The sequence below is a fragment of the Chiroxiphia lanceolata genome, chromosome 1, assembly GCF_009829145.1.
Source record: "Chiroxiphia lanceolata isolate bChiLan1 chromosome 1, bChiLan1.pri, whole genome shotgun sequence".
In the NCBI taxonomy this organism is placed as follows: domain Eukaryota; kingdom Metazoa; phylum Chordata; class Aves; order Passeriformes; family Pipridae; genus Chiroxiphia; species Chiroxiphia lanceolata.
Window position 1 is genome coordinate 143,097,643 of NC_045637.1, and position 72,089 is coordinate 143,169,731.

Consider the following 72,089-nt stretch of genomic DNA (forward strand, 5'->3'; position numbering starts at 1 on the left):
ATTATGTAGATTGTAAAACAGCTCTGAGCCAATGTTTTAAACTGTGGTAGCACAATAACCATGAGTTGAGCACCCAAGAATGTGGCAGGTAACCACAAGCTATAATTCTGGTAATTACAGAAATGATATTTTGAGAGACTGGATGGCTGCAGTGGTATTTTTATGGTTCCTTCTTAAGGTCTTCCTTCAAAGTTAACTACTCAGTTTTGCTTAGCTGGGCTGGCGTGAATGTTTAATTCATACTGGAAAAGTTCTTCCAACCCAGCAAGATGTTTAATTTCTATGTATTCTCTCTGTTTAGTATGTCAGGGCATGGAAAGGAGATGCAAAATCAATAAGATTATAAGCAAAGGATTAATTGCAAAGATTTCCATGTTGTTTTAGTTATATGGACAGAGAAGGTACAAAGTCTGGATTCTGTAAAAGAAAGTAAAAGAGCTAGTGTTTTTTTCACAGCTGCACATATAATATATAAGGCAGAAAAGGAAAAAGCAAATCAATGTTACCACTTGAATGACAAGAGAACTTCACATACTGTAAATATATTTAGACAAACGAAACAAACTGGCACTTGAGGAAGAGATGTTGCTGTCACACATTTAAGGTGATAAAACACATTTTAGCATATTCACAGTAGTTTGGCCTTATAGACAAATGTTATCTCAATTAATATTGGCTTCAAATTATCAGATAGGATAAAAATGAGTAAACTGAACAACTGTGTAAAAGCCTCATTTAAAGTGATGTAAACATCCTCATCTTTGAATGCTTGTGCGTTAGCATGTGGTTATTGCATCAGAGATCTTACTCATGCCATACCTACTGCTGCTTGTACCAAATGTCCAGCTCGTCATTTCCTTCCCTCCACTTCCATTTAATGAAAAAACACATGAAAAATGCTGCTGCTTTCCACCAACTGCACTGACGAAGCTGCTTTTCTGTCATTCCATCTTGTCCAAGAATTGTAGCCACTGAATTTCAGCATTTCTCCCAAATTATTATCCTCTGCTAATTTTCATAGATAAGCTGTTATGCATGATACTTAACAGATTTTTTAAATTAAATATAACATTTATCTATTAGTTGTATAACTTAACCTGATGTTTTGCTTGCATATACTGTTAATAACCTCCTACACATGTTATTTTTCTTTTTTGCTGGTGCTTGTTTAAATATTATTGCTAAAAGCTATCATATTACATTTTATTATATTTATTGTGGCTATTATTTGTTTTTTGATGGTCCAGTAATGTCATGACGTATATTTTTTCCTGAGAAAACATCTAATTTATTTTTTCTCTTTTAGTATAAAGTACCTTTTTTCTCTAGTAAAAATTATGTGATTCAGTGGGCTGAATATATGTGAATATATATGAAGATGAGGAAGTATAAAAGATAGTGCCTCAGCACAGGTGACAGAAATTAAAAGGTAGGATTCATACTTCTCATGCAAAGACACAGATACATTTGATTCACTGAGGTGAATCAGAACATAAGCTGGCTTTTACTTATGTCTTTTGTGCTGAGGTATCTCATTCTTTTAACTGTCTGTTAAATACACCTGCCATAGGGTTTGTTTTTCAGGCAGTTTTCATACCTTATGCTGTGAAAGTCTGGGAAATACCATGTGGACAAAACTAGTATGGCACCTGTAAAATGAGATCAAGGACTTGAAAACTGCTGATTTGCTTTCCTATACTAACAACATGTTTTCGATTTAATCATGCATAGTCCATTTCTTTTTTTAAGTGTTGCCTCAGTTGAAATAGAACAAACATATTATAGGTTCAAAAATGCTGCAATAATTTCCACATGTGGCATTTTTCTCACTGTTATTTTTAAACTGAAAATACTCTCAGAGAAACCTATCAATGTTGAATAATCATAAAGTTGACACTGATATACATCTTGTTATAAGGTTTCATATCTTAATAGAATATACAGCCTAGATAGCATGCCAGACCTCTAAATTCTGACACAAAATATCAGATATAGGAGTGTACTTACCTTGAACTCTGTCCTCACCTGGACACTCTGATATTACTGAAAAATCCTGTGTAATTAATCAGAGAGCAGCAATCAGAATTCCTGATGCAGCCTTCTATTTCTAAACATCTTTTAGCTTCTAAGAAATATATATTTGGAAATTACCTTAAGTTCTATTTAACATTAACTTTTCCTTCTAATATCCATAATATTTATTAGTGAGAATAAACTAAATGAAACTGTCCACAATGTCTGAAAAGAGTAACCCTTCCTATTAATTCTCTTCACATATACACATAACATTATTCCTAGATATAAATTCTGTCGTTGTAACTCAGACATTCCAATTTTTATTTAGGTTGAACCTTACATAATAACACTGTAACATTGCAAAATGAACTCAAAACATACCACAGTGTGTCAGTTGTCTTTCACATCTACACTAGAAAACTCCAAAAGACATAAAGTGGAGCCAGACTCTGAAGTGGTTATTTTATAAAGCAGCTTAAAATAACTGGTGACACTGTTTAACCTTAAATAGATTCAAAATTTGATCTGTGCAATTACTTATAAAATTCTAATAGAGGTGCAAACTAAGGTAATCCTTGCTGAACATTATCGTCATTTGATCCAACCTTTCTCTCTTTCGTGTTCTCTATTCTTTCTTTCTTGTAATCAGTCTCCAAACGTCTCCTGTTTAATAAGTGGTCATTCATAAAAGTTTCTCCTGAAGTCACAGGAGCTTGAGTGATCGTGGGAGTTACTGGAGTAAGTGAAAAATAAAGTAAGATCTATGAAAAATAGTGTAAAAAACATCCCAGTGGATACAGGAATCTACTTTGCTCCGAAGCCTGATTGTCCTCCTTTATCTGATCATTCAGGAACATGCAAACTGGGGAAGGTGCTTTCATAGGATTTTCAGAGATGATTGAAAATCTTAGTGTAGTTTATTCTCCATGAGGGTGCCTTTCCCTCTCCTGGGCAAGGGAAAAGGTCAGATGTCCACTTTCGGAATTGAATATTGAAATCTTTTCAGTGAAGCTCTTTTTCCATTAGGAAAATAAAGATGACATTTTTATTCTTCTGTCAGATTAATGTTTACCTCACCTCTCAGAATATCAGAAGTAGAGATCAGGTAGTAGAAAACAATTGGAACAAAGCATGAAGTAGTATAGGAGGAATAACAGAAGAATTTGAAGTGAAATTTGATTGCAAATATTGTTTAGAGAGTAAGAAAATGAAAAGTTTTGAAAATTCCAAGCAAAAATGCATAAACCTATATATTTCTTCTACTCAAATGTTATTTTTCCAGCCAAAAATACAGTGAATTTATACCTTCAAATTTTTTAAAAATATGAAAATACTTTCTGGAATTAAATAATTTCTAAAAGAAGTAAGTGGGTTTAAAAATCAGTGTTCATCTAACAGTATTTAAAATGCTTGTTTTTTTAAGAGTAAATATTGATACTCTGTTTGTTATGTGAAGTCCTTTAGAATAAAGAGATTCTTCAGGTGGAGGTAGGAAGGAAGAGAGATGTTTTTGGCTCAACTTCCTCAGTTAAGTAGTGGCCAGTGTTCAGTGGGGTTCATTGCTGTAGCTGTCTGATGTTATGGACCATTCTAATCAGAAAACTTCCAGTCAGAATGGGATTGTATCTGTCTCTCTGTTTGTTTTTTAATGCATATGGATTTCATGCTACTGAAATAAAGGCTATTTCCATAAGCTGTGAATATCTGAGCTTGATATTGCTGACCACAGCAGATGCCATTACAGCTCATGGTAGCAAACATTAGTATATGTAAATTAAATCTTTTTTTCTTTTTTTATCTTTGGGTAATTGGTACATTCTCTATGTACCTGAGCCACTAGTAGAATAAGTTATGTGGAAATGGAACCTATTAACATCTGGACAAAGAGGACAGGGTTGATTTGTAAGATACAGCAGCCAAATCAGCTTCATTTATCTATATTAAACAATATTTTTCTTTTTAAATTTAATTTTGGTCTATGAAACCTGATGTTTCTTATGAGTTGCTCGTAAGACATATCCTAGTGCTGAGTCAGAAAATCTATGTTGTATTTTAGCCCTAATCCAGCAAAAATAAAAATTCTCCATTTTCCGTAGAGACAACCTTGGTAGTTATTTGTTAAATTTTTAGTCTGAACTGTATTTATGTAATTTATTCACAAAGACAAGACTTAACATTTGTAATGTCTCTACAAATTGTTCAACCTTTCTTTTTCTTATAAAGAATGAAGTAGCAGAGCAGAAGAAAGTAGAAGCAAAAATTTTAGTAGGCTTTTAAAGACCAGAAAAAAATTTTGTATATGAATTACTGTAGCTGTTATTCATTTTGATTTCACATCTTTTTCGATTTATTCCCTAGATACAATTCTGACCAATACATTGACTTAAGTAGCTGATATTGTAGACAGATGTTAGCTCAAATCTGCTTGGATTAGTTTTCTTGCAGAAATTTACAGATATGGACACACTATATAGACATCTAAGACCCAACTAATGGGTTACAGATACAGTTTAAGGTTTTCAGACAATGTGTTTGAAAACTTTTCTGCATTGTGTCATATCAATTTGCCACTTGAGAACAGAAAGGGGGAAATGAAGTGTTACTGTCACAATCAGCTACTAGAACACATGATTTTACTTTAGTATTAGAAGGTTACATTCACAAATCATGATGGTTTTGGTTTTTGAGCTCAGAGGAAATAAGGGAAAGGTGTTATGAGTTCTGAGCATCTGGTTTCTAACTTTCCTATATTTCTAAAAATTGTTATGTACCAGTTTGGAGGGCTAAGGAAGAACAAATGATATGACAGAGCAGGAAAAATGAATCATTATGTTCCCCTTCAATCTCCCATTGTTTTTGGAACTACTGCAGGGTCCAATTACAATTTTACTTAAATACTTCTGGCTTTTTCTCTCTTCAGGAAAAAGATGAATAAGGACATTGCTGTTCATATTGTGGTGGGGAGGTAGCAATTGACTTTGGACAAGGCCACGATGACTTTGCAAATCCTTTTCTCCTGCCCCACTCACTTCCAACAAAAGTCCACTTTTCAAAGAAACAAGAGTTTTAGCAGAAGAAAAAGGTGGAGAGATGGTGCCTTCTGATTTCCTTTTTGATTCTACAAATGCCTCTCTTAATTAATCTATTTATGTTTTCCTCATCAGAGCTCATATGTTTACATTCAAGCAGCTACAAAAAGAATGAAACTTGAAAGTGCTTCAGATTTTACACTGAAATGCTGGAAAATGTATGTATTTTTTTCATTATTCTTTTTCTTTCTGTTGTTTGATTGTTACTTGCCTTTTAAGCAATCTAAACTCATTGATTCCTGTGGCACCCACTTTGTTTGCAACTGGGAGGGCATTAGTAGTTAATGAGGTCTAAAGTCTTGACTTTTGGGTCTGTTCCGCCTGAAGTACACACACTATGATTGTGTGCTGGGTTTTCTGCCTCCCTGCTTGACTGGTTAGAGATGAAGGACAAAGTAACATAAAGGTGGAAATCCAAAATGTAGATTTTTCCAAAACTGACAGTCACCTTTCACTGGAATCTGGAAGCCAGATTCCAAAGGACATATCTAGAACTGCCCCTGCCCTGGCAGTGTGATGTAGCTGAGTGCTCACAGGCATCCTTGTATTCCTCTTCTTTAAGAATCTTCTCTCAAAACAGCCTTGGTAGGCAGGACCTCATAGAAAACACAGAAGGGGAAAGGGTTTGTCTTTTTGTAATGTACCTTTTGTCAACTGGTTGTGTGCTGGGAGCACTTAAAAGAGGCATTGCAAATTCAGGTTCAGATTCTTTCTGTACTCAAGAGAAATTTAAACACAATTTCTAATATTCAGAGCACATCAGACATCTTGGGAATATTCTTTTAATCCTGCCTTAAAAGTTGTTGTGAAAATCAGGGGCTCTAACAAATTTCCTGAGTAAGAAGGTAGTGGTTAAGATGTTTTTTTGCAAGTAGGTTGGTCTAGAACTAAATATTACATACCAGTGTTCAGCGATGCAGGATGTAGAGCCCCTGTCTCCTCCCTTGTTTACAAATGTTTAATTTTTAAAATAAAGTCATTCTGCTTAGGTCACTTCCTGCCTGAAGTGCTAAAGTCTGGAGGACTTTTATTGCCCCTAGAATATGTTCCTATATCTAGGATTGGGGCACTCTTCTAATAGTCAAAGGATGTTATTAATCTGCTTAAGGTGGACAAGTCTCCCCTCAGTCTATTGGCTACTTCAGGTAGCTCAGCAGGCTGGTTTTACATATACCCCTCTCTAAGGAATTAATTATATTTATTCACTCTCTGGGTAACATAGGTTATCTTAAGTAACAGGATTATTAAGAGTGAGAAAATAAGGTACTTACCCCAGTAGCATGCAAATTAATTTGAGTATTTTTTCTAAAATCATCTGCTTTAAAACATATTTGTATGTGCTCAATGTTCCACCATTGACTAAATCTTGAAGACATCAGAATGTCTCATACAAATTAAACTAGGAAAGTGACTAAATCCAACAAACTGACTGTCTGGATTTGGATATTTAATAGCAAATGTTCAGATGTAGCTACTGAATCTGCAAATTTAGTATATTCTGTCTTTTGGAAAGAATGTATTCCTTTAGTAGGAATATTTTCCCTTTTTTTTTTTTTGATTTATTTTACCCTTGTGTAGTTTAAGCTAAAATTCTGGTTTTTATATTATATTTACCAGCATAATAACCAAGACAGGACAGTATAAATTACTAATAACAGGACGATATCCTAAGGAAAGAATTTTTATGGTGTGTGATGCCTTCTCCACAAAGGTGACCTTGCAAGTGCTCTTCCATCAACCTACCCCCAAGTTCCTACAGATTATGAGATTTGATTGTTTGTTTGACTTATAGCCTACATGGTTTGTGGTTGTTTTATTTATTTAGTGTCCTTTTTATTTATATAATTCTCCCACAGGCTAAAAATCTATTGAGTAATATACAAGCAGTCATCATGTACAACTAAAACACTGTTTTATAACTTTTAAAATGAGGGTCTCAATGAAAAGTTCATCTAAACACAGGGTTTGGATGAAGTTCTAAAAATCTCCACAATAGGCTATGCATTGTAGCAGGTCTGAATGTAGAGCTGCAGTTCAGCTAACATAATTTGACCTAAGGAGTGACTTAGAAAGGCTATACGAGATCTAGCAAGAAAAGTAATGTATCCCAGAACATCAGTGAAGCAGAGGAATAAATCAATCGGTGCCTCAAATACATGTGCTTGACAGTAGTTAAACTTCCTCCCCTTTTTCTCTGTGTGAATGTGACTGCATTTGAAGTGAGAGAAAGAAACAACTGGACAGCCTCTTTTGTGTGCTGAAACACCTTACCATGGATTTCAACCCATTATGGAAATACAGCCCCAGGTTTTTGGTCCTAATCAGGAGACTTCTTTTTCAGGTAGCACTTCCTAAGGTGGTGCTTATAGTCAGAGCAAAGGAACATTTTCCTGACATCACATCTAATCTGAGTTTGTCTAATTCCCCATGTTTAATCTGTATCTGCCTTGATAGTCCTCAGTTTTAATTTTATATTCCAACATCCCTCTATTCTACCAGGTTTCCAATCAACCCACTCAGCAGACCCCATGAGACAACTGAGATGCTGGCAGAAGAGATCCTGGATTAGAGGAATTTATTTTCAGACATGTCTGTGAAGTGTCAGTCATGCTGTTAGCACTAGATAATCTGAAACTGGCAAATGTGAGGAAATTAAATTTAAAGCTGGCACTTGATATTTAATTCACTGTTCTGCATGTGGTAATGATATAATTTTACAGCAGTTTGAATTAAGGTTGGAGTAGGATCAGACTTTAATCTGATTTATCTGGTTTTTGTCATTTTAATCTAGTTTAGCAGCATGTTTAATTTGGAAGATTTTCCTAGTCACCTTAGGGAATTGCCTTGTAGTACATTGCAGTATTTGATACTGAAATCTAAAAAAAGATGTCATCAGAATGTCCTTTCTTTTACCTGATAGCACTGATATTAGCTCCACACATTGGAGTACAGAGTGTTTCTGCAAGAGCCATAGGCTGATTGAACCTTGGAACTTCATCACTGTAAGCAAAGGCCTCAATTACAACGAAGAGAAACTTTTTGAAATAATTGTCTGTTAATGTCATTGATGCCAACAACAGAGGGTGAAACAGTCATTAGCACTAGACCAATGTATTATGTATTCACATTCTACAGATATGATTCTGCTCATATTGTTTTCACAACTGGAATTTATTCATGAAGTAAGGGCTTAGTATGTTTTCCTAATTTGACATTTTTCTGGACAAGCTTCCATCTGAACTCAGTCGTGGATTTATTTATACCTACTACCTACTACTTTTTTTTCTAGATCTCGTTAGTGCAATAGTTCAAACCCTTATCCCATGATCTCACTGTATTTTATCGTGGTCCATTTTTAGATAGACATGGGGAAATTTATAGATTATCCATACTGGATTTCTGTCTTCTTGGATAGTTACGCCCACAATAGCAGAAGGAGAGTCATAAGCAATACTCTAATATTTAAACATTTTAGCATGTGTCTTGATCATAGACCTTGTCAGGGAACATATTTTATCACTTATGGACCCAGTGTTTCACTTCAACTTGGATAGCACTGCTGGCCAAAGGGAACCTAAAGAAAGGAGTTGAAAGGAAATCTGTGCCAGAGTCCATCATGATGCTGGTCTTAGCTTCTTGGTAGCTACAGAGTAAGATGAAAGATCAGCACTGCTGGAGACTGTAGTCAGGACTGTTAAGAACTTGAATTGGAAGTAGTGTGTGACAAAGGATCTTTGCACCTCAGAGGAGGGGAACTAACAACACTAGCAAATCCTCTTTGTTTTGTGCCCCACAAGTAGAAAGACAACCTTAGAAATGAGTGAAGTCTTCATAGGCTTCAGTGGCTGAAATTATTTAGCATGAGCTGTTCCATGTATCCCTTAAAGCTACAGATATGACTTTTTAAGTTGTGGGTTAGTTCCCAAACAAAGGAACAGAACAAAATTTTCTATGTATGTGAGCTTGGATTTATTCACCAATGCAAAAATGGCTGCCTGGTTTCAAATGAGAGCTATGACCTGACATTAGGCTGCACTATTTATTTCTGAACACAACTAATTTCTATTTAAATCTAGTTCCAGGGACCAAATATGAGAATTTTGGTATACGTCTTCCACTTATATGATTCAAAGGCATTTTGTGCCCTCTGGTGACCATTTAGAGCTCCATTTTGCATGATCGGCAGCACGATTTTTGGTATGAGAGCTCTACCAGGACTATTGCTAAGATTTTCTACTCCCAAGTTGGGCTCAAAGAATAGTTTATTAAAAAAATAAATAATTTAAAAAACCCAAACCAAGCAGGGCTAGCTGTCTATACAGTCTTTTGTACACTAGGTATCACATGCACTTGACTGTTTGTCTGAGTTGTGCTGGGTTTTCCAATTCTATTTTGCTCCTCTAATCAAAGCAACTAGAACTGGTCACATGAGGTAAAATTGAGAAAGAATAAAGTGAGCCTTTTGATATAACTGAACTAGCTCTTACCACAAAAGGAATCTTATGAAAGTACAAAAATTGTACCATAATAACAGCACACCTTATATAACAAAATGTTAGATAATTTCCATAATAGAAGATCATTAAATAACTCCTGTTCAATATGCTTTTTACATATCAAAACTTGACAAAGTCAATGAGTCTCTTACATGAGAAAATCTTGTCCTACTGAATCTTACGTTTGGAGGCCTCACTAGAACCAGTATGTAACCACATTTGGAAGTGAATCACTGCGCATTTCAAACACCATGCAGAAAGAGTTGAAACCAGACAGTAAATTAAATCCTTTATGGCAAAAAAGAGTGATAAAATTAATAAGTTAATAAACAGTTCAAAGATTTTGAGTTACTATAAAGAGGCACAAAATAGCTAGAACTTAGCTGGATAGTTGGAGTTGCCACCAATAGTTTTGCAAAAGTTGTCATTTAGAAATATATCTTACTTTTTAATTTCATGCAAAAATAATCAAAAAGAGTATGGCATGCTGTCACACCACACTGAGGCACTGGTCCAGTACTGCAGGGGGAAATCATCACAAACTGTACTTTCCCCCTGAGATTGTCTTTTGCTATCCAACTATTCCCCTAAAGTAGGAAAAGGGACAATCGATCCTACCCCACAATACCATGACTTTCTGTACCACTGCAATGCAATACTTTTACTGGCAGTAGCCCTGATTAACAGTCTGATGTGTGTCTCTGTTGGCAATTGAAAGCCCCATGGGGTCAGCTGAGTGGCTCTTTCTGATTTTTTGTTAGGTTTTGGATCAGACCCTAAAGGAAAGTGGTCTGACATACTAAGACTAAGGGTGAAACCAACAAAACACAGGCAGTATCTGTTCCCAAGTCTGCCATGGATATACTGTTGCCTTTTGAACAATCTTTCAATTTGAAAAAGTGTCATACTATTTTAGTTGAGATAATAGTAGTTATTTAAGCTAGTAAACTGTTTGGATAATTAATTAATGTTTATAAAAAGTTTGCAAGTGTGTTAAAGGTGTTAGAAAGTGCAGAGAAGTCTAGTATTGTTAGCAGGTCTATTTTTAATAAATCCCCCTTGATCGTAATTCATTATCCCTCTGAGACTTCATCCAAGGGTTTTTAGTCAACACTTTCTCCTGCAATACATATTAATTAGCAATATTGGTCTGTTGGTTCTACGATATTTACCATTTTTCCCTCTGGTTTCAGAACACTGTAATTAAAGCATTCCTAAGAGAACTGGTTAATGAATTGACCTGAAATGACTTATTATAGATCCTACTCAAAACTTACTTTTAAAATGTACTACAAAGTTTGGCAGAGTTTAGCTGGAATCCACTGGAGCCTGGAGCATGATTCCAACTCCCCCAAAGGACAAAAGGCAAAGAAGCACAAAATGTAAAATCTAAATTTCCTTTTACCTCTGTCTGTAAATCAATCTTGGAAAGTGCAGCATTACAAAGGATAGCTCATACTAGAGAGTGGCTTTTGCTTATGCAAAAGATTAGTTTCTAATCCTACCATAAGAAGGAAAGAAATACATTTCTGCTCTCATCTGAAGCTCCAGCAATTTCATTAAAGTTTTCATTACGGAATTAACATTTCATTCTTTGTTTATTTATATCACCATTTGGGATCTTACTTACCCTCACCCCTATCTACAAACTGTATACAAGTAACACTAACAGGAAACTTTTATAAGCAACTCGCTTTTTCTTGCCATCACCAAGACTTTTGTTATTTTTAAGAACTAGAGCTCTGGGTGTTTTGGGGGAAAAGAATACACAAAGATCCTGCCAGAACTCATCTTCTAGAGTCACATGCAATTTGTAATGCAGGCAGTTTGGTTATGCAGGCATTTTTCTTCTCACAATTCTCTAGTTAAAATGAATAAACTCCATTCTTCTCAATATTTTTCATATGCTGGATTCCTGTTATAGGCTAAAGAGAGAAGCAAACAGATGTTTATGGAATTGTAATGATGGAAAAGAGAAAGAGCTATTCATGGATGGATTTGGGAGGGGTGAAAAGGGTGGTAATATAATAAGTTGAAGTAAATTCTCTTTATGCCTTGGGGAAAGAAATAAGAGCAAATTAAACTCAATATCGAGCACACAAAGTCTGCTGATTTATTTTGTGTACTTTTACATTAAGGTTTGAATTAATTATCAATGCTAATTGATATTAGCATTGGGACTGATGCTGTTTAACATCTTTGCCATGGGCAGCCAGATTGAGTGCACCCTCAGCAGTTTGCTGATGACACTAAGCTGTGTGGTGCAGTCACATGCTGTAGGGAAGAGGTGCTGTCTAGAGGGACCTGGACAGCCTTGAGTGGTGGGTCTGTGCAAACCTCATGAAGTCTGCACAAGTGCAAGGCCAAATGCAGGGTCCTGAACCTTGTTTGGGGCAACCCCAGGCACAGAATGGGCACAGAATGGATTGAGAGCAGCCTTGGGGGGAAAGACTTGGGGGTGTTGGTTGAGGAGAAGCTCAACATGACCTGACAATGTGCGCTTGCATCCCACAAAGCCAAATGTGTCCTGGGCTGCATCAAAAGAGACGTGACAAACATGTCAATGGGAGGTGATTCCCCTGCTCTACTCTGCTCTTTTGAGGCCCCCACCTGGAGTACTGCATCCAGCTCTGGGGGCCCAAGCATAAGAACGAATGAGTCCAGAGGAGGACATGAAGATGATCAGGGGACCGGAGCTCCTCTCCTATAACAGGCTGAGAGAACTGGGGCTGTTCTGCCTGAAGAAGGGAAGACTCCGGGGAGACCTTCTAGTACCTTCCAGTACCTAAAGGAGGCTTAAAAGAGGACTGAAGAGGGACATTTTTCATGGGAATGTAGTGATAGGGCAAGTGGTAATTCTTTTAACTGAGAGTAGGTTTAGATTAGATATAAGGAAGAAATTCTTTGCTGTGAGGGTGGTGAGGCACTGGAACAGGTTACTCAGAGAAGTTGTGAATGCCCCATCCCTGGATGGGGCTCTGAGCAACCTTGTCTCTTTGTCTTTGCCCATGACAGGGAGGTTGGAACTAGATGACGTTTAAGGTCCCTTCCAACCCAAACTGTTCTATGATTCTAATGTAACTTTAAGTTTTATTCCTTTGGATTGTACTCAGGAGAGGATCATTTTTCATTTAATCATGTAGCTAGTAAATTGGATTACTGTGAGATAAAATTCCAGCTAACTAATACATTGCTCTGGTGCTAATAACAGATTCCACGGAAAACTAGAGTTTTATGAAAAACTGGCAGATACTTGAAAATGACTTCTCTATGCAATAATCTGAAAATACCACATACACTTATGGTAGTCTACTGAAGTGGAAACATTTTTGTATAAATAGAAAAATGCTATCACAGTACTCAAGACTTGGAGAGTGTCCAAGAGGGTGTCATTTTTCTTAAGTATTATTATAAAAAAAGTCTAAAGCTTCCATTCACACTAGCTAAATGTTAAAAATCAGGACAATTTTTTAACTATCCTAATTCACTGAATTTAAAAAGCTGGACATAGATTTCAGAAAGATGAATGAGAAGGAGGTACCTTGTGAACCATCCAACATCATATTCAGACCTGAAAACAATGCCATATTTTTCCTCCCTTCAATCTACTTATCCATTTATTCAACATATTCAACATATTCAACATATACATCAGCTCATTGGTATTGAATGTTTTTCACTGAATCAAACAAAGTTTAAACCTTTCTTGTATCACAGGAATGACGTCGTGTAATAAACTTACTTTAGCTTGGATTTTGGCAATGTAATTTTAATGGGATGGAATTTTGTATTCCTTGATTTCAATACTTCATATGCTTATAGTTAGATATGAATTAATTACAGTTGTGAGAGTCATAGTTCTGTGTGAAGGCCTGAAGACAGCGTTATTATGATTAATCCTGATCTGCTACATAAACTGTTTCATATCTGTGCCTAGAATCTAGTATTTAACTAAATTGTGTGTTCCAGAAAGGCATGGAGTGGTGAATCAGTGTAGAAATCCTAAGATGCATAGAACTCACATATTAAACAGTTTCCTCATTAAGAACTATATCTTCGCTGGGCTAGGACTCATTTTCCAGGAAGGATTTTACAAACCTCAGAAACATGTGGAAATTAGTCTTTACTTTAAAAAAAAAGACAACAAAAAGCTGAATGGAATGGAACAGACCATAATAGTAAAGGAATATTTGAGATTTCTCATTTATCCATTCTAACGCATTACTTTCCTAGTAGCCCTAAGGTTTCACTCTCAGAGCTCCAAAGATTAGTAACTTGGTTTTAAGACCTAGAAAAAGAAAGCCCCAAAGCTATATGTCAGATGTCAGTTATCAGATTAAATTTGTTGTCAATTTTTACTTTCCATAATCTTTTTCATACTACTGAGCAAAAGTTCAGTATGAATATTCACAGTTTTACACCTGGCAGTAGTGAAGTAACCAAGTGTGATATTCATTAAATAAGCCTCAGAGCCAATGTTTTCCACATCTGTGCATTACAAGTATTTGGTTTACAATGTGGTAATTCATTGTCTTCAAGCTGAATGATGATAAGCTCTGCAAGTCTGTTGATCTGCTGGACAAAAACAGGGCATAGATTTCAAGTTCATGAGAGAAACTACAAAAGGACCTTAAATAATTTAATTTGAAAATAGTTAATGATGTTGTCACTATTTTTTTCTGTTTCCTCCTTGGGAAACTTTTTAAAAAATAGCAATTCAGCTGGGGAAACTCTGAAATTCAAGATGCAGGAAGAATTATTTCAATTGCATGTCGCAATACTCACTCTATGGCATTGTTAAATATTTCTCATTTTATTAATTGGAATGACCCCAAGAAATAGAACCAGTGACTCCTGAATTTTCCAGAGAATGAATCTTTTCATTTGAACTAATGGTAAGTTACTCCCAGAAAATTGAGTTTGTGTTCATAATGAAGTTATGAAATCTACTGCTGAATTCATTAAATTGGAACAACTTTTATTTCATTATAGTAACAAACACAGCAAATTAATTTTCTCAACGAGGCATCAGTATGTGTTTTTAATAGAGAGCACTATTATGTGTGAACAATTAAAATCATTTACATTTGGAAAACATTGATTATGAATGATGTTATTATCCCATTAACATAGCAAACCCAATCAAAACTGAATGTTAAAGAGTTGAAATTGTGCATTTAAAATAATAAGCAAATTACATGCAGATGTAGACAGGACTCTGGAACTTTGGTATGAAATGCTGGCTGTGACTTGCACATATGATTATTAAATTTACACTGTCCCTTAAGGTCTAATTAAGCACTATAGACTGTAACACAAAAAGCTCCATACACATAATTACACATTGTGTGCTTGCTTATCTATTTAAAATATTACTTTTATTTTTATAATTATGTGTGAAAAATTATGTGCTTCACTTTATCTGTGTAATCTTATCGAATAATCACTCTGCCTATCAAGAAATGCCAGCATTTTAATTCTTTACCAAGGAACACAACCTGAGGATGTAAAATTACATTTCTCAAGAAACTATGGTCTTTTACACAATGTTGTTATTACTGCGTGTGTACACTATTTTTTTCCCAAACAACGTCTTTTTGGGTAAATGAAGAGCTGTATGCCATTGGATCTTTGTTTTTTATTGAAATAGGAAATTAAAATTAGACAATCCTACAATGTGATATGGATACTCTGCAGTAAAGAAAGGGAAGGTGGCCCTGCAAATGGGGTCCTTGATCCCTATCACTTTCAGTCTCTTAAAGTTGTTGTACATCAGACTTGGTATGACTGGGGTTAAAAAATTTACACACATCTGCAGGCAGAAAAAATTCCCTAAAATTATGCATTAATCCAGTAAAATTTCTCATACGGTCCTTGAGGACTTACTTTGCCTGAAGGTTTTCAGCATAGGCTTGTGACAAGGCATAGTGAAAAAAATATATAATCAAAGCAATAAAAATTCGGCTTAATAAAAATTGTTTTCAGTGGAAGCTATGAAAGTAATCTTGCCCTCCTTGATGGCTAACTCCACAGGAAGGCTGATGCTCTATCACCTGTTACTCCAAAGGAAATTTAGGTCTCATCACACTATCACAGGAAATTGGGGCCGGAAACAAACCTTTGGAGGTCCTCTTGTCCACTGCCTGAAGGCAGGATCAATGATTCCTGATGATGTTTGTCTGACCTTGTCTCCTGAAATGGGTACTAGAAGGTTGTCTAATCTTTGTCTGTCCTTAACTCTTGCAATTGCCTTAAAGTCAATAAGGTGACTACCCATGTGTCTTGCCTGAGCTCCTTTGCATCACTGTGTGATTTCTCATGTATTTCTTCAGTGTGAATCAAACTTTTGCCTTCTTCCAGTGATGGCATTTAAATCTAAGAATTATAATGAATTCTCACTTCATTAATCAAATAAAAATGATATTGTGGATGCTAAGGAGTCTATAAACTCTCTGTCTATAGGACAAGAGGATATTCAAATGAGTGGACTGTTATGATTGGAGGTCAGCATACCCCAATAAATAACCTGAAGCAAAATAAGTGTATGAGGATCCATGTGTCTTTTTTTCATGTAAAGCCAACATTTATGCTCACTTTGGTGGCTAAGAAAATATTAGTAATTTACTCTGCCAAGAATAACAGTCCATTTTATATACACTCAGCCAAATTATACAATACAAACATGGGAGATTTGTCTGCTATCTTTAGAAAAGCTGCTTTTGAAAAGCAGGTCTTATTCAAACAGATGTGGCTCCAGTCTGCAGCACATCTCTGCTGGCAGCCAGCAAGTGCATGCAGAAGATCAAGAGACAACTCCTTTACACCCAATAATCACGGATATGTGTGCAACAGCTAGCTAGCATTTGCTCCTTCTTCTCTTTTTTTTTATTATTTGGTATTAATTCATCCCCAGCAAGGTATTTTTTATCTAGTCAGAGCATTGCCATTCTTTCTTCAAGCCGTCACGGTGTGAAGAAGCATGAACCTCACATGACGCAGAGCTTCCAGGCCCTTTCCGATTAATACAAGTGATGTTTTGTCATCTTACCTCCTATTTGCACTCATCTGCAGATGTACCAAGGAATGTCACTTGCCTGACACCTTTCTGACACAGAGCAGAGTATGGATATGTCTGGATGAGGTGAAGGACACTCTCTTATAAGGAATTATGGAGTACCTGAGCTGTAGTCACTTCCCTGTCTCTTGTCTTGGCAGCTGCCTGGCCATGACATGGGTGAGCTTCAGCTCCTGCATGACCTACCCTTCCAGTTTGGGCAGTAGGTCAACCCAGTCAGTCGTAATGTCCTACCTAAAAGCCAGAAAAGGAGGGTTCATTCTGAATGGGGCAGATGAGGTCTTTTTCTTAAACTAGTAATTAGAGAGAGATTGGTCTGTAATCACTTCATGCAGAAAATGTTCTTGGCAACACTATAATTTGGGTATCAAAGATGCCATTTTTGCATACTGAGTAGACTATTAGTGGGGCCATAGTATGACTAGATGTGAGATCAGGGTAATCACAGAATTCAACAAATTGCTTTTCTACTCCTCATTAACTTTAGCTTTTGCCTGGATTAGTTTGAACCAGCTGTAATTCATCTAGGCTTTGGTCTCCTTCCTGCATTGAGAGATAACTGGTAAACAGCACCATCTGCATGGAACAAGAGAGTTGAGACTTCACTGTATTTTGTTTTGGTTCTCTTTTTCTTTTTCTTTGCAGACAGCAAAGCAGCACCAGCTGAAATTAATCTTTGTGATGAATAAACAATTGATTCAGTCCTTGTGAACACCCAGCTGGATTAGTGGGACAGGAAAAGATTTACACTAAGTAAGCAATTGCTCTCTACACCACACAGTCAGAGAAAACACGATTGCTTGTGTGTAATGCTATTGGCAGTTGCTTGCCTGGTGGTCACATCTGCACCACTTATGGTATCCTGTCAGAATGTCAGCTGGGGCAAATTAGTGTCGTCCCACTACATCAAGCACAATTCAGCTCACTGTTTGGAACATTTCTTTAGCAGGAAAATACACAAATGAGTGTAATGAAAACAAGCATAGATAAAACATATACATGCTAGTGAAAGTTTTTTATCTTCTTAAATCTGAAATCAAAGCCAAAATAGCTCTTCCTCTGCTTCTATCTCAGATTAAAATATATTTATCACCACGAGTTTCTCTCACAGCTTCAGTTACGTCTTGTAGCAATGACAGGGGTGTTCTCACATCACTGATTGCCTCAGAAACCAACAAGAAATTATTTTCTCACTGGCCCAGATTACAGTTGAATAAATTCAATAACAAAATCGGTCAGACAGATCAACTCAGAAGCTCATGTCATAGAACAGAAGAAATAAACCAGAAATAAATCACTTACAGAATCTCTAGAATGAATTTAAGATAGAATATCTTATTATCCAGTTGCTCTGATTGAAAAACAAATTAAAAATAATTAAATGAAGATAGTTCCCTTTGCTATTTTGTAATCAAATTTTATTAAATATAAGCTCTAAAATTGTTCATTATCTCCCCAATTTGTGTGAATAATATAAGTTGTTCTGTAAAATTGCAATTTGAATTTTTGAGTGACTTTCCTAATGCTTTGAATTTCAAGAGAGTTTGTGTGGTTATAGTTTATCCACAATATTTTTTAACTATTAAATATCACAGTGATTATACATGCTAATAAAATTGCTAAAAATTACTTGCATTTCCTGCTCACTAGAAAATATTTATAGTATAAGATACCCTAACTCAAGAATTTCTATCTTCACCATCCTTCTGCTAGACACATATAAGTAACTAGAGAAAAAGGACAACTGTTTGTCTAAAATAAACCAAATTACATATAGTAAACTCTTTAGTAGATTTCAAGGCTTTGTCAGAAAATTTTTAATTGGTCCCTTAGTGTAAACCATTATTAAGGAATAGGGTTATTAAGGTAAGAAGATTTAAGTAAATGGAATGTCTCACTAAGATTTTTTTCAATGAAAGAACTTAATGCAAGAAAGTTAAAAATAGAGTTTTCACAGGAGAAAAAATGTCTGTTTAGGACAACATAAACAACTATTTTGTACTCTGAGCTCTTTAGACTTTTCAGCAGATTGCTAAGAAAACAAAATAATGTATTTAAACAAAATAAATAGGTGGGTGGATCAGAATAATTAGTGAGGTCACACTGCGAATGCTGTGTTTAGTTTTGGGCCCCTCAGTGCAAGAAGGACACTGAGGTGCTGGAGAATGTCCAGAGAAGAGCAACGAAGCTGAGAATGGTCTGGAGCACAAGTCTTATGAGGAGCTGCTGAGGGAGCTGGGGTTCTTTAGCCTGGAGAAAAGGAGGCTCAAGGGGAAACTAATTGCTCTCTACAACTACCTGAAATGAGGTTGTGGAGAGGTGGGTGTTGGTCTCTTCTCCCAAGTTACAAGCAATACAAGACACAATGGCCTCAAGTTGCACCTTAGGTAGGTTTAGATTGGATGTTAGGAAAAATTTATTCACTGAAAGAGTGCTTAAGCATTTTAATAGGCTTCCAAAAGAAGTGTTTCAGTAACTATCCCTGGAGGTATTTGAAAGACGTGTAGATGTGGCACTTAGGGACACGGATTAGTGGTGGACTTGGCAGTGCTGGGTTAACAGATGGACTTGATGATTTTAAAGGTCTTTTCCAACCTAAAGAATTCTACGATTCTATGTTTCACAGACAGTTAGATCTGTTTCCTATTCACCTGGCAATTAAAAGCAAATTTACATCTCCATATATAACTGCTATAATAGTGGGTCACTTGAAGTTATCACAGAATCATTAAGATTGGAAAAGACCTCCATCCTTGACCTATAATACGGAATTTTATTCTGGCTTGATACCAGAATTCAGAAAAAAAATTACTGCTCTTCAGTGGTCTGCTAGTTTCAAATAAATTTTTTAAATTACAGTTGTATCATGCCATGTCCAGCTCAAGGATCCGTTAGAGACCTGAACCCCTTTGCAATTGCTGTCTTCAGACATACTTTCTTCTCTGGATGAGATCATGATGAGTACATTCTTGTCTTTTTAAACTTGCCCCTTGCTCCTTTCTACCTAACTTTTTAAACTGTATTCTCTCCAGTTTCTCTCTTCCCATTGTTTTTCTACGGTCTTTGAGCTGTTTTGATTCTTGTCTCTCACAGATTTTACACACTTACCCTTTGTAGTTCTCAGAATCATATACATTGTCATAGAAATCTATGTTTGATAGCCTCTGCTTTTATCTTTGATCTGGAATCTTAGTCAGACTTTCAGTTCATGAATGTAATAGTTAACTTGACTTGAGTCTTTATATGATGCACTTAGGGTTCCTAACTTCTGTTTCAGTGGAAAGGTTATTCCTTGATATTTTTTTTAAAGACCCTGATGGGTTATTCACAGATAGTTTCCAGATGTCTTCCTTAAAGCAGTTTCAGATTATTTAAATTGCATTCCTTGTATCCTGCCTTTGCTATTTATATTCTTAATTGTGCATAGGAATGGCAACTATATATAAATTAAATGCAAAATTGTGCATTCAGTCTTGCAAAACCAAACAGATAAGTGAAGTATTCTGTGGCAGCTATTAACCACTCTTCTTGTCTCAACTTCCTATCTGAGTTCGTACAAAACACCTCAGAGCAGAATAAAAAATAAATAGAAAATAGGAGGAGGTCCAGTAAAAGAGGCTGTAAACATTCCTCCCTGCTAGAGCTCTCCGTTGTGTCATTTGCCTTATTCACACCATGAAAAAGCAGTCAAGTAGTCTCCTCACTCTGACAATCCTGCTGGGAGCACATCCACATCCAAATTTGTGTGTGAGACCAATTGCTTACTGTTCTTAAGCTACTGTGAGATGCTTGAAGCCAAATGGAAATGTTCTTGGCAGTACTGGAGAAAGCCTTGGATTTGGATAAAGACAAAGATGCCGGCAGGAGTTTGGTCTTGTGGAGAAAATGACAGGATTGTCTCTAATTAAAACAGAATCAGGATTCTCAATCTCTAACATCCCTGAAATCCCTTTCCTGCAGAGAACTGACAGCTGTGAAAAAAGGATGTCCCTCCTCATTCACACCAAATGACCAGGCAGATATTAGCTGGACTGCTATAATAAGATCCCAAGGTTACTTGTAATCTCTGAGAATATCAGTGTGATTCCTCAAGAGGAGACTTATTTTCTTCAGAGAAATCTAGGAAGCTTCTTATCAAACACTGTAGAAATAGTTCATGAAGCTTGCAAAGCTTGCATACAACATACAGGCTATGTTAGAAGGAGGTTGTTCAGAAAGGCATTAGTACTTTCCCTTTCTTAAGGCATGAGGAAACCATGTTTAATTATATGATCACATATTTTCTTTAAGGGAAGTGAGCTTTATTTGTGCACTGACAGGTAGAACAAGGGGTTGTTTGTATGTTTTATCTCACTGATTCCTCCCTTACTAGAAAGACTCAGATACCAGTTATCAAAGGGCAGAGGTTGAATTCCAGTGTCATTTTTTTTTATGAGAAAGAGTAAATAACATGAAAAGTTCTTCAATGCTCTGCCTGAATTTGAAGTATTACGTATAGTATCATAAGAAGAGAAGTCAAGCTAGTCTACAGAGATTTTGTGAGGGTTGGACCTCTTCTTTCTACAGAAAAGATACATATATTAAGTTTAGAAGTGGAAGAAGATGTAACCACAATACACAGCAGAAGAGTTTGGGTAACTGTTAGCATTGAAAACCCCTCCAATACACTAAGATCAGATTATTTTCATTTTCAAAAATTATGAAGCACTGCATCCCTATTAATGTTTTGATATGTTTTGAAACAATGCATTTAGAGAAGAGTTGTGTTTGCAGGCAAGGTCAGCTGATGGTACAGTTTAGAAAGAATGTGGGAATGGAAGCAGATGAGGAACATCATAAAATTACTGCTGCTTCCTGCAATCTATGGTGTGACATAGCAAAGTGGAGAGTCTGTAGTCTGCTTTGGAAATTGCTTTATAGACACAAATCCTTTCTGACTGGGAAAAGAGTGTTGTGTGAGATCAATTCTATGATTTCTTCACTGACTTTGTTATCAGTGAGACATTGCTCATGGACTAAACACTGGGAAATACAGTTTTGGTGGAAAACTGACTATACCTGTCCTTTTTCTTTTTTTTTTTTTTTTGGTAAGATGAAGGAATTTCTAAAAAGTTAGAGAGACAATATTTTGATTTGTCCTTCTTCACTGTTTCCTGAAATGTCTAATTTAAGTGCCTCTTGGTATATATTACAGAAAGTCAGAGTCAAATAATATGTTTGGTCTCTGTGTGCACAATGAATTGGTTAGAGCCTAAATTTTTATGAATTTGGGGAAAATCCATAGCTTTAATCTAGTGTGGGGCAATCTATATTATCACATAGCATGGGACTTGTTTTTTATGCGATCTTAAAGATCAGCTTAGAATTTTCAGTTTCTCAGCTCTTTTTGGAGAAAAAAAACCAAGACTATTGAATTACTACTTTATTTGCAGATTATTTTGCAACATCTTCAGCAAAGAAACGAAGTAATTTTGATCTATTCAATGTTAGATACATAAATCTCTATAAAATCAAACCACTATTTTTTGTATAGTTCTAGTGGCTAATGTATAATATAAACTATTAAATATTGATAGATTGTAATTTTCTGGATTTATCTCATACATAATAAGCCAACACAATTAACCTCATCATCATCCTCATGAATAACTTCATGCCTCATTCAGACTCTGAGATATCTTTTTATATTCAATAATAATAAATACATAATAATGATTTATAATTGAATGGGCAGCATTTTGTTCATTAATTGATGATGTCGTTGATATTTATTGATGACTCACTGCAACATTCTTTTTTCAGAGGTATGATTAATTATAGTTTTTAGGCTCAGTAACCTGATTTTACAGTTATTAAGAATAAAATACAGCTTATAAGGTGTTCTATAAATTCACACTTTATAAGAAAGGCATTTTAGGGGAGGCGGAATGGAAGAAATGAACCTGTTCAGTACCAGATCAGATCACTGTATTGCTAGTTTTACAAGGATGTTTTACAATTTTTTCTGGTATTTTATTATGTAGAGTTCTTTAGACTAATTAGGAGAATGATGTCTTTTTTTTTTTCTCGTTTCACATTTATTTTTGTCTTTGACTTATTTCAAAGAATTTAGTTTAGTAATGACAGAATTACAAGTTAACCATTATTCCAGGGTCTGCAGAGTAATGACACATTGTTGACACTGTGCTTGTTCTCATAGGAATAAGCAGCAATGAGTCAATAATTAGCTAGGTAGGCTTTCCCTAATGTGATAGATGAGGCACTTTATATCTGGCAGATATCTTTTCTAAAAGCTGATCTATTATACTCTTTCTTTTTTTCCCCCCAGGCTGGAATCATAATATAAATAAACTTGCAATCAGGTGAAAGCAAACTCATTTGAGTCCTTTTTGATACTTAGGAGCTAACAAGGTTTGACTGTATAATTTAGAAAAGTTTCCAAACTTCCACCTAATTAAAATGAAATGGGCTGGTACATAAATTTTGAGAAAAAAATATGCTCAAGCTTCGTAGTTTATGCTCTCAGCTCAAAACTAGACAAAACATAATCAGGTCAGGTATAAATTCTCCTTTGTGTTTCAGCTGTGCCTCAAAAGCCAGGTTAGAAATGTAGGAATTTATCCCATGTGATGCAGAAATAAGGAAAACATGAAACTCATGAGAACTGAAACCAGCTGTTCTCCTGTTTCCGTTCACTGAGCACAGAGTGACAGGTGACATTGTATGTAGAGGCCCCAGCTGTCAGATTTAATGACCTCTTATTCAAACTGTGCTTAGTATTCAACAATAAGTCATATATTTAGCCATCATAGTATAACATTTTTCTCAGGAAACAAATTTCACCTACAAGTAAGAGGGAATAAAAGCCAGAAAATTAAGACTTTTCCTAAACTATTGACTTTTAAATACTGTAAGTGAAGGCAAAATATATATTGGTATCTGTGATTATACCTATACAAGGTTGTACTATCTATTATAATTGTAGGTCTTGTGTGAAATACTTCATATTTTTCCAAATAACAAAAGTACAATTCTATTTACAGCATAAAACTGGCTACAGAAATTAATGGCTGTGAGGGAAAGGGCAACGGATTTAGTCAAGGACTGTGTTGCAATCAAACCTGGTACAGCACAGAGTGACCTTACCATCAGAAGATTTTTGACACATTGATACCGAAAAATGACTTGATTATACTGAGTAACAGATGATATCACCATCTGTACTAGTTTCAGCAAGATCATAGGCATCAGCAGAAATATGAAATTTGTACTTGTATTATAAATCCCTCTGCTGTGCTTTCTTCTCTTTCCTTCTTCAGATATATGCCTTCTTTCCTTACTCCTACTTCTGATTTTCTCACTTGGGTTTCATTTTTTAGAAGAACAAAAGGATCATCCTTGACATAGACTGTGTAAATAACACTGGAATTATAGAGCAGCTCACAATGTCATAGCATTTTGTACCTGAAAGTACCAACTTTATTTTGGCAAGGAGTGAAAGTACTTTGCTGAAATAATCTCACCAAAAGTTTTCCTCATAAAATTCATGTGGATGTTAAGCAATCAAAAATTGTGTGGAGAAAGTTAACATTTACATATTCATAAATTCCTTACATGAATTTTTTAGTAACTTCTACCAAGACTCTTTAAAATAAACAAAATCTTATCCTCTAGATAAGAGGAAGATTAAAGTTCAGGCTAATGATATTAAAGGACCTTTACAACACTGGAAGGAGAGGTTTTCCACTTAATGATCTCAAATCACTCAGCAAAAAACACTGAGGCTTCTTAAAATACCTTTAAAATAAAACTTCTTAGCTTTGCTAAGGCAATGTAAAATATTATGTAGTTTGCATTAAAAAAATCTAAAAAACAAAAGAATTTTTATTTCTTAATAATTTTTATTTTCATTGTTATTTTTAATTGTGGTGTTTATCTTTTTCCCAAGTGTCCTAGTTAGAGCAGCCAGGACCAGTTCATCACTGTGTGGGTGTAACCCAAATTGTGTATTCTACACCCTCTATGTCATTTCTCAGGAACTGTTAACAATAGACCATTTGCAGCAGCTGCCCAGAACACACCTGACTCCTCAGACTATAAGCTGGATGTTAAGAAGCCTGTGAGATAGGAGGGTGTTCCTATCCTCACACCGATGACTGAGGTGTAATAACTCTCCTCTGGGAAGTCATGAGCACCTCCACACCCAGCCTTAGGGGTCATGTCTGTTAATGGGCCACCAAAGATTCCAAAAATATCTTACCACTCACAATCACTCATTGTGGAACTCCCAACCCTGAGGGAGGTACTGGGCATTCCCACTCAAACCTGACTGTATATAATCTTGGGGTTTTGGGACTTCTGGGTCTGCTTGTCAGATCCAGAGGAGGAGCAGAACCTCAATCGGACTGCAACCACCGCCCTTGATCAGACTGTGACCACCAACAGGTTTCCCTTTCCTTTTACTTTGGACTCAGGGGGACCAAGTGGGGCTCAGCATGAGGGCCAACAAACACCATTCTGTTTGTGCACCAGGGTGCTGGGTTATACATCTGAGTTTTGCGGGTTAAACCCAATTGTTTGTCTGTATAATTGTATTTATTGTATTATTTTTATTAAATTGTAATTCTGATTTATAATCTCTTTTGAGTTGGGTTCATTTCTCCTGCCAGTTTACCTTTAAACCAGCACACCAAGTAATTAAAATATTTTGAAAAAAATTTTTACTGTCTCTCTGACTGGCTGCCACAGGGTTATTTAGGTTGGAGAGAACCTCAGGAAGCTTCCTCTCCAAACTCCTACTCAAAACAAGGTTCCCCATGACAGAGCAGGTTAGTCAAGTCTTTAATCACTCAAGTTTTGAAATCTCTATGGATAGAGACTGCAGATTGGGCAACCTGTTTTTATGTTCAATTATCTTTGGGAAAAGGGTTTTCCTGTATCTAGATGGAGCTACATTATTTCAGTTTCTGCTTCTTGATCTCTGGCTGTAAAGTGCTGTAGGCCAGCTCCAAACTCCCACAGACCTCTTATGGGTACTGGAAGAAGAATGGTTTTGGGCCTGAAGTCTGTTCTACCTGAAACCTCCTTTCTCCAGGAGGACCAGTCCCAAATCCCTCAGGTGCTTTGCACAGGGAAATGCTGCAGCCCCAATCACCTAAGTGGCTTTTGTTGAATTCACTCCAATTTGTTAATGTGCAGTCTCTCTCCTGACAATAACCTGTTCACACAGCCCAGGGCATTGTCAGCTCTTGTTGTTCCCAAAAGTGTCCTTCCCATAGATCTCCCTGGACATCCCAGCCCACTCTTGTACCACCACAAGGGCCTCCTCCTTTCCCTGTGCTGGACTGGACATTGGTTCTGGCTGAATTCATACGGTTCCTGTTGGCCCATTTCTCCAGCCTGTGCAGGTCCTTCTGCAGGGCCCTGCCCTGGAGTATCTTACCTTGACCCCCAGTAGGGTATTGCCTGCAAGCTTGGTCAGAGTGCACTCACTTACGCTATCCAGCCCAAACTGTAAAACCTACATAGAGCCTGTCAGAACTCTGTACCAGGTGCTCTCATTTGCCATGTTCCTCTCAAAGGTGCTAGGAAGAACAGATCTAAGGATAGACACCAGTGATATTCTACTTGTTAACAACCTCCATTACCTACTGCCCTCTGAGCCTCACAATTCAATCAGTTTTTTATCCATCCAGTTGTCCATCCACCCAAACTGTAAAATCCCACTTTCAGTACAAGAATTTTGTGGGAAATTGCGTATCAGAGAAAGAGGAGAAATTTGTTTTAGGGCTGATTTGATCATGAAAGAGTCTGGAATCTGTAGCTTCCATGTCACAGGAAAATTTTCCAACATCTAGTTCATGGAGAAGCTTAACACTACCTATTTCTCAAGCTTTCATGTGAAGCTGGGTTTTCATGCAACATATTTTCATATACTTTCAATACACTTATATTAGCATTGTCACCACTATTTCATCCACAGGGCACTGTGGCCCTTATCTCTTCTGTATTGAATAAACAATGTCTGCAGCACTCCCAAAGTGTGTGCACTAACCATACAAACAGTTGCAAATGAATAGAAAGTACTCTGTTTGGTACAGAATTTGTAGTCACAAATAGGTTACCATGTTTTTCATAATAAGCTCAGTGCTAGACGTAAAAAACATTTTACTCCTGCGTGAGACTATTACAGGGAATCTAGACACCATTCTTGTCACTGTCCAGAATACAAAGAAGAGAGAATCTTTGCTTTCTCAGAACATCAGTGTTAGTAGTTTCAGTGAGATATTAATAATTAGCCACTTTTTATGAACTTAATCTTAGCTCATTTAGAATTTTGGTCATGGATGGTACTATCTGTTTTCCTTCTTCTTTTGGTTTTTTTTTTCCCTTTTTTTTTTTTTTTGGCTTCCAAAACAAAGGAAAGAATAAAGTACGAAACATTCAAAATATGACAACAATAAGACATGTTTGGGTCCCAGTGGGAACGATTTTTTTCCATTAATTTCTCTTCTCTAGTTTGTTTTTTGATTATTGCATTTAATTTAATTTAATAAATTTTCTTTTAATTTTATTCTTTCATTCTTAAGGTTTCTCATGATTTCTTTGATATTTATTCAGGTTTTAGAAGTGAAAGCTTGAATACGACAGAAAAGCACTTCAGGTTTGTCAGAGAAATCATTGAAACAAAGCTGTTAATGTTCTCAAAATACGTTTCTTCAGAATTACCTGCTTTGTGGAAGTTTTAGTTTTATCCAGGGTTTGAGCCCCAGACAATTCTTTTCCTTATACTCTTTTTTTTGATGTTTCATCTCTAAGATATTAAATAAACAATGTTTCTGTCATTAGACCTCCTTCTGTTTCCAACAAGAAGAATGAATTCATCAAAGAAAAAGTCAAACGGGACAGAAGGTCTCTATCTGATTTTTAAAAATAATGGTCTTTCCAGGAGAGAGCATAAGTTTTCCCACTAAGGCATGGTTTTCAGACTGAGTTGAGCACCTGTAGCTCCCACTAACTTCAGAAGAATATGTACATCCTAAGCATCTCTTAAAAATTAGCACAGTGCCCTTCCATTGCACTTCTGCAGTCTGCCAAGCACAACAGGAATCCAATAGGAGTAAAGGGATTTATCCTAAAATAAGTGCACGTGTGGATTCAGGAGGCAAAAAAAAGGGAATGTCTGTGTCAGCAAAATGTACTTGCCCACTTGATATTTCTTGTAATCCTGTTTTAACTGTTCCTTCCATATGACCAACTTGCTGGCTATGGTTTATTTGGCAAAATTACAGTAGATCATACAAAACAGAGACAGAGTGAAAAAAGTGTAAGGAGGGACTTAAAATTACCTAAGAAGCAAAGGATAGCAAAGGAATAAAGAATAAGGATTTGAGGTAAGTTAAAGATACCTGTTGTTCTTTCTGAGGAAGATTGGCTTTCTTGGCCTTAGGACAGAGAGCTGTGGTGGAAAACTCTATATCCAGAATAAAAGTGTAGAAAAAAAGAAGCTCTGTGCAACAATTTTTAATTATATAATTCACGTCATTTGGTTTCTATTAAGTAGAGATTTTGGAATTGAAGAATGGCAATCATTTGGTGAGTTTAACTGGACTAATGCTGTTACCTTTTTTTATTTGTTTTGCGTTTTATCTAGATTTTAGTAAGGCTAACAATGAATTCTTGCCTTAACATGTATGGTTTCCCATAAACAGAGTTTGAAATTAACAAATAAAAATGCGCTAACTTACGTTACCAATAATGGTAATTTAAATCTTCTATATAACATCTGACCTATGGAAATTGATTTCTGCTTTTAGCCAAAAAAAAAAAAAAAGCAGATCAGGTTGATACTCCGTAGTGTGATTTGCTTTTGCACATAATGGCCAATGCTGAAGGACAAACAAACAATTCTGCAGCTCAGCTGATGTCTGATAACTTGGTGAACCAGAGTAGCTAGAGGATTAGATACAAAAGTAATTAAATTCTAACCCTAATCTTAAAAAAATAAAGGTAAATAAAGGTATCCAATGTATTCAAATCTGTTCCAAAAAGCATTTCAAGTTAATCCAATGGAATGTTGATATAACTGAAAATGTAATTTAATTTTTATACAATAAAATTCCAATTTAAATACTATTCAAGCATCTCTACATAAAGTTTTGATTAAAATAATGTAATTATCAGTATAGAAAGCTACCTTAGCATAAGCAAATCTCAGAGCAGCTTTGTCATACTTCAGATGCAGAGTATTGAGCTGAGAAACTTTAATTACAAATTAACTTGCACAGAAATTGACACTGAGATAATAAAAGGCATTATGAGTGATAAAATTATTTTTGTGCACTTATGTTTATAAATTCAGTTTTAATCTGTCCTAACAATGTCATGACAGAACCACAAGATGGACTTTCCTAAATCACAGCAAGAATTGGAAACAATAAATTTTTTTCCCTCTAAAATGGGTATGTATTTTGAAACCAGATTATTTTTATAACAAACCTGCCCAGCTCTCCTGTGTGGGGGCAGGGGTTGGACTTTGAGGATCCCTATGTGTCCCTTCCAACTCAGGGTATTCTAAAATGACTAAACCTGACAGTCCTGACCAAGAATAGGTTATATGATCCAACGCACATATTAAACCTCAGACAAAAGTCATTAAAACCTCTAGCATGGAGAAATACCCACAACCACCTCAAACAGTGCTCCCCATTTCCACAGAAGTCAATTTCTACATTGAAGTGCAAGAATCAAGTGGCTTAATTGCTCATTTGTCTGTAAGCCTCTGGGATAGTGAATGTTAGTTTATTTAATGCATAAATACCCAAGAGTAATTTCCCCCTTATTTATTTTCCACTGGTGTATCAATCATACCCATTTGACAGGGTTCTGGAAAATGTAATCTTTTGGACTGACCATAAAAAATGAAATATGCCAACCTTTTCAGAAGGTGATGGGAAAAGAGAAATCCCTGCACAGCTAAATGCCAGCACCATGTTATACATATTTCCATGTGCATATTTCCCTAAAGATGTAGAACTTAATAATTCCCTATTATTATTCCCTTTCAGCTCTCAGAAAGATGGAGATGGAGTAAAGAAGAATCTTAGACTCCAGATCACGGTATATATGTCCAGCATTATATAGCAAAGATAAATAAAAAGATAAATTATTTCTCTGGCAAAAATCAGTCAGGGTACCCTAGTCTAAAGCAAAAGCAGAAACCTTCCCCTACAAGAGACAGTAAGAAAGGAAGGGATAAAATAAATTGACAAAATAAATCTAGATATTTTTCTATGTAGTCTGAATTTTTCTGCTATTAAAAAAAAAAAATCTACTCTCAATCAGGTCTTTGTGTACAGCCTTCACAGTCAAATCTTCCAATGATGTCTTCTAAAGTTAGGTGGAGGCTATGGGTGTGCCTTGCCTTGCTTAAAAACTTGCTGAGAAACAGGAAACACACCAAGAAATGGAGAAATGGGAATGAAGAGCAACAGCGTGCTGGAAGGTAAAAAAAAGAAAAGAAATAGCCTGCTGAATCTTTGGGTGTCTTTAATAATATATGATACTAAACTATGAACAAGACTTCCACATTTTCAATCTGTAGAAATAAAGAGGTTCTTTTACTATTTTTGTCTGTAACTGTATCTATAATTCTGGTCATCTAGAACAGACGTTGTTATGGAAAGTGGTACAACCATAAGAGTGAAAGCACCTGAAGCCTGCCTGCTTACGGACCTCAGATCCAGCTAATAAACCTGAACAGGACAGAAGAGTGTGTAGCTGCCTTCTTGATTCAACCACATGAATTCAAAGAAAAAAAAACAGCCCACCTTGTTTTTAATAATCCTCTTTCTTTGGGGTTGAATTTTTTAAAATGTTTGTGTTCTCATCAAATAGAGACAAATTCATTGACTTCTGTTTCCTTGAGGCACCATAGAGAGCCAATTAAGGTCTGGTTGATTGAGTAGCTCATTTCTATTAAATAATTTCTGAGGAATGTATTTTGTTAATCCTGAAAACATCTAAGTCACTTTTGGATGTCTTGTATCCACTCTGTACAGAAGTCCATCAATATCCCTACAGTAATTAATCTCAAACTCTGTCTTTCCAGGTGATATTCCCAATCTTAAAGTAACATAATAGCCAATAAGAACAATTTAGACTGTGGGAAAATGGGAGTTGTCATTTTGTGTTTCATCATTTCTTTATGGATGTTTAGTCTATATTTATTAAAACATTTAAGTTTGAATTAACCACTTCCTATTTTTAACATCAATAGAGAGAAAAGGTCCATCCAGAAGGGGATTCACCAGCTTATTTTAGATACTTATCCCAGGCAGATACGAATCACTCCCTGAAGATGCCCATGCACATTCAACATAGCATCCCAACTTCTTAAGCCAAGTGACTGCATGAAAAAAGTCTCAGTTCAAATTTTTATTTAACTTCCTATCCCCTGATAATTCAAAGAAAAGGTAAAGAACAAACCCAGTAATGACATAGGAATTATTTCAGATTTTTAAACAATTTTTTGTTATTTTGGGGAAAGTTGTTTGATTTTCAGTTCATTTCATCATCAGAATGACTAGAAAGATGCTGACTTCTGAATTCTTTTATTTAGCTGTGCTATACTAGCCTTGTTGGGGTTCTACTGCATCTGGGACAGTGAGTTCTCCTTCACATTAAGAATCATATTTCTCAGGAAAATTGATTTTATTTTTTCAAGTTAACAGCTTGCTATTACAGTATGATGAATTTTGCACACCACAGGAAAAGGATCTTATCTTATTGTTTGCCATTAAATTTCTGTTACTTATTGGTAGAGCGAAGAATATGTAACTAATTTTTGAAAAGTCAAACATATTTCTAGATGTTAATAAAATCTTCAGTAATCATCATGAGAAATCATTGACTTTCTAGTATTTTCTATCAAATCTAAAATCATACAATTTCATTAAGTAGACAAAAAGTAATATATGAATGTTAGACATGAAAGCAACCAAGTTAACAAGTTTTACAAATCTCAAAAATTATTAGCAATACTTCTTGATGGACAGCAATGTGTCAAGAATTTTGAAATGCCATATTTACAGTCTGTTTTAAAATAATTCTAAATTTGAGTTGTTGTATTCTTTGATAAACATGTGTCTATGTATGTTATCTTTACTGTATTTTAAGGACTGACCACTCAAGGAGATTGACCTTGCTACAACTGGATATATAACTAGGTTAACATTTTGGTTGGAAAACAGTGTTTTGGCAAATTGAAGCCAGTAACTAAGACAATTAATGTATGTATAAAAGAATAGCAATCATAAGAAAGACAAAATTTTCAAGCCTCATAGAGGTTGATTATTATTTTTTAATTAAATTTAGACTTGGCTTATCCTAAGTAAAATCTTTTTTTTCCTTTTTCTTTTGGTGTATTAGATCTAAACACCTACAACTTTCAAATAGCTTCCAAATGATCACATTTTTGTAATATTATTTTACCTCTATTTGTCTAACGTATATTTAGGAAGTTTTCTTTTTCAAAACTTAGGTGTCTTTTATTTTGAAGATTTAATTCTGTTTCTTTTCTGGAAAAATTGATAAAACTTGTGATAGATGATAGATATCTTCTGTTCAGATGGTAACACCGAAGTGTTCTGAAATCTCTTGGGATATGTTGTTCTTATTTTTAACCTTTCGCTCTGATATGAACTAAGGAATTAATTGGACCTCCAGTATAAACATATTTTTTCTTCCAGACTAACTAAATGGTAATCTATACTCTGTGGAGAAGTTTATTGCCAGAAAACCAGACAAATTCAGTGTTGGCTAGAGCTGGGTTTTATATTTTGTATTTGAATGTCTTCTATATTTCTACAATGTGTGGATCTGCAGCACATCAATTACACAATTAGCCAAAGCCATGCATGGTGAACCTAAAGCATGTGTATCATGCCCAGATCCTCAGCAATAGCAGAGGTCACCAGCAGTGAGCAAGGCATGTCCTTTCCCAGAAAAGCAATGTTACTGCACCTGCACTGAGCAGTCTTTGAAACAAGGGTTAATTGAGAGGTTAACATGACGATGCACTAAATAGTTGAAGATGATATTGCAGCAAAACCAGTCACATATGCAACTAATTTGGTGTAAACCCCGACAAAGAAAACCTTTAATAAGAAAGTGGAGAGCGTGTCATTACGTGTGCGGTAGAAATCCTTTTAATTATGCTACGGTAAAATACTTCCTCTCAGCTATAAGCTATGTGCAGTAGACTCATAGTCAACGGATTTGTTGCCTAGTGAATTAAAACCAGATTAGGAAAGGCTACCATTGCATGCTCATCTTGTTATGGTAAGACATAATAAGGGTTAATTTGATCTGCTTGTTCATCAAGTGCTACTGGAATCTGTGTGCATATGTGTGTGTGAGAGAGAGGCAAAGCAAATAATCAGGACAAATTTTATGGAGAGGCCCTGTTTGGCAGTGTGTGTGTGTTTTCTGAACATACAAGAGTTACTGAGGTTTAGGAGGCTTTGCATTTGGGACTGGAACATTGAGGTCAGATTTCAACAGATTTCCAGGTGCCTACAGATGTTCAGAAGTGTTTCTAGAATTTCTTGAACAGGATAAGACTACTTTGACTTTGGGAATGTGGCCCTCTGAGTTTATCTGCAACTTTTGGTGCTTAAATACTTCAGGAATCTCGTGTGTGTTTAAGCAGCTTTATGAGCTGAGATGCAGGTGGCTGCCTTTCACAGAGATTCCCTTAGCCCATCCCACTTCTCTGTCCTGTTCTGCCCAAACATGTCAGCTTCCAGCTTTCTCAGAGCCAGCAGTTCTCATCCAGTGCTTTTTCTCAATTCAAAGGGGGCCTATCTCTCTTTCCAGTTTTATCACACCCTTTTAAAATCACCTTCTTTAGTCTGTATTGTCTTAAAATACAGGATGGTGAAATCACAAACAAGACATAGTTAAGACTAAAAATTGAAGGAAGAGAAATGTTCTTATAAGAAAAATGTTCACACTTCCTCCAGACTGACTTTACTAAAGTTATTCAAATTTCCTAAATGATAAGGTAAATATTTTCAAATGGTAATCCACAGAATTTCAGGTTCCATGGAATATTTCTGCAGGGGAGTACGTAAAGAATAGCTATTTCTGATGACAGTTAAACCTGACTCTTCAGTAACACTGGAAACAACTGTTGGTAGGCTTGCATTTATCATTGACAGCTTTGCTGTTTTGCTAGAAAATATTTATGGTGTCTACGTATTAGAAGGAAAGCATAAAAATCATTACAATAATGTATGTATTTTTCAGAAGCTATTATGATCAGTGAGTTTGGTGTGTTCCATTATATCTTCTTCTTAAGCCATTAACCTATTGGCTCAAGACCAGGGCCCCATATAAAAAGGTTCCACAACAAATGCACAGAAAATGTGGTGCCAAAAAGCAAAGCTTCACTGTGCATGCACCACATAAATGAAATGTGCATTTGTAAGGCAATGCATGTGCACTGCCTCTCTTATAAAGTGAAAATAGACTCTGCATCATTAAGTAGAACCCTCTTAGCTTGTTCTGTTAATTCTAAGTTATAAATACACTTAACAGTATGTCCTCACGAGCTATTGGCAGAACCTTCTAAATAGGATTTTGGATGGTTTTGCTTATTTTTAAAGTAAAATGTGAAGAGAAAATGAGAGAAGACTCAATATCCTTACTGTTACAGTGTAGTTGTGCACCGCCGACTTTCATTTATGGTTGCAAAAAATTTAACCAATACTAGACAATTCTGGGTAAAATGTCAGAGTATGCAGGAGACCCTGTTATGAACCTATTCACTCCTCAGATGCCAAGTGACAGAAAGGGTCAAAACCTGGGAGACTGATGGATGTCTAACTGGTGTTAGGTCTTACAGCTTTTCTGACAACCATTGCAGTTAAGACTGAGCATTTGAGACTGAAAGAGACCTGAAGGTATCTTTACTAAGGAACTAAGAGCTGGCACAGAATGCTTTTAGCCATAAACTGGATGAGAAAAGCAATACATTCCTGCATGTTAAGAATCAGATCTGTTTATAAGCAGGACATTGTCAGAAGTGAAATCACAGATGCCCCAGAATGCCCTGGATCATTCATAGGCTATCCCCACAGCATGTAAGTTTTTGAGTTTTTGTTTCTCTGAAGTAGTTTGTTGGCTTTATCCACTGTAGTAGAAAACTTTTCACCACACATTCTGTAATAAAAATGTACTTAAATTTGGAATTCAAAATTTCAGGCTTGTGTTTCAGATAATCCTCTTTCAAATATCAACCTTTTGCAAATTTACTTAGTTTACTTTTAACTGCATTTTCCATGTGATCTTACGTTTCTTTGGATGATACTGAGAAGGTAAGAACAGCAGTTGATGGAAAGGACAACATACGTTGTTCGTTATAATTTTTTCCCCCTAATTTTTCAGATACGAAATAAAGATCTTATAACAGTTGAACATTAATGCTGACCAGACTATTTCTTTTACTAAAAATGGTGAAATGAGGATGCTTGTTTCATCATATGGGAGCTGTTAGCTGGCCTTTTTTCCAATTGCACTATTATCTACAGTGCCATTTCTGAAGGTTTTAGTCCTTCCTTTTGGAATATCTTTTAAACCCATCCGGATGCTGGAAATATTTCACTGAACAAGACATTAGTTTTTGTCAATGTTTAAAACAAACAAACAAACAAACAAACAGAGTTTCTAATTTTTTTGTAGTCTTGGCAGCTATGGAGAGAACTCAAATGCTTCCCTCAGTAGTCCTTTGTTGTGCTTGTGGTGGGTGGTTAGTGAGCCCTGTGGTTAAACCTGGAATAGAGGAAACTTGGAAATGAAGCAGGAAATCAAGCAGAGACTTGCAGGCAGAGCAGCGTTGGTGGTATAGTGGTGAGCATAGCTGCCTTCCAAGCAGTTGACCCGGGTTCGATTCCCGGCCAACGCAGTTACATTTTTGACACCTTTCCCAGAGGTGCAGTGCTGCCATCCACAGGAATCTCAGAGTGGATCGAGAAATGGGTCACCAGGAATCTCATGAGGCTTAGCACAGAGAGACGGGCAAAATAATGCGCTCCCACAGACATTGAAAACCCGCATTGTCAGGAAAGGATATGAGGGTCCTGGTGGGCACCACATTGCACATGATCCAGCAAGGTGCCCTGTCAGGAATGAGAGCCAAGGGTGGACTTGGCTTCATTAGACAAAGTACTGTCCATAAGCAGAAGGAGGTTCCCTTCTACTGGGCACTGGTGAGGCCACTCCTGTAGCACTGTCTGTGTCCAGTTCTCGGCTCCCCAGTACTCGAGAGGCATGGGAATACTGGGCAGAAAGCAGAGAAAGGGCCACAAGATGGTTAGAGCACTGCAGAAACACTTCTGCTGTGAAGAAAGACTGGGAGAGATGTTTAGCCTGCAGAACAGAGGGCTAGGATGGGTAATCTTATTCCTATGTATAAATAGCTGAAGGGAGCATACAGATAGAATAGGTTGTGCTCTTGGTGCCCAGTGGCAGGACAAGAGGGAATAGGCACAAACAGACACATGAAAGGTTCTCTCTGAACACTAGGAAACCCTTTTTCACTATGAAGGTGACATAGTGAAGCAGTGAAGCACTGGAACAGGTTGCCTACAGAGTTTGTGGAGTCTCCAATCTTGGAGATACTAAAAAACTGTTTAGCCATGGTCCTGGACAACTGATTCTAGACGTCCCTGTTTGAGAAGTGAGGTTGGACCAGACGGCATCCAGAGGTCCCTTCCAAACTCAGCCATTCTGTGATTCTGTGTGTCAAGCCAAGCAGTCAAGCCAAGGTGAGAACTGAGGGCAGAGGACCAATATAAGATTTTAGCGATTTCTGTAGGAGTGGGCACAGCACCAGGAGCTGGACTGAGAGACAAAGCAGTCAAAGGAAGAAGTGTTACTCCAGCAGAGCTTGAGGAATGCACACAAGCTATGGTCCACTACAGAGCCAGTAGTTAGTGCCTTCAGATGATACATCAAAGTTGAGAGGTAAGTACCTCCCAGGAAGACTCACTGTATGAGTGCTCTTTCAGGTCTCTGAGAATGCCCACCAGTTTTGGTGATGCAATTAATCACTGTCAATTCCATGGCTCAGATTCCTTTTATGCATGAAACCTGACTCTTGACAACTCTTTCAGAGAAAATATTCTATCCCAAAACAATTTTGAAATAATTTCTATTAGATTTCCTAGAGCTGTTTATATGACAATTGCAGACAGGACCTACTCACATGCAGTGAATAGAAGAAAATGTGAATATACTAAACACTCACTTCTTTTGTTTCAGTCTATTTTCTTTCTTCTTCAAGAGGGAAAAAACACACTCATAGGTTTACAGAAATCAAAAGAAGCAAAGGGCTAAAGGAGCTGAGCTAGCCTAAGGAGAAGTTTTAGCCATTTACACTTCATAGCTAAGAATGGGTAATGACTAGAGTTCCTAGGAGGAGTGGAGAATGGGAGATGCAAGCTGTGAAAACGTGATAGATTTACAAAGGGCAGATATTTGAAAGAGGATGAAATCCTCTGTACTGGAGGAGAAGAGGTTCTGGAAGCAGAGGGTAGGTGTTACACCAGCAGGAGGCAATGGACCAAAAATCAGACCAGAGGGGTTTTAGCTGTCCAGATTCTCATTGCAACTTGTACGTTCCTAAACCTAAGGTAATGGATCAAAATGATTGGTTGCTCTACTTGAATCGAATTAAACTTCTGCTGGAAAAAAAAATATTTACTTGTTTATATAAGCCTGGAAAATGCTCCAAAAAGAGGTGCTACACCACCTAGACACAGAGGAACACAAGGGACCCTCCACTTCAGAGTGAGGCCGGTGACTGGATGGAGCAAGCAAAGCAACATGCTCCATAGGACATGGGTTACTCAAGGTCCATTAATAGCCACCCCTATCAACTTCAGGCTCTCAGATGACAAGTGAAGAAGACAATAATATATGAGGCTTCAAGAGGGATTTAGACTCAGTGTATTACATGCCCACAAATTTCAAGTCAATATTATAAATGTACCTGCTCTTGTAAAAGTTGTTCTCATAGATACAACTGTGCTTCCCAGACATGTTTCTTACAGTTTCTTATACCTCTGGTCTTCTGTAGTACATGAAAATATCAACTGAGGTATTTTCTCATGGCTTAAAAACAGTAACTTTGCTGAAAACCTGTAAGCTATGAGATGCTTCTGGATTCTTTCCATTTTTACTGCACAGGAAGGCAATGATGCCTTTTGTTGTTTGGTTTTGTTTTGACGCTTCAGATGGAATTGAGCAAAGTCATGAAATGTATAACTGTCCTTCTAGTCTGCACAATAATAGAATTCTATGCTCGAAATAATCATTTAGTAGCACCTCACAGTCTATTAGCTACGAGCTGTAATGTAGCTTTGCAATCAGCTCCCAAGAAAGGTAAAACATTGTTCCAGGAGCAGGATGAAAACCATGTTCAGATACAACTTCATTCATAGAATGATATCACAGAATCAGAGAATCATAGAATGGCCCGGGTTGGAAGCGACCTCAAAGATAGTTCCAACCCCCATGCTATGGACAGAAACACCCTTCACTAGACCAGGTTGCTCCAAGCCCCATCCAACCTGGTCTGAAACACTTCCAGGGCTGGGGCAGTCCCAGTTTCTCTGGTCAACCTATTCCAGTGCCTCACTAGCAGTAAAGATTTTTTTTTTCTTATGTAACTATAAAATTTTTTACTAATCTAAACCTACTTTCATTTTGAAACCACTCCCCCTTGTCCTGTCACTACATGCTCTTACAAAAAGTCCCCCTCTGTCTTTCTTGTAGTTATTGCATGTTGATTTGTTCCTTCTTTTGGAAACAGGAAAAGAACTTACCTGTTGCTAGTATGGATGGTTTAGAAACAGAAGGGAGAACTTTCTAGCAGTATCTGCTTCCTGTCCACTTGCTCATTCCAGGAGCACAATGTCTAAAATGTCAAAATTATGTACAAAATTTGCAGCATCCTTCTTAAAAAAAAAGTCCTTGAGCTTTCCATCTACAATAATCCAAGCAAGAGATTTCATTATTTTAAATATCAATTATACTGATTTTTTTTTTTAATAAATTGTTTAAACAGTTAATATGCTCACTATTATCATTCTGCTGCTTTCTCCAGCTTTCTACTCTGGTTCTCTGTGTTCACATTTTAGCATTTGCCTTACAATTAATTAACATAATTTTGGAGTTTGAAGCACAGACATTTATTCAGTGTTTGCTACACTCTCAGTGGAAGTTATTCAGTGTTTGCTACACTCTCAGTGGAAGTAAGTGCAAAAATACTGAGGGTCTTGCACTTGTACATTCTTGGAGCTTATAGGAAGAGGAAGGAAGGAAGGAAAGGGAGAAAAAGGAGGAACATATATATACACCTACAGACATACACCCACGTGCCTTTCTGAGTGCCTGATTTGACTTACACAGCCATAGCATTCTGTCTGAGAAATGCATAATAAAACCAGTATATTTTTCCCATTTCTTTCCTTCACCTCCTCAAAATAGATTCAGAGAATTTATATGCTCTAGTATATTTTTCAAGTATCCAGAAGGAAAAATATACTTTCAAGAATCTTATGAAAATTCTGTTAATACATGTCTTGGCCTGAGACTTCTTTGAACATCAAAGTAAGCTACAAGTTAATTCACTTGCATCCAGCTGCGTTTGGTGGTATGCTCATCATATTGAAGAGGCCCTTTTCTGTTTCCATCTTTCACTGCTTATGTCAAACAGTTTACAGAGAGGCAATATAAATTCAGACAGAGCTGTAGGAATGCCATCAATGAGTTTGGGAGTTTACATTGTGTTTGTGTGAGGTCACTGTGTGTTGTCTTCAATGATCAATGGCTTAATGAATGCTTTTAAAGCCAGAGGCTACCCTCAGTGTCTTTAGTTACTCCATGTTAGGCTATGTTTTATTAGAAGGGCTCAGGCAATTCTTCTCTTGCAATTTTTTTATAATGGATTTGTGACTTTTCAGTGGTTTTTTTGTGGCATTTCCCCGTACTCATAACAAGAAGTCAGATGACCAGCAAGATAAATGATATTTAACCTAGTGGTGACAGATGTAACAGAGGTGAAAGGGTTATATCTATTAATAAACAAAGTTTGAAAGCCTTTTAGCACCGTCTTTCACATCACGCTTATCTGACCTTTTGCATGAGATAACTTCCACAGGCTTATTACAATGGGAGGGGAAAAACCCCCCAACAATTTGTTGTGGTTTTTGTTCTGTTTTTATAAAAAAAATTAAAATTAATAATTAAGAGTTTTATATTGCCTTCCTAAATGAATGAATGAAGTACTGATGATACTGCAGAGAGGATTTCACTTGGATGAATAAATGTGGTAGGTTTATTTTGGTCCCAGTGGGTGCTGACATTTTAACCCACTTATCTCTGATTTATTCAGCCCTTGACAGTCCCAAAAAGTGATGCATTTTGCCTGAAGGCTCTGTAGGTGAGGCAAGTTGACATATGCTTTTTCTTTCTGTTAAGGGGGTAATCTCCTCTACAGTCCAGTGGATGAAGAAGGGGAAAATGGAAAAAGAAAATGTTCATGATAAGGATTTTTCTCCCTTTTTTTCCAAGTTTCCCAGGTTTATTGTATAAAATAAACCTTAGAATTTACCTCATATAAACTCAGCCTTTAAAGGTCAATGTCTACGTGATCAATAGTCATCTACAGATTGTTAAAAATAAAATTTGTAACATGCTAAAGCTAAAAATGATCTGGGATATTTTGGAATAATTGTTTATTTTAACTTTTATACTAATAAAAATAATCAGAGCGTATATATATATATATATATATATATGACTATATATATATATATGACTCTATGTGGCTTAAGACTAGGTGGAAATGTGTTTTATATTTACACACTTAGTCAAATTCCAATACATCTCATAGCATATAGAATTATAGAATCATTAAGCTTGGAAAAGACCTCCAAGATCATCAAGTCCAACCTTTGAACAAATATCACCATGTGAACTGAAGCATATCAAGAAGTGTCATGTCTACTTGTTTTTTGAACACTTCCAGAGTTGTTGACTCCACCACTTCCCTGGGAAGCCTGTTCCAATGCTTAACTACCCTTTCAAACAATTTTTTTCCTAATATCCAATGTGAACCTCCCTTGGGACAACTTGAGGCCATTTTCACTTTTCCTGTTACTAATTGCCTGCCTTACTGTGCTGCAACCTCCTTTCAGTTAGTTGTAGAGAACAATAACATCTCCTCAGCCTTCTTTTCTCCAGGCTAAATAACCCTGATCCTCATAGGATTTATGTTCCAGACCCTTCACCAACTTTGTTGCCCTTCTCTGGACCCACTCCAGCACCTCAGCATCTTTCTTGAAGTGAGGGGCCCAGAACTGGACAGAGGATTTGAGATGTGGCCTCACCAGTACCCAGTACAGAGCAATCACTGCCCTGGTACCGCTGACCAAACTATTTCTCACACAGGCCAGGATGCCAGTGGCCTTCTTATCCACCTGGGCACTCTGATGGCTTGTGTTCAGCAGCTGCCAACCAGCACCCCCATGTCCTTTTTACATTGGGTGCTTTTCCAGTCGCTCTTCCCCCAGCCAGGAGCACTGCCTGGGGTTGTTGTGACTGAAATGCAGGACCTGGCATTTTGCATTATTGAACCTCATACAATTGGCCTTGGCCCACTGATTCAGCCTGTCCAGGCTGGGCCTGGTCTCAGGGTCTGAGGTTTAGTTTTGTGCTGCACCACAGACAGATCCTGGTCTAAAACTAAGTGTAATGACTATCAGAGAACTACCAGTAAAAAGGTCTGATCCTGTATTTCTGGGTTGTCTGTGAAAATGGAAGCAGAAGAATCCATGAGAAAGGAAAATGAGTAGGATATGTTTATAATGTCTTGCTTCAGTAATTCTGGGAGAAAGGACAGGTGCCCACCATGTCAGCTGGGAATGCACACAGGAGTTTGCTTTGTTTTATCTTGAAGAGAACCTTGTGTTCCTAGCTAGCACCTGAAATGCTTTAGGATGCCCTTGAAGCTAGAACATAGCAAATTTACCCGTACTAAAAGCTGACTGAAGGAATGTACTCCCCAGGGAGCACAGATCTTCTCTTCCAGGGCATGAAGCATCAGCTGCCTCAGTAACTAATCTGGTCTTCAGACTCTGATTTTCTGGGAGATGTGTCTTCTTGCTAATTCAATGTCAAGATGTGCAGAATCAGAAATGCCAAATCAAGAAGGTAATTTCTTTTATAACTGGCCATGTTAACACTCTTGCCCTTTTAGCAACATAGTAGTTAATTTTTGATTGGAAATCAGTTGAGTTTTTTTTGTTGTTGTTGTTTTGGTTTGTTTTGGTTTTTTGTTTGTTTGTTTGCTTTTTTAAATGAGATAAACTTAATTAGATTTCTGCGGTTTCCTTGTCTCAGTTTAGGGGCTTAAAAAAAAGTGAAAACTTAAAGAATTTTTTTTCATTTATTCCCCTGCTTCTTGTAGACATTGACAATATAATAATGGTAATTTGAGAATAAGGCCACCTAGATGAAGGAAGTATATTATGATATTTTATTCTAGATAAGTTATGTTAAGGACTGTCATTTTCACAGTCATGAAAAGCTAAATAGTGATTTAGCTGGACTTGGGTCACCAAATTCCTGATAGAAACCATCAGTAGCACAAAGAAAGCAGAAATCACGAGTAGGTTTTCACCTCATCCTTCTGTCTTTGCATTTACGTATTTCTTTTTCATCTGAGTCTGTTGAACTACTTCAGAGATATTAAAGTGAAACAGCACAATCCAGTTTCCAACAGCACAAGGGCAAAATTGACTGTTGATAGGCCACATTAATTTGGGTGCCTAGAGTCCTGATCCAAGTCTCCTTCAAGTCAAATGACACACAGCCACTGACTGCATCGGAGATTGGCTGGCACCATTAGCTGCAAGCAGAACCAGAATAGGAAATTCTGTTCTCTCTGTTCTGCTTGCTCAGCAAGCCCAAGTATGGATCCCCATTTGGAGACACTTTAACATATGATTTGATTAGCAACTATTTTTAATCTCCATCCCAGAAAGGAATGTTTTATTCTTGCTTGATAAATAAACAGACTCACATGTCTAGATGTCTTCTGAGAGAACTAAGTCCCGCTTCCATTATTTTATCAACATTTCTATCTGATACTTCACAACAGTTCAAGTATAATAACTAGCCTCAATAACTCTTTCCGACTTGTATTGAGTCTTCAAAAATCTAAGAAAATGAAACATGAAATTGCAATTTATGTGACCTGGATGGCATATGATCATTTTTTAGATTAAAAAAACAAAGCAAAACAAAACCTTCAGCGCGCTTAACCTTTTCTTATGAAATATTCCCAGGCACACCACTGCACATATTTCTCATATTCTCTGACACTCCAAAGACTGTCCCAAAGTGAACATAACATTAATCATTAGATCCTTTACTCAATTCTCTGATTTCTTCATTGGAACTGAGATATTTCTGTGCTCAAACAACAAAAGTAGAAGCATAAATAATTCCATTGTCAAATCATTCTTGTTTCTCTTTGTACATTTTTGGTGATTCTAGAAAACCTTTAAAACAGTGGTCCTTGGCAGCTGCCATTGAGAAGGCAGCATTGAGATGTTGCCATTAAAAGCAACAAGTTCTGTCATCGACAATTTCTTATTTTCAGGTTTTGAACTTTAGATGTCTGTCTCCACATTTAAAGGAAGTTTATGTAATTTCCTTATATTAATGAAGAATTTCATGTTATTGCAGTTTCACTTTAGAGCAAACTGTTGATGACTAACTCCTATATTCTGCAGGTATTAATGAACACTGAGATCTCTTCTTTTTGGAAACTCATGAATAGGAAAAGAAAAAGCAGCTTCCTTAAAAGAAATTATGTTCATTAGTAAGTGAAAAACCGTGTCAGCTTAGGTGCTTCTACAGCTCCTATTACCATTACGTTAGAGCAATTTAAAGTCTTTAGTATACTCTGTGAAGTAGCGAAGAACTGTCATTCCCAATTTTGCAGATGGGTGAGAAAGGCAATGTAGCTACATTTTGTGTCTCTAAGGCATAAAAAAAGCCAGCTGACTGCCTCAGGAAAATCTTTGACAGAATAGATACTTGAATCCAGGTTTTCTAATGGACTGACTAGCGGACTATTCTTTCTGTCCTGCAGTTGGAAAAGTTATTTTAAAATTGCAAATATACCTTTTGGTGCCTGAGAACAGTTTCCCCTCAGCAACTTCTACCAGCAGCTTGTATTCTGGTGCCTCTCTCCATTATCTTAATTTCTCCCTGTAGCTTTGTAGACACCTCCCTCCACTTCTTTCATTCTACCCATTCTACTTGGAATCTGGCCCCTTGCTCCCCAGTCTGCTATTCAGCGTTGGGAAGAGGAAAGGACAGATCATTAGTGCTCAATGGTTTTCTCAGCAGGTAATCCTAGCCAGATAAATTAGTCCATATTTAAAGCCCTAGGTCAGAGGGCTTTACTTTGTGGACAGTGGGAGGGTCTGAGTTCCTGTGCAGAAAAGACAAGCCCTTAGAGAACGCCTCAGTACAGGCAGTGCTTTTGCTGGCAATTAGAGCCAATTTGGTGTAAAATTATAGGTCTTGTGTCTTTGAACAAGTATGTTGAAACAGTTATCTCTCCAGCAATTTTGTGGTACAGACATACATTCGCAACAAAGCCATGTGAATCCATGAGAGATTTTCATGGGGAATCAGGGTTAGAAACATCCAGCCCTTGGCACTCTAATTAGGTATAGTTTGTTTTCCTGACCGCAGTCTTTAAAGCCTCCAGTAATCCTTCGTAAATGGTAGAACATGGTAGAACTAGTAAACCATTAGGTTCACAATACTTCTGTGATGTGTGTCTCTCTCTAAATTCTGCAGGTTTCACATCAGAGAGGATTGCCCTGCCCACATGGGGCTGGTCATTTCGGTGCAGGAGAGGGGCTGAGGTGACAGGATGAAAAGGGGAGATCTTCCTTCTCTGTCCTCCTTTCCATCTGCTGTGGTGTGAGGCTTTGATCCCATTTGAATCCTTCTGAAGCCCTTACTCATGATTTATATTATTTATAATCATCTAGGAGGCTCAGTGGCATAGCTTGATCAAAGAAAGGTTAAAAGAAATTAGAGGTATGGCATCAAGCAGCCTGAAAAATCTGTCCAAAAAAATTTGGGTAAACACCTAGGTCAATTAGACCTCACCGAGCTTTGTCCTACCAAAGTTGACTGGCTGCAGTTTTTTGACTGTTAGTTTAAAATTGTATCACGTATGGATACTGCTATATATATATATATATATATATATACTATATTGCTGTTACAGCAGGGTAACCTTAGCCATAGTTTAACATAAGTGTTCTGTGTCGTGAACCTGTCCAGATAACTCAGTTTGACCACCAGTTTGGAACAACTTCTTATTCAGAGACTTTTGTTTTACATTCTGTATTAAGTTTACTTGATATAGATTACCAGATACTCCAGGGAGAATCAGCTGCAATCACTGTTTAGTTTTGCCTTTACAGAAATGAAATTAAATAACATATCTAAATCCTTAAAGCAAAGTGGCAGTGTCTGTTCTGGTTCCATTTTCACTTGCTCAGCACTTTTTTTTTTAGGAGAAGAAACCTCTTCATGCTTTCTCAGGAATTCACTAAAGATTAGTTTAGATTCACTAACAAGGGAGCCTAGTGGAAACTACATAATGTTCAAATTTTCCACTTCTTCACCACATATGTATTTTCTACCTAGGACAATTACATGCATCAGGATGGATCATAAAATGGTATTCACTAAATTTAATTTACAGTCTCTTATGCTTCCAAGTTAACTTTTGATTTTGATGGAAAAAGACATAGCCTTAAACCCACCAGCTCTCTTAAAAAAAAAAAAGCTAACTCTTTTAAAAAAGCAAATTTATCTTCTAGCTATGAAATATGAATTGAATCTTTGTGGATTAAGCAATGCCAGGATTTCAGTGATGCACTGAGCTAAATGCATTGTTTTTACACCTCATGAAAATGAGTTTAGTCAGGTCTCATCCTACATTTGTGCATAGTAACTAGAGAGTTTGCCAGAGATATCCAGATACAGTAGCTTCAGAAGAGCATTACCATGATTTCAAACTGAATCGTTTGTTATTGGATAACACATTTAAAGAAACCCAAGATTTCTTGGCTGATATTGAATGGAAACTCTATCAGAAAACAATTATATTATACTGGACCCCATCAACTGCATCTCCGTCGGCCCTCTTCACTGACCCTCCTGAAAACTGCTGTCCACACCTTCTTTTTAAAATATTACAGATATGTAAGGATACTTTGGGAACTTATATACCTTAATTCTTAGATTAGGCTTCTGGATCATTCCTAGGGGATTTTTAATCCATGGGCATAATTTGACACTGTAGGGAATCTTCAATAGCGGCAAAAATAAAGTAATTGTCTCTACACAAAAGCAATGTTTGGAATGCATGAATACACTCTAATTGGTTTTCAAGTGGTCAGCACAGAAGACTGATGGGCTTTTACACATACTTTGGCAAAAAAATGGTTTTGGAGATTTCAGTAGCAGCTGGAAAGAGCAATAGTATGTGCCCAGCTGACTCTGGAGTCAAAAAGCAAATTTTCTGTGCAGCATAGACCTAAAAACCTTTGGTTTAGATACCCTTCCTGATCTCTGGCAAATGAGTGAGTAAACTCAACCCAGCTAGGTAATGTCAGGCTTTTGCATCCCAGAATGCGCTGTTCATCTGCCTCAATTTTGGCAAGTATGTGCATTAGCATTTTGTCCAGCAGAGGGTAGAAATAAGTGAACTCGGTGGGGCTCTGGTACCTGCAATACTTGCCTTCTATGGACAAAATCACCTACCACATCCGTTTTCCATGGGTAATAAAACATTCTCAGTTAAATAACATTAGCCAACACAAAGCAGTCTGTGGCATCAGAAATAAATGTATTTCCTAGGTAGTCAGAAAACCCACAGGGTGCAACGTGAAGGAGACCAAAAATGCCTTAAGATGTTGGTTGTTGCTGCTGTGAGGCAGAAAATATTCTTAGCTGCCTGCCTTTGCTGTAAAACTGATCTGTGCTTTTTCCAACATTGTTTGGACAGAAAACAAAAACACAGTAGCTATTTCACTATATAAAAAATATGGGTATCTAATTAATGTCTTTTTAATGATGAACTAAATTTTGATTTTGGAAGGAAAGTATATGTTTGAAACATGATATACCTATTTATGTTAGATCCTCTGTGAATTTAGATCTACGCTGGTCCACTGAGCTCAGTCAAGTGGCACAGACTTTCTAAGAACTGACACTTCAATTTTAAACCAGCTGCAAAAACCTGCCTGCTCTCTAAATTTATAAATTATTGACACAGAATCAGGGAGACTGCAACACCTAATTGGGCCCTCTGGTCAATTCTCAATGGTCCTGAGAAGTTCACTGGTTTCAGATAAAGGTTTTTTGCTGAGCTGTAGGCTGAAATATTCCCAGAGTTTGAACAAATTCATGTTCTTTGTTTGCTTTTTAAATAGCATATATCAAGGCCAAGTCTTGGGAAGGAACAATGAGAGCAAGATATGTGCTTGGTAAGGAAAAATTTGAGATTTAGAATTGGCTTCTTACATGGATTTAGTCTTGAAATATAGTATCTTAAAAAGCAGAGGTGGAATTTCAACTTCTTGTAGTATTTGTGGTTGTAAATCTAGGAATTTATCTATGAAGTTAAGAGTGTACATATTTAGAATTATCCAACTGTGTATTAATGTATCAGTTGTTTTATTATTTCTGTATCAAGTACTAATAACACACTGTTATGGTTCTTAAAATATTTATGCAAAGGTGATCCACTAAGGAGATGTTGATACTGAGTACAGAGAAAAGTGGAAAAGATTGTGCCCAGCACCTTGGAAATGATCAGGCCTTTACTACTGGGCCACCTTCACCTTCATGGGATTCAAATAGATGAGTTGCCTCTAAGAGTCATCTTTAGCAGCTTAATCTATGCTCATCACTTTTAAATTTGATTGTTGGAGACCATCTTCCACTGAAGACAGAGACTCCTGCAGAAAGGCTAAGTTTACAGTCAGAAGGTATGCTTTCTATAATAGCTTTTAATGACTTTCCTAGAAGGGACTCTATAGTCCTTCAAATTGAAAACATACAGTTTAAGATGACTGCAGTACTGTCATATTTATTCACAAAACATATGAAGAAACATATATATTCATGCACTAGGAAAAGTTTGCTCAATTCAGAAAGTCTAGCCTTCTTATTATAAGTTATGACCAGTTACAAATATTTCAGAAGCCAAATATTACACATTCTCAGAAGACCCTAGTCAACCATTTCCATATTTACTATTTATAACCTTTCTCTGACATCATGGGACTATGCACAGATGTAAGCAGAGACACTACTAAATGCATTGGCATGGTAGAGACAAAATGAATGAGGATTATAAGGACTGCTTTGAAGAGAGAAGTAGCAAAATAATGAAAATAAGAATTAATATATGGCCTGATTATTATATAAAAATGAAATTATTAAGCAAAAAGCCAGTTTTATTCAATTTAACAGGATTTTGGTAGTGTATATGATATTCTCAAGGCTGCTGATACAGACACTCTGCAATTTTGATAATATTGCCATTCCCAGTCCTTTTCTGTCACTATGTGATGTGTTGTCCAGGTTTGGTGTGGTGAGCAGACCCTTCTATAAGGACATGCTTCTCCATGGTTTGGCAGAATCAGAGGCATCTCTTTGTTCCTGCAGGGTTGTTCTTCCATCTAACTTGCGTTGTACCAACGCTTCCACGGGGAAGGGCAGGTCCGAAGGCCAGGCTAGTAAGTGGGGAACCTTCAGGGAGAACCCACAAGCTGCTGGTTTCATTGAGTCAAAGCAATGAATGTTCACACATATCAGCACTATGGAAACTGAGATTTCTTTTTATTTTAGAGCTAACAGATAGGATATGAAGCCAATATCATGAACATTTGTATAAAACAAAGAATCAGCTTTTTCAAGGAATGAGCTATTAGCTTCTCATATCCTGACCACATGCCAAATTAGGTTAAATACATTCTGCCAACCTAAATCCCTTTGGCAATTTCAGCTGTTCTAGTTACTCTTTGCTTCTCCTTCTGAGGCCAGAGTCTACCACTGAATGTGCATGTTTCCACTGACTTGCATCCAAGGGCAGATTTTGGCTGCTGGAAACGGTTGTGTACTGTAGTGCTACTGGCCCTGAACTGATTTCTTCCATCCAAGGGGTAGCTACATTCCACTGAAATGATGATCCTTTTATTCATACAGGGTGTTTGGGAAAGGAATAGGGAAGAGGAATAGAGAGCAAAGAATAATGGAGGTTTGAACTATGAAGCCTGCAGAGAACATTTGATTGTAATAGGGTCCTCCTGACCTTTCTAAAATTGGGAGGCTGTGGTGCTTTTACAAACTGCTGACATTTGCAATCTTCAAAATTTGGACAGTCATAACCCACAATTAGGGGCATACTAACGACCTCCTTATGAAGACAAATTCTTGATGAGACACAGATGTTTGTCAGGACCATAGGCATGCTAGAAAAAAATCTAAGGAACTGAATTTGTGTTCTTCAAGGCATCTTTGGGGGTTTTTGCACTTCTAGTTAAAGAGTTGTGAGGGTACGGACAGCAAAAATGAGAAAGTAAGTTTATTAACCTTGCATAGCACAATTATATTTTACTGTTTCCCTTCTATTAAGTGATATGTTTTCTTGTATGTTTTTTAAGGGGCAGAGGATACTTGCATATATTTTTAATGAAGCTGAGGGCCTGCCTTTCCTCTCACAAATTTAGAAAGTCAGGGGTCCTAAAACAACACAAAGTTTTGTAGTATGAATCCAGATTGTGAGCATAGATGGTCTTGATGTAATATAAAAACAAATAAAAGGTGAGAATGTATTTGTTACTAGGAAGCTGAATAATGAAAGGGGATTAGATAGCAGGTGGTGGTGGGTGTAGAAATAGGGAATATGAGAGGGCTATAGCACCATCTGTTCGTGCTACTCTCACACGATTAACTGAGTGTTTCTGTTGCAGACCTCTAAACATCTGGCTGTACTGCTGGGGTTGCAGGCTGAACCCCTTGTTTGTAGTGAAAGTGCTAGTTTTGTCTTGGAAGCTTTTTTCTCTTTTTCTTCTTACCTTCCTTGTTCCCATCTCTGACCTCAAACTCTGCCCATTAACTAAAACACACAAACAAGTCATGCAAATTTAATTCTTGCTAAAGAGAGTAGATTGAACAACAGCAAACAGAAGCGTAGCCTATGCTTTGTTCTGAATAAAACCATATGGGAATTAATCTGTAACCTGAGATAATAGTCCATCTTCTGTTTGTAACTGATTCTGCTAATGGATGTCACAGCAATACCAGAGGAACTGTCATGGACTGAGACTTCAATGTGCTTGGTGCTGCACAGCCAAACAGCAGAGGTGTTCCTTGTCTCAGGCATGATATCTCTTACACAGGCATGATATTCATCTGTGAATCCATAATTTTATTTCTTCTTCTTCTATACTTCAAATGTTTGGGTTTTTTTAATCTTAATTATCAGAAGATTTTAAATAAATAATAGTTTAATAATACTAATAATGTTAATACTACTACTACTATTACTACTAAAAATGTCTCTCAGAAGTCTAAATCTTTGCAGTATTCAAAAGCTCTTGTAATTTCCTCCTTTAAAAATACACAATTTATGAAGATTAATACACGTCTATTTCTTTTAAACCTTCACTATTTCCTTAGCAATGGCACCAAGCTTGTCTCCTGATCTCCATGCAGTTTCCTGTAAAGAATACATATTACCACAACCTTTGAAATGTAGTGGAAACCAGGAGTTTATTTCCAGACCTGGATCCAAAGTAAAGTCCTATTTGGGAGCTAAAAAATATTTCAGTGTTGAAACATTTCTTTGATAGCTAGAAAAAGCTTTTCCATACTTTTGTGATTTAAAAATACCTGCTTGTCTCCAATTTGGCCATTCTATAAACAGCATTGCCTCTTAGTGACATCTGCTGGAACAGATAGCATTTAAACATGTTCAGGTTTCCTCCACTCTTGCTACCTGCCAGCATTCAGCTCCTAAGGGAAAAAACAACTCACACTGTATTTCAGAGCACTGCTTGGCCAGTGCGGGTTTGAATTTTTTCCTTGTCCCACAGGACAACTGTTCTCCACCTTCTTCTTGTCCTGACATAAAGGGAATGACCCATATGCCAACATGATCAAGATCCAGAAAGTTATAAAAGCTTCATTGTAAGGCTAAATCCTTAACAGGGATTGGAGCAGTTTGCACGAAGGAAAAGAGAGGAAGTGCATTAAAGCAGGAAGTCATTAAAATAATGAATCACTTGGCAGAATCCAGTTTTTCTATAGGGTTTAGAAATTTTTTTGCAAGCAGATTTACATTTTCAAGAGTGTCAATTTAAGCTGCATCCTCCACATAGCTTTTCTTCTGCTGCTTCTCGCCAAGAAAACCAGCTGGAGGGCTTTAGCAAAGAAATAAGATGCGAATCTTTTCTCTCTTTCCTTCATGACACTGTTACAGTGCACACCTCTTTACTACTTAATATTGGCTCTTATTGTAGCTCTAACTGTACAATTGCACATTTTGATACATTTTGTACTTATTGTTGTCTAGAACATGCATATTACTATATAAAACTAGAGACTGATTGTTTCATAGGTATATCTGGGCATATGTGACTGAGATTGTAAAGTCAAAAATAAAAGACAAAGATTTTTTCAAACTTTTCTTTCTGATTGGTCTGTGTTCTCATACAAGCAATATAATAGACTGATCTCTGTGTAAAACAGTGAGAAGATATAGAGCTTTACTAGAGGAAGTCAGGAATTTAGTCTCCCAGAATAACAAATCATCATATTATTTATTTTCCCTCCACTTTGTCAGGTTTTATTTAGGACAAACACCAGTTTAGAACAGATATCTAGATATCTATCTCTTTTCTGGCTAATGTTAGGTGAGGTGAATAACTCAGTGACTACAAGAGCTAACAGCTTATAGCATGCATACAAACTTTCAGAGGAAAGGTAATATTTGCAGGTGAAAGAACTATTTATTAGATCATTTTCTACATCTGGGAAAAATTAACTATTTTCTGAATATGCAGTCTTTCCTCATGTCTGAAGTACATATGAGTCCTCAAACTGATCTGTATATCTTTGCACATGCTTCCTAGACCTTCTCCTACTCTTCATATATGAATTTTAAACTTGGAACTCATTAGTTTTGGGAAGTGAAAGGCAGTATTTGCAACCTCCTACTTGTTGTCACTCCACCTGGAAAGATGCATTTGGTGTTTCTTCATGTCTTTTTTTAACATCTACAGATCTGATCTGAATAGGTCACAGTTTTTTCACAAACAAAACCTTTTTATGATTTAGTAGTCAAATCTCTAGACTGCACTGGTATAGTATTAAGTTGATTACATCCCAGGGACTTTCTTAAGAAGTTGATAAAGTAAAACATGTCACCATCTCACTTGGATAATTTGCACTATGATTATAGGTTAATTAACCCCCAGCAGAGGAAGCAATCCCTTTAGGAAAAGAAATTGGATTCCAGTTATATACACATCATAACAAATGAAATGTGTAACTAAACAGATGCAATTTTTTTTGTGACAATATAATTTGAACTCTTTTATACAGTTTCCTGACCCTTACCAAGTCCAAAACCAATTTCCCTCTCAGCGATTTCCAACTGTTTAACTGTTACTAAACGCTCCTATTGTCAAAGCTTTATGCTGCTGTACTCTGTGGGGTCATTTTGCCTTAACTGAGATAGCCAAGGCTGAAACAAAACTCCCAGGATTTTCTTCTTGGTCGGTGGAGGAAAAAATAAGTGCCTGCAGAGTGTGATTCTGTCCATTGCAATTCAGACAAGTGCAAGCAGTGAAGCGACACAGCTCTGCAGGTACCTAGGTTGTACAGGGAGTCTAAGGGGATTAAATTTAGACACTTGAAATTAGGTGAAAGTTCTCAGTGTTCTCTAATAGTAGCTAGTCCTTTCAGTATGGAAAAGACAGGAGACTAGCAGTCGTTTCACTGTAGATTCCAGTTTGTATGCAATGTATTTTTACCCCAAGGCATGGCTATACTATAATTAAGAGATAAAACAGCGAGGTTTATAGTTGCCAAATATATACCCTGGGTCTCAAGAAAACTTTTTTTAGTTTATGCTGAAGTTCAATTCCCACATTTTTGTTCCTCTCAGTATCTAAGCTACTGAGATTTCAATGACACCTGACTGCAGTGCAGAAATATCTATAGGCGATGCTGGATATCACTAAATACCTTCTTCATGCATCAGCAGCAGGTCTGCTTCAAACCCTTCACAAAAGACTTCTCCAAGTCCTTTTTGCAGCTATTGTAATCTGAAAAGATAAGAACACTCAGAAGTCAGCGTAAAAGAAGCCTAAACAATGGAATTTTTTAAAATTCCTTTTCATTATGGATGTTTTCATGTAAACCTTAGACAATCTTTTTTCATTTTCCCTTCATGAGGCATTGGGCCCTCAGGTAATATTCTATACTGGTTTAATTTTTGTAACCAAAAGTGCCTATTAAGTACAATGTATATATGCAACACTTTTAAATAAAATACAATACATATTTTTTCTCTGCAATATTGTAATTAAATTATAATTATTTGCTTGGAAAAAGTCTGTTTTCTTTTAACTCCATGTTCCCCTCTCAGAGGGATTCTTCTTTCACTTTAAAATGAGCTATAAGAACACTAGTTGCTTTTATTCTTTCAAAAATTGTTGTTACAATTATTGATAATTTCTCATTTTCCTGATTAATTTCCTTTAGAATTCCTGATATATTTTTAAGTTGACTGCATCACTATACCAATAACCCTAAACATCTTGTACGCCTACAGTCACAGCTGAATTAGTTTATTAAGCAGGAGGTTGGGAAGGCAGCCGCTAGGATGGTCTTTCACTTATGTATAGCTGAAGACTGTTCCATATTTTCATGTTCATGCTTTCCCTGATCTCAATTTGGACACAGTTTTTCTATAGGAAATCAGCAACTTGGCATCTTTGAGAGGAAGCCCTGAAAGTCCATTTTTTGCAGGTGAAAGAAAGGTTCTAGCAGGATATAATTCTTAAAGTATCCTCTGGTACACTGATCAGGACATTAAAATCTGAATGCATCTCCCATATTTGAAAAAAGTAATTTTTTTTTTCCTGAGCTTTGAAATTTTAAAACATGTCTTTTGTAGTACTTAAAATAGTTGCACTTCCTTTGAGACATAGCTTTCTTGTTTTACATCCTCACTATCAAGGCAAATTCAGAAGATGTCCCTGCATATCACTAACGTAATTATTAGAGTTGGAAGAAAGAGCCTTACAATTCACATCATTGAAGGTGTTCCTCACTTTCTATTGAAATTCAGGTAGTTTCCTGTTTGTTCAGTAGAAGCAGGATCAAACTTTACAATTATGGTAACTTTGTGCAGTCCAAAGAGCACTTGCATGACTATTTTCTAAAGTTCCAGGAGCAGTTCAGTTGCAACATTTGAACAACAAAAACAAAATTTGCAGATTATGATATAAAAGGTACATTTTACCATGGATGATTCAGCTTGGTTAGCATCCTCTTTCACCTGTACAGTTCAGAGTTCCTTATGAAACAAGAAACAAAAGTGATAAGGCATCTCCACATTTTCATTTGCTTGGTTTGTTATGTTCTGGGTGAGAGCCAAAGCTCAGAAGTGGGGAAAAATACCTGACTGGCATTTTATTAAACAATATAACCTCATCTTTCAGCTTCAAAAGAAGTACAGGATTTTGTTTCTTTTGTTTTCCTTAATATCTCCTCTTAAAGGGAACAATATCAAAGACAGGAAATCTGACTTTCTACAGATTAAATGATTTTTGGTTCTCCATTTCCTTCAGATACATACAGAAGCTTTTCTCAATTATTCTCTCTCCTGGCAAACCTGTTTTTCCACTTCTCTCTTTGCATTGTAATCTAGCAGGTGTGTTGTTTTCTCAGGCTGACCAAGACCTGCTTTTGCCTCCTGTTTCAGTACCTTTAAAATTACCTTTATGAAATCAGGGCTGATGAGGCACATGTGGGAAGCATCGGTAATTAGATGACAATTAGTTGCACAAAATGAGTAATAGGGTTTCATGTTTTGCATTCAAAAAAAAAAGAAATACCTTCTAAACCTTGAAAAGAGGTTTAGTTATAATCAAGTTACAGATTGTCAGTAATCAAATTTGGTCATGTACAATCTGAATGCTCAGGAGAGAAAATGTTCTGTGCCTTGCAAATTCTATACAATGCTTAAGAATGTAAGGTTTATTTATGCCAGAGTGCAATGATCCTTATATAATAACTGGGATGAGAATCAGTCTCTTGTATACATCCAGAGGTGAGGGTGAGGGCTAGAAGGAAGCTGAACAAAGTACATCAGTTAACTCATATTCCCAAACTGAGAAAACATGCTCTCAGTCAACTGGCACATATAAAACCAGATTAAAAACCGGATTTTGCAGGGATTGATTTTGTGCACTTTTACCCTTCCTTTCACCATCACAGACCTGAAAGAACAACTGAAGTAAAGGCCATTTATAGCATTAAGGACAGGAAACAGTTTTCATTTAGCTACTGGTAGTTCAACAGCTGTTCTACTTGACACATTTCAGGTTTCTTGTAGGGCGGAGAAAAGGGAATATTGACAAGGAGAGATACTTGAGTACTTCTCTAAATCTGTAGAGATTTTCAGACTAGACCATAAAAGGGGAATGTTTTCTTTCTTTTGGACAGACATCCTATTGGCAAGAAGAGAGCAAGTGATTGTTCTCCATCACTTTGGGCTGACTAAATCTCTGTGGTCAATCCACTCAGATCAGTGGCTCTTCGTCAATGCACATGAATTTAACTCAATCTTGTCTGTCTGCAGCCAGCACAATTTCTTTTAAAAGCCATTATTGTCAAATAAACTGCAGCTTTAAGTCTCAGAATTTTCTTAAATGGTTAGTTTTTACCAGTGTCACCATAAGCAATCAAAACTGTGATGAAATATAATATACTTTTAAAATACATTTTTTTCAGAATTAATGTAAAAGCCAAGCCCCCATATCAATGAAAATTGTAATGACTGTCTCTCTAATCCAGCAATATATTACAGATATGAAACAAATGGTTACGTCATTTTATAAAATGACACTGTGTAAATGGATGTTTAAAGAAGGCTACAAAACTGCATAGTTCATCCTTCTTCCTTTGGAAAATAAATGAATTTCTCACATTTTCATAAAGCATGTGAATTCCTTACCTGTACCTTACATAATGGTATTTGAGTTGTATGGCCAATGTAGCTTTCTTTCCCTAAATCGAGTGTAGATCTGACACCTGAGAAAGCAAATGAGGCATAAAATAGCTGTGCTTGTTTGGGAGAGAGGTAGCAAAACAGACCCTAATAAACAGCAAATTACCTAACACAGATTTCCATCATTGCCTTCATTGTACGAGGATCTGCTTCCCTGGATTCTTCACCTTCTTCTCCTTCAGAATGTCCCTGTTATAGAAACTTTTTGTGTATTTATTATGTATTTAATTATGAAGTGCCTTAAATGATTCCAGCTAATTCCAGGATTATTTAATCTGTGTGCACTACTCTTCATCAGCTAATTCAAGGTTAAGATATCATTATGGAGTGCAAGCAATGGACAAATAAGTTACAAAGAAAGAGATTCAAGAATAAAAGGTAAAAACAGGGAGAAAATCAACAGTTCTTACAATTGAGCGAATGCATTTTTTACAAGCAGAACTAGGATTAATGTAATTAAATAATGTACTTTTTAATGATTTTTTTTCCCCACAAATTTCCCATGTAATTGGGATCCACAGTTTACTCATTTTGTATCACAACAAAAAAAAAAAATTAATGATACAAAAGTTAATTAAAATATATACTCTCAGTCATGGTAGCAAGCAAATTGCCAGCAGATTTCATATTCTTCATTCATTAAAGTTAAAAGGAATAATATTGAAAAATGTCACAATGGAAAGAGGACATTCAAGAAATATTACAAAACCCCAGATGCTTCCTATGTTTAGATGGTTACAAACAAGAAGAAATATATCAAACAAAGTAAAAAAAATTCTGAAGTTGTGATAATTCATCCCTTAAGAATTTATATGAATAATGTTCAATTAGTTGTGTTTGATTCTTGGGTCAGTTTTGCTAAGGTAGAGTCGTCTGACTTGCCACCTTGCAAAGATTTCTTTATATTGGGCAGTTAATTTTGAGGTGGTTCTGACAGAGGGTTTTTAATCCCCATGTTTTCCCATAGTCACTACAGTATTATACTACCCTGTATTGATGTAATATGTTGTTGCCTTACAAAGACAAAGTGTTTTTCCTCAAATATCATTATTTATTTTTACCTTCAATACTTACTGATTTGCTTATGGTGTAAAAGAACATCTAGATTTACTTACAGGTCAAAAGTGTTATGGTATCAGGTATTTTGATATGAGAACCATGATTTGCATTGAAGCAAGACATGACAGCAGAAGAGGGATTAATCTCAACATGGCTAATTATCATGTTCTTTTATTCTTCCTGCCTTTAGTGTATGAATGCTTGGTACAAGAAAACACCATGTAATCCTTTGGAGTCTATGTTTTACTTCAGGTTATAATCTGAATTACATACGATCAAATACATGATCCATAGGCTGCAGTCAGAGCTGCTGAGAGGTTTCCTTGTGCCTTATTTTGTTCTACTGGTATTTTACTAGGTACATGTAATATACAGGAATTGTTATATCAGATCTGGCTCCATCATTCCAAAACCTTATCCACATCAACTCTCTATACCATGTGCTTCTGAGGAAGGTGACATAACATCACAGGAGCAGTAAGCAATCTCTTCTCCCACATTAATTTCTAATACTTACACTTGTGAAGCACAAAGATAAATGCTCCTTTCATTGTTTTTGGGGATAATTATCAAAACCCCAAATAGTCTTCATACTACTGTACATATTTGTTTTCTCAGTCTATCTGAAAGCACTCAAATACTTCAACTTGACAAATTTCCTGTAACAGAAATTCTGCATTTTATCTCTTCACTAAGGAAAGTTAATTTTTTTTTTTCTGAAAACAGGTCTTGCTATAATTTTTGTTATTCCCCTTATTTTTCAGCAGTCTGAGATGGGATAACCAGCGTGAACATAGTATGTCAGCTGAAGATTCACCTCTGATATCAACAGAATTATGTTTTTGTTTATTCTCTGCTCCATTCCTTATATAACTTAATGTTTTGACAACTTAGCAATTCACACCAAACAGAGGGTACCAGGATTCAAATAAAATCAATTAACACTTCAAGTTTTTCCCATACTCCATCTGTTCCTGTAGTACCAGTACAAAAGCTGATATTATGCTAAGACTCTAAATTTAAATTTTATTTACTTCTGTGCAGTGGGAAACATTAGTTTGTCTGAACACTTCTGTAGTAGAAAAAAATTGTTATTTGTTCAGTCATAAATACAAGTCCTACTTGAGTCATAAAGGTAGCCGAGATCAAGCCAGTCCCTGTAGTACTTGGAAATTTCAATGAATTTCCATGATGTCTGCATTGCTTTTGGGAACCAGTGTATCAGTGACAAGGTTACCTAGCAGTCATAATTTCTAGAAGATTATATTTCTTCAGTATATTAGTAAAACTCAATCTGCTTTTTAAAGAATCTCTGGATTTTCTTCTACCACTATTAAAATCTGACATGTCTGAATAATCAACATTAAAGATTAATGGTAGGATTTCTTTCCTTCCTCCCTTTCCAAACCTTATGAATTCAATATGTATTGAGAAGGTCAGGAATTATTCTGTATATTTTATGTAAGGTATTAACCTCAGAAACCAGACATACAAAGCTTGCATTTTAAAAAATGCCTTTGGAAGTCAAGCTAATGTCCACAAAATTTCTGACAGTATTTTATTCCTTCTAAGAAGGATGTTGCAATCTATAAAGAGTAGTCCTTGTAGACAAAAGAAATTTTATCTGGCAAGTATATTAATATGATTTTTGTTTCTTATTCTTCGTATTGTGACTGATTGCTACTGTCTATCTTTGTTTCTTAGATATTGATAAAATTATAACAAAATGCTGCCTGCACCTGGATAGATTTTCACATTAGAACAGCTACTTATTGCCTGCTAAGCTATATGTCTGTCTGGTAAGAGATACAGGGTAACTTAAACATTTGCCAAAATTCCTTAATTTTAAATTAATCTATGACTTAGTAGAGCAGAGGTTTCTTTCATGTGGTTAGGCAGTTGTCTTATCACGGTATCTCTCCAAGGTTTAAGGATAAAAAGAGCCTGTGATGTTACACTACTTAAGCTAATAAACTTTCCATTGATTTTGATGGGCTGGATCTCCTTGGTTTTCTGGCTTCGTATTTTCCAGAATTACTTGAGAAAGCTGATCCATTATGCAGTCTTTTCTGTTTCCCTTATCTTCCCATATCCTTTCCCCTGTCCTTTATCACATCTGATTTATGTTCTCATAATAAGACATCATGGTGTTATTTTTTTTCCACTCCCTCTTTGAACTGCCTTTTGTTCAGAGAGCATAGTGCTAGTTGTGATTATACTGAAGTTTTATCTAAATCCACGTCTGATGAGAAAAATGAACATCCACCAGTGTTTCTGATGATGGAAGTGGGTGACAAGGCTGGGGATAGAACTCCACTGTCCTGTACTTTACTGTACCTCAGTGGCAGGAATTTAATCACATAAACAGAAGGACATTCAGAGGAATTCCAAAGAAAGGAACAGGCCTGGCAAACATAGTACTTAGGTAGCATTAGTGTGTAATTTAGTGGGGTAGGTTAACTTTGCTTTTGAGGAAAAACAATTTTTGTTCAACATCATCATCAATTAATGTGATGTGACACAATGAACACAATGGATTCAAAGGATTACTATCTGGTTAACACACCAAGTGGGATTTTCTCTTCTACATGGTTGATTCTGACATTTAAAGGGAGTTTAACATCACCTAACTTTAACCACATAAAAGTACAGCATCTATTGATCCAAATCACTCTGCAGACAGATCTAATGGGAAAAAAAATCCTTTCCGTTATAAGCATTTGGCTACAACAGATGAATGATTCTGTATTGTCCTAAGGAAACTTAGGAAGCTTAGACCTCATGACTAGAATCTTTAACAAACCCAAGGTAGATGAATACTTCAGTTTAGAACATGATCTTCTGCCTAAAAAGGTACAAGCCTCTCAACTACTAAGATATTTACGGGACTTCAGTGAGTCAGTGTTGTGAACAAGGAAAGAATTCACCTTCACAAATGAGGAAGGCTTGCCAGTAACCTCTCAAAACTCCCAGTTCCAATTTGAAAAGAAATAGTAAATATATGTGACATCCTTATGACAAGAATTTTTTTTGGCTTTTTCATCTTGCCATAACTTCCCATTTAAAATAGTTTTTCAAAATATTATAAGCCGGAGAAACATGTCAGTCTAACATTTTGATTTTTTAAAAATTAATCTAATATTTTTATTTCTGGGAGTTGTGTTTCTTAGAATTTTTTTTTCATTTTGGTTCAGAAAAAAACTGATTCTGAAGCTGCAAGTCTTTCTGTGGAGTGAAAATTTCAATGTCTATATATTTCTAGATTTTTCTGAACTATGCAAGCCTGTGACAGTACTTTGCCTCTACCATTCTGACAATTAAAAATATGCTGTCTTCAAAGAAGTGTAATTTACACTTTAATTCATATTTTAGTCCTGTACAGCCACAGTGAATCAGAAATATACTTTGTGAAATAAATGAGCTACAGACATTTAATGTTTTTATAGCCCAGAGAAGAAACATACAGAAATTCTTAAATCTTTTCTGTTTTAAATTATACTCTATGCTTTGAAAGAGAGGTAGGTTTTTTTCACATTTATTCATCTTATTTTAGGCTGTCAGAAATAAGAAAGGACAAAAGCTGCAATTAAACTCTACTGTTCCATAAAAAAAAATAAATTAAAAAAATCTGTACAGCTGTTTTCACAGACTGCTTCAGCTTCTTGAAAAAGTTATTTACACTCTTGTGTTCACAACTATATTAAATCCTCAAAATAACTATGTTGACTGCCTACTTTAATTCTTGTCATCAAAATTACTTAAAAGCCGTTCTGGTAGTATAAACAATTCTTCAAGGAATTTACATATTCCCCAGTTTGAAGAAATTCATTTAGCAACACAGAACACAAGACGTCAACACTTTTCAATCACATGCTAATTAAACTGAACTATATGTTTGCAGAGTAAATGTGAACAACATGCATAAACAACAGCAGCCTCCACTACCAATATTTTTCAGAGTGTGGCTACATTTTAGTTCTAGTCTCTGATTCAGTCCATGATAATTTAAAAGGGACACTTCTAAACAGCTACTGTTTTTTATTGAGATCCATGAACAATATTCTACTTTGAAAATATTTCTGCATATAACTCATCTTATTTTTCCTCATAAGCATTGTTTTACTTAAATGTAAGGACCTTTGTTGATAATAAGTGCATATATAAACATTGCTATTTCTTTAACTCAAGTCATAATCTTCTGTTTGTGTTTGAAAGAGACCCTTTTAATTATCAGGTCTCTAACAGTCTCCTCTTTCATCCTTCTATGTCTCTCTAACTTCCTTTTCTGTAAAAGGTGTAATTCTATGCCATGTAAGAACTGTTTATCCCCATAAAGAGCTGATTTACTTGTTCCTGGGACCTGATTATGTTGACATTAAAGTTCCTGTTATCCTACTTTAATTATATAAATTTACAGAACTTAAACTTAGACTCGTTTTAAAGGAAGTTTAATTTCAGATCCTGTTGAGTTATAAGTTTTGCCTTGGCTTCATACCCCTGAATAAAGACAATCCTTTGCTATGATTTCCTCATGGTCATGTTCAATTTATATATCTTTATGTAGAATTTTGTTTTGTTTTGGGTTTTTGTTGCTTTGGGGTTTTTGTTTGTTTGTTTTTGGTTGGTTTTGGTTTTGTGGGGTTTTTGTTTGTTTGTTTGATTTGTTTGGGTTTTTTTTAGTTTTTTGTTTGTTTGTTTGTTTTTTATTTTTTTTTTTTTTTTTATTAAATGGGCAGCCAACTATAGCAGCTTGGATTGTATTTTTGCTTATGGGGAAAAGCCAGGACCATGGATTCTCTGAGTTTTGATTTATCTGCAGGCCTGCCCAGATTTACTTAGAAATTCCCATGGGCACTACACTTTAGGGGGAAAAGGAAAGGGGAAAAAAATATTCAAGACTTTTAATTTATAAATTGGCAATGTATCCTTAATCAAACTGTTGCTGCCTTCTCTTTATGTTTACTCTTGTCCCTTGTGGAGCTCTGGCTGTGTGTTGGAAAATCCTCTATTGCACAAAAAACAATCCATGCTGAGAAATATTCACTCTATGTTAATTTACCTAGAGAGAACATTACACAATTTTCTTTATAAATGAAAAACCAAGAATAAATAGGGTAACAGTTCATAATCACATTCCTCTACTGGGCTATAGGAACCCTGTAAAACAAAAGAAGGAAATTTCTGCAAAGGCCATCCTCTTCTTCAAAGGCCACAAAGTACTGGTGCAGTTTAATTGCGTGAAAAAATGGAACATTGTACTCAACAAAAGCAATGAATAAGAAGTATGTTCTTATGCTTGACAACACGTGTAGTGATTTATGTGGAATACATAACCACCAGAGTAAAGGCACAAGGCTTGATTTTTGAAGATGAAACACATCAAGGTCCTTAAAACTTCTGGAAATTATCGGCAATTCTAAACTAGTTGTTCAGATAAACATGACTGAGGGAAGGAACTCAGGATTTTAGCTTCTTGTAGAATATCTATCAGGGATTCACTGTCAAGCAAACGTGCAAAATTAGCTGTTCTATTGGAGTCTGTCCAGATGTGTGCCCGCTAGACAGAAACCTGCGTTAAGCCCACAAGTGTCATGAAGTTCAGAGGGACTGAACATACATCGGGAAATAAGAGTGGAACTCAAAATGACAATAGCAGACCGGAGAAAAAGAGAATGAAATGGAACAAAGACCAGTAGAAAATGCTCAATTTAGGAATCCTTGACTACAAAATGTAGTGTGGAACGAAGAATCAAGTGTTGATTTACTCACTTCAAGAGAGAAGATGAAAGATTAAATCATAAACTGAATTTGAGATTCATGAAGGAATGGTTCCAGCATGAAGAAGTGAGGACAACAGTCTTCAAAACTGTTGTACAATGGAAAATAATAGCATTTTCTCTACTGTATGATGGCTATAATAGGAAAAAATAGGCTTAAAACAAATCAAGAGACAGACATAGTAGGTGTCAGAAAATATCCAAATGGTAAAAAGCTTGGAAAGACTGGAAAGGATCTGCAGAGAATTATAAAGTTTCCAACACTGGAATCTATAAAACAGGACTGAAGACATATTTTTGCATGTCATGGAAAGTGTTTTCTTGCACAGGTCCAGATGGAGTAAAAAACTCATTTTAAATAATTTTGATCTTGATTTTCTGTCAGTGTACAAAGATTTTTTTTCCCCCTAAATAACAACAACTAACAATCCCTAGAAACAGAGAAATACTTCCATATTAGCTTGTTTGAATTTTGAGCATTGCCAAGGTCTTCCATTCTTTGGTTAAATCTCTCTTAATATACTTATATTAGCTTCCAGGTAGATATTATCTCAAGGTTCAGATGTCAATACTTGTTCAAAAATTAAAATTCACAAAGTTTTTATGCTTGGATGAGAAGTTTTTTTATGTTTGTAAATGTAGCACTGAATGCATACAAATTCCTTAAAAACAATGTTATATAAGGTCTAAATTTCTGCTGGATTCTATCATAGCTACTTAAAGTGTGATTTTGACTAGACAGAGGCTGAAAAATGGATTCATAAAAGTTTTACAGACATTTTTTATAACATTACTGTTTGTGGCACATTTAAACATTGCTTTAAAATAATGAGACTAGATTAAAGTCCTGTGCAGCAGCACTCCATGGAAATTAGACCAAGGATAAAGTTGGCCCAACATTGTCTGAGCAGCCCCAAATGAAAATTCCCTCAGCTACCAGGAGAACCAGGAGGGGAAGAGGGGGAAAGAACAGATGTTGACTCATTATTCTTTAGGGAGTTGTTTGTTTTTCATGACATCAAACAATTATGGAGAACTCAGCTGCTGTTAAAGCAGCTTTACTTTAATTGAATATATAATTACATAGGAATGTTGCTTTGGCGTGGCATTGCTCTTTGAGAAAAGAATAAAAATCTGCAGGATGGGGGAAGCACATCTAGCAGGTAACATTTCTGTTAGCACAGTGCCTCCACAAAAATGAACAATATGGTCTGTTTTTTAAAAAAATCCAATTACTTTTTTTTTTTTTTAAACTTTTTATGGATGGGATTGTGACAGCAAGTATTTGGACTTCTGCTGGCATGGAATCCTACATACGTGCTACTGACATAGAAAAACTACCTTTGTAATCCTTCTACAACCAGCTTCTCTCCTGGACCCATGCCAGATCTCTGTAAGTGTTTGATATTTCATCCATACCCTTGGGGAATACCTCTCATTCACATTACGGCTACTTTACTTTTAGCATTATAAAGGAACTTGAAATATCACTTATCATGACACTTCCCTATGTCTCTATGGTGAAAAATGACCTTAGTGCACGTGAGAACTTAATTTTAAATACTAGGGAAGAACTTTTTCTGCATGTCCATGGCTAGGGCAGGGAGGTGTCTACCACATGCAGAGTGGAAGGAACACGTTCCTTCATGACCAAGTTGATCATGTTGTAGCAATTACACTGTGCCTCTTCAGTGGAAGCAAATGGGCTATTTCACTCACAATAAAAAGGAGCAAATTAATGTTGTAAGAGATCATCTGTAATGTGGCTGGCATCACTCGCAAGGATTTCCTTGGAAAGTTGCAATGATCTTCTCCAACAGGAAAGAGTATGAAAACAAGTGTTATGTACAGTCTTCTTGAAAAACAAAAGAAAGAAAACAAAAGGAGAAAACAGTTATTTCAAGTTGGATTTAAGTTTACAATTTCCTTTGGAAACTATCTGCCACAAGTTAATCTTCTATTGACAGGCACCAACAGATTGGCTTGAGGTCTTCCTCTTGCAGAGGATACTTACCTGAAGGGTGGGAGTCTCATGAAGCTTGTGTTGATAAAAGCATTGTCAAGACTGCCACAATTTTTACCTCCAGCCTGCGCATAAGAGGTCATGATAACAGACTGAAGATTCTTGCTGTTTTACTGTTCCTGACAATATTTCAAGTCACTAATACAGCTATTTTTTTGTTTTCAGGACTACATAAATCATAACAATTCTAAGATATCTAAACACTGCTTTCAGACAGTATGTTACTGGGGAGACTCATGTGAGTTCCCCGGAGTCCAAAATAATGTTAAAAAAAATAAAATTGAAATTGAGGCTATCACAGACCATGATGGATAGAAAGATTTGCAGACCCCAAAGTAGAATTATCAAAAAATCTAAAGGCTCTTTTCACAAAGTCAGCCTTAAGCAATCTCTTACATAAATTTTCACATTTAGTTATGAGAATAGCTCATACATACATACATGCTAGTTTAAAAAAAATGTGCTTCTCCAAACATGCCCAAATAAATGATCTCTGTGAATGCTTTGGATATTTGAGTCCACAACTCAAGTAGGCACAAAATGTGCATGTACTTTGGTATAAGTGGCCGCAGAGAAGTTCATTAATTACTTTTAGCCTTAATTAACCTGCATACTTAACAAACAAATAAACATGGTTTATTTGACTGGGGCATATGGAAAACTATACAGATTTTTACCTGGTGCTTTAACCCTCATCTTTCTCATCATTTGGATTGTGTGATCCTTAAGTAAGATGGCAGAGCCTGCACTCCACTCCTGAATAAGTTAAATCCCAGGAAAACCTATAAAGTGTTGGATTCCAAGTGCATTAGTGTTAATGCTAAGAACTAAGTAAGGTACAGAACATGCTGAGCCCAACGAAAACACCAGTTACCTCAACCAATAATTAAAGTAAAACAGTTTGTGGGAGTGAATGGAGCATTGTTGGAATCATAATGACAGTGAGGGGAAGTAGGAAAAAAGCCTATCTTAGGATGGTTTACCTCTAAGTAAAGAGTTTGCTCTTCTTTTCATTTCTTGGGTTTCTGCTGACATTTCTGTTATAATATAAAGCCACATAGGTGAGATCAACAACAAAGGTTGCTGCTTGATTTCATCAACAAGCATATTTTAATAGTAATCTTAATAATATTGCTAAAAGGTTCTTATATCAGAGCTCAAGGACTAGAGAAAATTCCTTTATCAGAGACTAATTGAAAGAATTTTGTATCTCTTCAGTGCTAAATTCCACTTACAGTTACCTGCATGTTTCATCCCTCTAAGCCAGTAATGCAAAACTTTGCATTAGTTCAATACTGTGCTTCAAAGAAACATCCATGTTGTCTCTTCCTCTTCCTCCTTCACAGATTTATTAAGTCTGAGTTATTCAGTGTTCATTAATCAGATAACCTGACAGCTGCCTCAACTTTTGTTCTTAATTTTTTTTCCCTCCTTTTCTTCTGTTAGCCATCTACTTGAATGCTGCTGGAGTATATCCTTTCAGTCAGAGCACGCCTTCAGTTTCTGTTCCCTGGGCTTGCCCTCTACTATTCTAGTGGCTTGTTTCAGAGGTCTGTTGTATTTACCTAGGACAGTAACTGGAACTTTCCATCTAATTTTTTTCCACTTGTTATTCTCCTTTCCAGTTTTAACTCATCCCAAATCTCTGCATTATGTTCTTAGTATGTGTTCTGTCAATTTGTTCCTGCACTGTTCACCTTTCTTCAAATACAACACACTCCTGTAAATAATTCTCTTTGCTAGACAGCAAAGCAGGTAAATTTCTTTTCCATGTTGCCATTCAGAGAGCAAACACATGACTTCACAGCAACTTCTTTCCTAAAAAAACTCAAGCCAACTATTCTTGTAGTTTATTAATTGCATTTCTGTGGAGTGTAGAGACCCAGGAGAGTCCTTGTTCCCAAAGGCATAGATTCTAGTCAAATACACAATATAGGATAAATCTATTCAAACAACAGGTGTGGTATATTGCAAAATACATTTACCAGGGTGTGTTTAGAAAATACTGTAGACAACTGTCTTTTTTTTAGTATATTAGTAGTGAAACCTACTAGTAGCACACAAAATTAAGTTACCACCAAGCATAAAGAAGTAGAGTTTGCCTAATCAGAATGCTCTCCATCAGTTTTTCTGCAATGTGTATTGCTTCTACTCTGGAAATGATCAATAAATGATAATGAGTCTGGTACTGATCTTAACTGCATCTGTATAAGCAGGTAGGAGAATTTGTTTTGATTCTGAAGTCCCTATGTTCATGCAACTTGAACACAACCTAGAATTCAGTCTTCTGGGAATGTTTGACATAGAATTTGCATCAAGTTTTTTTTCCTTTAATTACAATTTGTGAAGGTTAGTAACACTATTAGGGAGAAATAATTTTAAAGGCAGAGATATGTTTAAGGGCCTGAGTTTCTCCCCTTTGTTTTCCATGCTTCTGGATGCAGAATGTGAACTTGACTGCCTTGAAATTATAGCTGGACCCCTGTGTTGGAATGTCCTTCAGGCAGAAAAAGCTGCCTTTTACAGCAGCCCACAGCACTTTCCGCCAACTTATTTGATTTTAAACTACTGCTAAAAATCTAAAGAGAGCCCCCTTTTGGTTTAAACCCCTCTCAGGCCTATATTGTGTTTCTGTCATAGGAGTGATTCTGAGAGGGACTAATTAAAAGTCCAATGAATGTGTGAGGGTTAAACTCACAGGCTCTGCTCATTAACAGTTGCTCACCTAAGAATATTTTGAGACTTCTTTTCTGTGATGGGAAAGAGAGGAATAAGACTAGACAACACTTAAAAGCTTACATTTTATTGCACAAACACACATTTCTGATGCATTACTAGGCCTGCAGTGATGACGATATCTAATTTAAGAAGAAGATTCCTGTCCTTCCCCTGTGTTTCTTCTTGGAAAATAACAAAAGAAAACAAAAAAATCACTAATGAACACCCCTTCCCCCAAGAAATAAGGAAAATCAGAACCATTTTGTTAATTGTCTTTTTCCTGCTGTTTCCATGGTAATACTGGCTACTAGACTTCACTGCAGAGTGACAGTCCAACAATTCACACACTACACCCTTTCAGGCACAATGAATGGCTGTGAAAGAGGCAGAACAGGCACTATTCAGGAAACATGTGATATCTACTCAATGCACTACCTTTCATCCACATTTTCCAAATTGCAGTTAATTTAATTCCAAACAAATGGCTAAGGGGTACAAATGAGGATTAAAAGGAAAAGAACATCTTGAGCTCTAATGGGGACGGTTTGTGTGAAGAACAATATAGTACTTTCTTCTGATGCCAAGGCTGCCGAATTGAAAGATGCACTTTCCCTCTTCTTCTGAGGCCTTAATTTATGCTCTATATCAATAGTGAAATAAACATGGCAGATTTTTTTTTTTTTTGACAGTTTTTGTAGATTTTGGTTTTCCCTCCAGAAACATTTTTGTTACATGGAGATGTAATTTTGATTTTCTTCAAATGAAGAATAAACCTCCTGTATTTTTCAAGAAAGAGCTTTCTTCACCAAGCCTCTCATTCGATCTGTCTCTGAAGTTATTGTTTTAAGTCACATAGAAAAAGCCATGACAAATACTTTCAGGTCACCTTAAGAAACAACAACGGACCTTTTCAGAATGTTAGTGCCCGGAAGGAAATTATTATTCCCATTAGATTTAATGACAGTGAGACCTTTTTTTTTTTTATGTGATTATCTTTATTTTAACATGTAAAGTGTATTATCTTTGCTTAAAATTGATCAATGAACATCTTGATTTTTGCCATATTCAGTTAAGCATGAGACAAGATACTCAAAAAGCTTCCATATTTGGTAATTTGTAGTATGACATCATAAGCACTGACAACGTGTCAGATCTGCTAATGATTGCACTGTACCACATGCAGTTTATGTTGAGAATGTAGATGCTGTAAAGGGAAATGCAGCCAATTAGCATAATAGTTTAAAGCTAAATTGTTTTTCACTGATTTTCCCCTTTCTTATTTTAAATCTTGAAAATTATTTGAATCAACATTCTATGCAAAATAATTCCTACCCAGAAGAAATATTCTTCACTGCAGCCATATTTTTTTCCAAATGATGTATTTAAAATGGCCCTTCAGATGTAGCTGGTATCAATATTAATTTTTACTATACTTATTTATTATCCAGTTAAGAATAATTCAGCTTTTAAGAATTTCTTACACAGAGGTACGAGACACATCATATTTTTATCTGTAAGAAACAGCATTTGATTTTGTATTTCCAATAAACAAAAGGACAAAAAAGCTTGTGAACACTTTTCAAGTTTTACTGATAAGTGTGTTTTGACTTGCAAGTGTTTTCTATTATTAGGTTCAAGTGAACACACTTACAGACTTGGTTACCTGTTATGTAAAAATAAAATTTTCAAGTGAGATCAACTATTCCTTGCCAAAGCCTCAACAGAGCTGTACTGCTTTGTGATGTACCTAATGTGACACTGATCTGTCCTATTTTAAGAGTACAAAGAAAAGCTGAAGACTTTTAGCGACTAATTTTGAATACAAAGTAATGGTTTTAAAACCTAGTTACCAAATACACACTTTTTGTTGCAGCAAGATAAGACTTTTACAGCAGTGTAACATTTTAAAAATCCTGTGGAAATCAATTCTTTGTAATTTGTTTGTGGTAAGCATTCAATCTATTAATGACACTATTTTTTAATATGAAGGGATAGAATAATGTTATAAAATTCACTTAATTATGGGCAATAATGTTACATGAGCTTGGTTACCAAACAAATATTTTCAGGGATCTAAATGCTTTTAAAAAATGTTGGGTCCAATAGGTCTACACTAACACTGATGAGTAGATTGATTAATAACCTTTAAAAAGAAATCAACAAATGGTATAACAAAATTTATTGGATAGCATTAAATAGCTCATTTTAACACAGGATCGAAGTTTTTCAGAAATATCCTTTTGCTTTGCTTTGCAACTCCCTAACTCTTTGTCTTTAAGGGGTGATAACATAGTTACAGACAGCTCCTATTAATTTAGGAAACTTTACGCCTCCACAAAGAGATACTACATCTCTGCTTTACATCAGTTGACTGCTCCAGTTTTGGTTTATTATTATGCAGTGTTCAAAATACCAGAGGACAAGAGGAGTAACAATAGACTTGCATTCTTATTTTAGTACAAGAAGGCCAAATTTTGTATTGAAAAAAATGCTGGAATGGTAATACAGTGCAATTATATGTTGTTTCCTACACCATAAAATAATCTTGGTGTGCCTTTCGGGGTCATTTTATAGCATGTAATCCAGATTTTAGCATAAATATTGCTGAAAAGGGATGGACATAAGCATGGATGTAAGAGATAACCAAGTCAGGGCCTGGAGGCCTAACACCTTCACCCTCGCCTGGATAGATGTCTTTCTAAGAGTTTGTGATAAATACGTTCTAATGGAAGGCTGATGCTGATATAGTTAGACCTGGAAACAGTTGTCTCCAGATTTCGTGTGGTGTCCCTCATCCAAGCAGCCAGGGGATGGCATTTCTTCATGGCTTCCCATCCTCATCCACAAGCTTCTGGTGCCCAGTAGATGGGCATCCAGGGCTCTGCTTAGATGTCTTCTCTGTTCAGTCCCTTGAAAGGAGAGTACTACAGATATTTTATTCAGTGTCAACTCCTTTACGCAAGAAAATTCAAAACCTCAAAGCAAAATTAAGACCAAATATTTCATTCGCTTTCACTGCCACCACCAAAACTCTAATCACAATGAAATGCAAAAAAAATCAGCCTCTTTCCCCTCAGAATTGGGTTCAGTCTTGCTCAAATGCTACCTAAACCTCTAAATTTTAGGGGCTTTCAGAGCAAAGTTGGCTGAGCTTGTAATGAAACCTGCAAGAAGGCAAGCATTATCAGGCTTTTGATCGTTTTGGCAAAACCCCCATGCATTCCTGTATGATACAAGTTGCAAAACTGGTTCTATAATATTAGAGTTGCATCATACATGAAGAAGTCTTTTCCCATTTCTGATTTCTGCTGGAAATACCCGAGAAGGTAAGAACATAAAAATTCAGATCCATGTTCTCCTTAGCAAACAATATTGCAGTAAGTTTTTCTCCAGAACAGCATTTTGATTTTCATAGTGAAAAAAAGAGAGGAAAAAACCAAAAAAAACAACAAAACTAACAAACCAGGTAAATAGCAAAGATACTAAAAACGGTACAGACAACTACAGCAATTGTCTGGAACTCTATCTACAAACTTCCTATGTTTTTGCTAAATTTACATTAAAGTGATTGAAACACATTTACATGTCAATAAAAGAGTGAACAGACAAAGATTTTCATGCCTCTGGCAAAGTGCTGTATTCCAAATTTAGTTCTGAATTCTTTAGCAGATCAGGCCTCAGTAAGTTTTACCAGACAATTTTGTTGCCTGACCCCAGGCCTTGGTTTCTGTTTTTCATTTCCACTACGGCTTATTTACTCTTGATAGGATGACAGACATGCCTCCCTCTCCAGGTCACAGCTCTATCAGTGTAAGGATCAGCCTGCCAGGAATATCATTACTGGGACCAGCATATCCATTGGTGAGGCAACACAGAATTCCTGTGAGAGGTCCCAGGCCGGTTGCACAGCTGATGGAAATCCGTGTTGTGGAGCAATAGATTTACAGCACTAAAGAAAACTGACACGTACCAGCCGCCAGCCAAAACAACTCCGATCATCCACTGATCCCAGTATCTCTTTCCAAACGTACATTCCCACACGCAGTAGAAGTCTGCTGTCAGGTCATTCAGACGTACAATTGTTTGTTTCCCATTCCTGGAGTATCTTTTCTCCTTTTACAAAACAAGTAATCTGACTCTCATATTAAAATAAAGACTTCTGATTTATTTCTAAATACAGATGCATTTTGTAGAGTGAAGGTGATTCGTATGACAAGGAATAATTTTATTTTTAGTTTATTTTTTAATAGGAAAGTAACAAGAAAGACAAATTGACAGAAAAATTACACTTATTTCCTCCCTCTTCCCCTTTAGTTTGGGCATACATATGTAGATTTGGGGATCTTTCACTG

The 72,089-nt window shown here is 36.3% G+C and overlaps 1 non-coding gene across 1 annotated transcript; it reads left to right on the plus strand.

Moving 5' to 3' along the window:
- The first annotated feature begins 35,571 nt into the window (after nucleotides 1-35,571).
- On the plus strand, nucleotides 35,572-35,643 carry TRNAG-UCC. The gene has a single exon. It is a non-coding gene; the product is annotated as a tRNA-Gly (tRNA).
- The last annotated feature ends 36,446 nt before the right edge of the window (nucleotides 35,644-72,089 follow it).